Consider the following 62,464-nt stretch of genomic DNA (forward strand, 5'->3'; position numbering starts at 1 on the left):
AGGTTGAGCAAGTGCAGAATGGTGGTAGAATGTGCATTTGGATGTTTAAAAGCACGCTGACGCAGTTTACTAACTCGCTTAGACCTCAGCGAAACCAATATTCCCATTGTTATTACTGCTTGCTGTGTGCTCCACAATATCTGTGAGAGTAAGAGGGAGACATTTATGGCGAGGTGGGAGGTTCGGGCAAACTGCCTGGCCGCTGATTACGTGCAGCCAGACACCAGGGCAGTTAGAAGAGCACAGCAGGGCCCGCTGCGCATCAGAGAAGCTTTGAAAACCAGTTTCATGACTGGCCAGGCTACGGTGTGAAAGTTCTGTTTGTTTCTCCTTGATGAAAACCCTCCCCCCCTTGGTTCATTCTACTTCCCTGTAAGCCAGCTGAGACCTCCCCCCTTCGATCACCGCTTGCAAAGGCAATAAAGTCATTGTTGTTTCCAATTCATGCATTCTTTATTAATTCGTCACACAAATAGGGGAATAACTGCCAAGGTAGCCCGGGACAGGTCGGGGAGGAGGGAAGCACCAGGTGGGGTGGGGGAGGAGGGGAGGAGGGAAGGACAAGGCCACACTGCACTTCAAAACTTATTGAATGCCAACCTTCTGTTGCTTGGGCAGTCTTCTGGGGTGGAGTGGTTGGATGCCTGGAGGCTCCCCCCCCTCCCCGTGTTCTTGGGCATCTGGGTGAGGAGGATATGGAACTTGGGGAGGAGGGCGGTCGGTTACACAGGGGCTGCAGCGGCGGTCTGTGCTGCCTTTCCTGCAGCTCAACCATACGCCGGAGCATATCAGTTTGATCCTCCAGTAGCCTCAGCATTGCATCCTGCCTCCTCTCATCACGCTGCCGCCACCTATCATCTTGCTCCCGCCACCTCTCCTCGTGTTCATTTTGTGCTTTCCTGGACTCTGACATTGTCTGCCTCCACGCATTTTGCTGAGCTCTTTCAGTGTGGGAGGACTGCATGAGCTCAGACAACATTTCATCGTGAGTACGTTTTTTTCCACCTTCTTATCTGCGCTAGCCTCTGGGACGGAGATTTTAGGGGGAGCCTTGAAACATTTGCAGCTGTGGGAGGAAAAAAAAGGGAGAGTAGTATTTAAAAAGACATTTTTTAGAGAACAATGGGTAGACTTTTTCCCGGGGAACCAAGCTGTTAACATTATATAGCACATGTGCTTTCGGTACAAGGTCGCATTTTGCCTCCGAATGTCCCCTTAATAAAATTCCCCTATTTCAACCAGGTGACCATGAATGATATCACTCTCCTGAGGATAACACAGAGAGATAAAGAACGGATGTTGCTTGAATGCATTCGAGTAGCTGTAGTCTTCAGGGCAAATTGATCATTAAACAGGCTTGCTTTTAGACCAGGGGTCTCAAACTCAAATGACCACGAGGGCCACATGAGGGTTGGTTCATTGGCCCAAGGACCACATCACTGACACACCCCCCTCGCTGCCCCCGGCCCTGCCCCCACTTCACCCCTTCCATGAGGCCCCGCCTCTTCCCTCCCCTTCCCTGCCCCCATTCAAACCCCTTCCCTGAAGTCCCCACCCCAACTCTGCCCCCTGCCTGCCCCCAGAGGGTGCATGAAGGGTGTGGCGGGGTCTCAGGGCAGGGAGTTGAGGTGCAGCAGGGGGTTGTGGTGCAGGCAGGGGGTTCAGGGCATGGGGTTGGGGTGTGGGGTGCAGCCAGGGATTCAGGGCAGGGAGTTGGGGGGCAGAGTGCAGGAGGCCTTCAGGCTCCAGGGTAGCAGCAGCACACATTGGGGCCAGGGCAGGCTGCCAGCCCCGGCCCAGCTCCGCAAAGTAGCTGGAACCATGTCCCTGCGGCCCCTGGGGGAGGGGGATGCAGGGCTCCGCCCGCTGCTTGCTGCGCCTCCAGGTACCTTCCTCGAAGCTCCCATTGGCCGCGGTGCCCCATTCCCGGCCATTGGGAGCTGCAGGGGGGCGGTGCCTGGAAGCCACGGCAACACACAGACAGAGCCCTCTGCTTCTCTCCCTCCCCCCCTGCAGCCACAGGGACGTGATGCCAACCGCTTGAGGGAGCGGCATGGGGCTCAAGGGGGACAATCTTGCAGCTGTAGTTTGCCCACCCCTGGCCTAGAGGTAGGCCAGGGGGGTGGGGTGGGCGCGGGCCACAGGAAATTGCCCCGTGGACCGCATGCGGCCTGCAGACCGTGTGTTTGAGACCCCTGTTTTAGACCATGTATTATTTACAAAAGGTACACTCACCAAATGTGTCTTCTCTGCCTACAAGGTCGGGGAGCCCTCCTTGAGAGGGTTGGGAGGGTATTGTCTCCAGGGTGATAAACAGTTCCTGACTGTCGGGGAGAACGCTTTCTCCACTTGCCTGCGCTACCCTCCTCCTCGTCTTCCTCATCCCCCAAATCGTCACCCCTGTTGCGTGAGACTCCCCCCTTCCAGGAATCCATGAACAGGGGTGGGGTAGTGGTGGGAGCACCCCCTAGAATTGCATGAAGCTCGTCATAGAAGCGGCATGTCTGGCAGTCTGATCCGGAGCGGACATTTGCCTCTTTGGTAGGCTTGCCTGAGCTCCTTAAGTTTCACGCGGCAATGCTGTGGGGTCCTGTTATAGCCTCTGTCCTTCATGCCCTTGGAGAATTTTTCAAATATTTTGGCATTTCGTCTTTTGGAACGGAGTTCTGATAGCACGGATTTGTCTCCCCATTCAGCAATCAGATCTAGTACCTCCCGTTTGGTCCATGCTGGAGCTCTTTTGCTATTTTGGGACTCCATGGTCACCTCTGCTGATGAGCTCTGCACAGTCACCTCTGCTGATCAGCTTGCCATGCTAGCCAAACAGGAAATGAAATTCAAAAGTTCGTGGGGCTTTCCTGTCTACCTGGCCAGTGCATCTGAGTTAAGAGTGCTGTCCAGAGCGGTCACAATGGAACACTCTGGGATAGCTCCCAGAGACCAATACCGACGAATTGCATCCACACTACCCCAAATTTGACCCAGCGATGTCGATTTCAGCGCTAATCCCCTCTTTGGGGAGGAGTACAGAAATCGATTTTAAGAGCCCTTTAAGTCGACAAAAATGGCTTTGTCATGTGGACGGGTGCAGGGTTAAATCGATCTAACGCTGCTAAATTCAACCTAAACTCATAGCGTAGACAAGGGCTCAGTTGATATCTGGGGAGCCTAGGAGAAAAAAATTCCCCTGCACCCTTGTTTCAGATGTGAATTTGACTACATTTTATTTATAGCATCTATCCCAGCTGCTAAGCATATTGCACATATTTTATTGAGATTGTTTTTATACAAGGGTCCCATATCAGGTCCATAAATGAAATAGATGAATCAGAATTTCCTACATCTTTCCAAGGCTGTCTCAGTTATCCTTCTCTCAATCTCCTCAGTCAACCCACATCTCCGCTATAAGGAAAAGCCTGGGGAAATAGGTGGTCCTTGTAACACGTCTAAAAAGATCATCCCATTTGAGCTGTTGAGCCAAGAAAGAACATGAATTGCAGAGGCAAGTCCTTTTCCACCAGTCACCAAGAATGCTCCATCAGCCCCCTCTTATCCATGCCACTGCAAAAATCCAATCTGCAGGAGTGTTTGGCTATACTTGACCAACACTTGAAGAGGACTCAAACATAAGTGAGTGCATGTTATTTATTTAGTACACCTTAAGGTAACCATTTTATGTATGTTCTTCAACAATTCACTGGGTTCTAGCCATAATTCAAAACCTGTTGGTTTTGCTCTATAAAGCCTTTTATTATATGAGTGCTGTCTTAAAGATTACTTGTGCATTGCCCAGACAGTTGGGGCACTCAAACTGGCAGTCACCAGATTAGTCTGTTAGGGGGCAGGGCTTTTTCAGTAAAGGGCCCTTGGTTCTGGAATATGCTTCCGACTTGCTCCAACAGAGCTAGAGTTTGTTCATCTTCCCCCCAAACTCTCCCAGGCTTGCTTGTTTACACAACATTTTCCCCGCCCAAGAGATGAGTTGTACAATGTGGGGTGGTAAATCTACCACTGACCATTTTAAAATCAAGATCGGGTTTTTCTAAATTACATGCTCTGGAAATAGTTTGGAGAAGTTCTGTGGTTTGTGGTATACAGAAGGTCAGACAAGATGATCACAATGGCCTTTGAATATACAAATATGTTGTTTGTGGTATTGGCTTACATGATTGTTTTTACTGTAAATTCATGTACATACTCAAAGTCTTTACCACAAAAATGCAGACAATTTTTTTCAGGTCTGCAACCTAAGCACTGAAAGGCAGGGGCCCGGGGGGGGGAGGGGGAGGTAGTACCTGATCATGTAATTGAAGACACTGGCATAAAGCACACACCAAACAACTTAACGTTCCACACAAATCTTAATTTTGGTGTTTTTAAACGTGCGTGCTTGTCTAATTTTTAATAAAATACTATAAAACACAGGATGATTTTGTATAGTAGTTCCTACCAGAGGGTTGTTTGTTTTAAAAAATACAAGTTCTGTCACGTACAACTTTAACACTACACCACATAGGTAGGTTTCAGAGTAGCAGCCGTGTTAGTCTGTATCCACAAAAAGAACAGGAATACTTGTGGCACCCGGGCTGTAGTCCACGAAAGCTTATGCTCTAATAAATTTGTTAGTCTCTAAGGTGCCACAAGTACTCCTGTTCTTTTTGCACATAGGTAGGGTGACTAGACATCCTGTTTTTAATAGGACAGTCAACGTATTTAAGCCCTCTGCCAGGTGCCTGCTTTTTTGCTAAATACAGGCAAATTGTCCCGTATTTTCTGCCTCCCCCTGATTTCAGTACCAACGGGTCCTGCTGCTGTCTGGAATCCTGCTTGCCAGCCGCTCACCCACCAATGGTGAGGGATGGGGGTCGACGATGGGGATGAGTGCACAAGGCTGATGGCAGGAAGATGCAGCATGCGGTGCCAGGGGTCTCCTACTACCGGTCCGTGAGCACAGCCCCTGCTGTGTGCCAGCTGTCGGACAGCAGGGCCCCACTACCCATCCTGTTTCCTGGTGGCTGCGTGATGCGGCAGCTGGTCAGTGGGAGCAGGCGGTGACCTCAGGTTGGGAAGATGCAACACGAGGTAGCGGATGAAGGCCTGTCCCAGGGACCCAGCAGGGTGAAGAGGGCTGAGAGCGCCAGGCAGGGAGGGGACTGACCAACCAAACCCATGTGTGAGAGAGGAGTAGGGGTGGGTGTAGGGTTGCCAGGTGTCCTTTTTGACCAAAAAGTCCAGTCAGAAATGCTGTCCAGACACTCAAAGTCCAGTTGTCACCCATGCCGGAGTCTCCCTTGCCACCTCCTCCAACATCAGCAACATGGGCAGTGGCAACAGCAGCGTCAGGGATGGGCAGTGAGAGTACTCCCGCCCCCCCCCCGACTCCCGCTGCTGCTCCTGCCCTGCTGCACCCCACACCCTCAACCAGTACCCCTACCTTGCACAGGTGAGTAGCTGGAGCACAGCACACTCCCCAGGTGCCACACACCTGCTGTGGCCCCTGCCCAGGGCCTGGGGCAGCCCAGGAGGAAGGGGGTCCCCACTCAGCCCCTGTGGGAGGATCTCTGTCATGCTGTTTGCCAAAAATCGTGAGAACGGCCTGTATTTGTATGCAGATCTCTTCAACCACTCACCAGCTGGCCTGTCTTCTAGACGCATTTTATGGTAATTTACACCACCACAGGATACGACAGTGGAATCTGCTTGGTGCAAGGAGTGGTCAGTAACGACCGTTCTTAATCACTCTCGTCATTGACCCAACCATCTGTCCACTGGGTTTTGATTTGCCAAGGCACCCGTGGTCATTTCTGAACCAGTTTCAAACAGGATCGGGCAACTGTGCTGCCAATCTCTTTAAATGTGATTTTTCAAATGACCTACAATGCAGCTGTGATCAACTTCAGACTATGTTGCATATCCTTGATGAGTGCCCACTGACTTATTTCAATGGTAGGCTACCGGCTATCCACCTGATGCCATCAAATGTCTGGGCATGTTGCACACACATTGATTTGGTAGAGTTAGAATTGCTCAATAATAAAGTTGGTGCTATTCATTTCATGTATTTCAATCAGAAGCAGCTAGAACTGAATTCCGGATTTACTAGCTTGCAACCCACTTGTTTCTTTCTTTAGGCCAAACAGTATTTTGATGGGAAGAAGGGTTCATTTGGTCTATATGGCTGCCTCAAAATGATAGGACTCTGTCTTGGGGTCAGGAAGAATGCACAATTCACATGAAATGATCAGAAATTCAGGAGCAAGCTTATAACAAAATCTACTGAACACATAATAAAGACACTTCCTGTGGCTTATAACTTCAGCAAGACCAGCTGGATATTCACAGGGTCATCAAAAGGCACTTCACCTCCTCTGACCCTCATGACCATCCTCTTAAATTATTTCAAGTCATTGCTCCAAATCCCCAGGTCACTAAAGCCATTCAAAAGCAGTAAGAAAATATTAGTTAGTAAAACCATTATGTCCCATCCCCCCAAAGCTAACCTCAATGTCAGAAACAACTGAACCATTTTTGCTGAAAAACTTTAAAATGCATAACCTGAGAAGCAAGAACTGCCCGTTAATATAGGTTTAATTAGATGCCTGGTAATGATAATTTAAACATTACTGTAACTATTTCAGTGCTTGTCAGAGCATTTGAAGTGGGAGAAGGATGAACTTATTATGAAGATCTGCACAAATGGAGGGGCAGCTTGTTTGGTGTCCAGGATGGCTGGGCACAGTTTGTAAGCAGGGTTTGGAAGAATACCACTGGCTATACTTCCCACCCCATCTCCATCCCCAACTCAATCCTTGTAATAAGTGGTCTCCATAAACCAATGCAACAAAAGAATAAAAGAAAACAACCACCTATAAACACAAGTAGTTTTAAGATTTATTAAGAATACTTGAGCATAGTAGTGGCAAAACAGTTCAACATTTCATTTGTAACAGAGCCCTGATCTGCAGAGCAAGACAACAGATATTTTCTATGGTACTGAACATACTAGCAAAAGAACAGGTAAGTCAAAAGAAAGTTTGGTATGATCATGGCTAATCAGCCATAGTTTTGGGGTAGACTTAACTGCAATGTGATAAAGCTAGACATCTCTAAAATTAAGACTACAAAAGGTTAAATAATTCTATATAAAACCTTTTCTGCAGCAGGTAGGCAACAGATTCATCCTGTCACATTACGTTACAAGATTTGAAAATTAAACCAGGGCTAGAAGTTCTCAATAGAAAGATACCTGAATTGCATTTTCTTTGGATTATTGACATGGATATGCTCACCTCCACTATTCCTCTCCTTACTGATAAAAACAGTACAAGTGGATTTTTTTTAAATCCCTGAAAAGAGCTGGCATACCAAACTAAAGCAGTTTAGGTAGACACTGGAATAGAACATTAGGCTGCCTAAGATGCCACAGAAAAATAAGCACATTTAAAGTTATACCATACCATAATACAGTAAAATTGGCAGAAATCAGGCTTTTTTGGCGGGATCCCCACAATAAAACAATTTAAAGAGACTCATTTCTAAGATATGGAAAATGAAATTGTAATTAACTACACCAGGTGGAAACCTGGATATCCTCTCATGATCTATGTGTGTGAATTTTATCTTAGCTCAACTGAAGCCTCAACACCTTTAGTGTGCTGTGTCTGAGTGCTCTCCATGCTTTTAGGTCGTCAAGTCCCTTCAGAACTTGGAACTGTAATCTCCAAGAGTAAGGATTTTGATTTAGACAAACCCTTAAAATTACTAAAGGAATTTACCACCAGTACTTAAGGATAAGAGTCTCAACATTTCAACTGAAAACTTATTTTCACAATGGTTTTTGCTCCTTTGTTACTGAGTACCTGCGACTGTTGAGCAGGCAGACCACTCAGCTGGCTGCACAACAATAAAGATCTCACTTAACAGATGGTCAAGCTCCACTGTCTGTAAGGAGGTCGGAAAGCTTTAAGAAATATTTTACTATACCACTAATACTAGTGACCATTAGAATTTACATGTTAACAGATGTATTAACGTGCTTGGTTGACATGTCAAATACTGAACTATGAACAGGAAAACTGAAAACTGCAGCTCAGCAACAGAGCAGAACAGAATGATATAGTACAATGAACTTCCCGGGGGGGGGGGGGGGGGGGGGCATTTTACACACATACACCATCACTGTTTGAACTTTGGAATTTCATATGCTCCAAAATGTAGCCCACTGAATACTGTGTCAATAGTTCACTTTAATTTTGTTATGGAAGTCTCAAATTTTGTTTAAACGACCTACAAAGTGACAGACTCATGGTTAAAACTGAAGATGTAAATAAAGTTCAACAAACTTTAGTAAGTTACTTGAAAGACTAATGTATAGATACAAGATGCCTATAATTGACACATTTAGTTCTAAATGAAGCATAATCTTCTGAAAGTACAAATTCTATTAACTACCCTATGCAGAGAAGTGGTGGCTGTGGTCCCAGCTTTAGAGATTAGACATTTGAGGCAGTAGTTTAGTAGGAAGAGAACACAAGCAACTAATCTCTAATCTACAGTTATGCTGACCCCACAAAAAGTGAATTTGCCCAGCAATTTTTAATCGTGAGGTATATGAAGTAGGTGGGCATCAAGCTACCACAGAATTTCTGCCAAGTAAAAAAATATTTAACTGTTAAGGGAATACACATTTGATCGCTTATTCCAATGTTTAGTTAACAGCCTACACAAGGTTCAATATTACACAGCAGGAGAACTACCGCATTGCCCATCCAACTTATTATTAAATATAAACTAAATATGAAATATTTTAAAATTGGGCTACCTTTGGCAGCCCCACAAATATAAAAAGTTTTGAAATGGTATTGACCCTCTCGCTACAGACAAATACAGAATCAAAAAGTTACCTGTAGGAATAGTCACAGGTAAGTATTGAAGCCTCCCCTTCAAAATCCTTAAGTGTATTCATAAGAGATTTTGCAAAATGGAGCTGTATTACCCATTTACAATGAACAAAGATTAATTAGAAAACGAAAACATCTTTAAGTATGCAAGAGCTGAAGCTTTTTACCAAGAGAGTCATCTCATCATTGAGTCGCATTATTTAAAAAGGTTGACAGTGCTGGTGGACACAACCAACAGGAAAACACTAATCTCTTGCAGTTATAGTGGAACATGGCTGAACAGGTAGGACACAGATTCGCCATTGTGTGTTCTTCGGATTGCCTCAGCCAGAATCATGGAAATGTCAATAACCTAAAGCAATCAAGAAAATACAATTTATTATACCACTAACACTAGTGACTATTAGAATTTACAGCATCTTTCTTCTAAGGAACTCAAAGTGCTTTACAAACATTAACTAGATAAACCTCACCTGTGAGGACTGCTTACTATATCTATTTTAAAAATTGATAAACTGACCACTAAGAGATTAATCCAAAACTACACAGCAAGGAATACAATCCAAGTTTCCTAACAATTTTATCCACTAGATGGCATTATCTCCTTGAAGTAAGTTTACAGAACTACAGATCTTTACCACAAGTCTTGTTTCTGTTAATACCAAATTGGCTTTAGTTTATTCAATTTGACTACTGTATTATATCAGAACTTAATGTGCCTTTTGGTACTCTCAAACTGAAGTAGCTTTAAACAAACCCCAAAAAACAACACCATCACCAAAAAATTGTTTTCCCCAGAAGGAACTCCCAAGGGAACACCAGGCTTTGTGAGGTTGTCCTGAGATGCATTCAAACTTTTTTTGGTACGATGTAACTTCTGCTGTCTGGTATTTCATAAAAAAGTTATTTTAAAACTATATCCTCAATACAAGGAACAAATCAAAGACTTCAAGATAATAATTATATTGATTTCTCATATGCAAACATAACATGATGTACATTGTCAGAAGGAAAAAAAAGGGGGACTTAGTTTGACACACCAGTTAAATCACCCCCACCCCACGAAATCAACAGAGTTATTCAGGAGAAGCTGCCGTATATTAAGTCTTTTTAAAACTGACTAGATTTCACATTGGTATTTTAAAGGGACAGTCAAATTCTTCAATGTCATTTAGGAATAAATTCTACAAACAAGACAACTGTCCAGTGAATTTGTGAACAGTATCTTTTATGTCAGTGGCATGGGATCCTAGCATCAAGAACTGAATTCTAGATTTGCATTTTATCAAGCAGATGAAAAGCTACACCAAACAAACAACACAATACCTGAATCTTGGGACAATTTTTCATTTTCTCATCCTGTGGGATTGTGTTAGTTACTACAACAGCCTCAAATGCAGCATTATTGATTCGAGAAATAGCAGGGCCAGAGAAGATCCCATGAGTCAGAATAGCATAAACTTTAGTGGCTCCAGCAGACACTAACCTAAAAAACATGGGGAAAAACAGAAAAGTTTGCAATGTATGTTTGAGCACATAATTCTAGTGTTACTTAGGAAATAGCAAAACCAGATAATCTCTTGGTTTAAGATCTAGTTTACATATTGATTCTTTCAATAGACTACAAAAAAGTAATAACCCCTGTAAAATCACGTAGTACAGTTTTGAGTATCTACTAGCTTGTATGCATGACAAATAACGCAATACCCTCGGATAAACCTTAAGCTTAACACTTTTGACATCCAGTGTATTAAAAATTTAATTTTGTATGTGTTATGAGATTATATGCAACTTCTTTAGGAGGATGGGGAATGCTACTATAATTCCTCCAGTCACCAGCCCTTTGAAGCTTAACCCTGGGGAAGAGATCCATTGTCTGGTTGATTACTCATTCATGGTCTCTTCAATGGTTCAAACTGGATACTGGAGACCAGCAGACCAAAAAAAGAACATTGGAATAAATAATCTAGTGGTAAACTGACTCTCATCTTGGAAATTCCATGGTCAGGAGGGAGGGAGAGACGTGGGTCTCCATCCAAGAGGTGATGGCTGGGAGCCAGAACCCTAGAGTGGGAGCCCTTGCTGGACCACTGAGGGGAAAACACAGGTGCAGTTGAACTCCGACAGTATGGATATTAGGAAAGGCTGACCAAAAGTACATCCCAGTGAGCTCCCTACACTACACTTGCTGGTGAATAATTGTGAACTAAGTCAATGGGTGTCAGTAGCTATTGTGATGATCTAAAATAGTTACACTTTAACCAAGGTTAGTCTACAATCTGAATTCCAATACCTTTTTTTTTTTTTTTTTTTTTTTTTTTTTTTAAGTTCAAACCAAGTAGATTGCTGGAGATACAACTTACTTGAACTGCATGTATAAACTATTTAGAAATGGACATTTTCAAACATCTGTGGCAATTACTTGGGATATGGACTACATCTTTATTGTCCCGCAACTCAATTATGTTTGGAAACAATGAAGAAAGGACATAATCCTTTCCAAGTTTCAGATTTGGAGATAGAAAAAAAAAGTCACAGGATAAAAGTATTGCTTTACTGAACTCTTCACTCAGTTAACAGTGCCATCTTTTTGTGCAGGTCAGGATCTTCCTCCTGTTAATGCATTACGGTTCTCTTCACTCTATTGAACTTCTGACAATTAGGCCCCATCTCATCTCTCTACAGGAGAGGAAACAGGAAACAAGACATACAACAGTTTTGACCATCCATAAAGGGATAAAGCAGTGTCTCCTGGTTATCTAGATGCAGTTTAGGATGGTAGACAGACAAGTGAATGGGTAATAGGCCTCCCCCGGGTCCCAATATGGCCAAGGAGGAGGTGCATAAGGCATAGGAGGAGGCATCCAGGGGTGCACATACCAGCCAGGTATTGGTGGCAATTGTGGGCCACGAGTAGTTGCAGCTTTACCAGAGGTTTCTGGAAAGGGGCCTCTATAGAAGTGAAGAGAGAATCCTGAATTGACACTTTAGACTCCGAGGCAAGGTCTTCACCAGAATCCTCTTCCTCAAGCTCAGTCTGGAATGGTGGAGCATCAGGAGAGATCTGAGGTGAAACCATCAGTACCAAGTGAACTTTAGGTGATCTCCATGTCCCCTGTGTCAACAGCACATTGACACGGAGGAGCAGAGAATCGGACATCTCAGATACAGCCAGATGCCAGGGAAACCAGAACTCCTGTAGTACCAAGAGTGTTATCGGTACAGAGCCTACAGTCTGCACCAAGGTGATCGTGGCCGAGGGCGCTGACAGTACCGTAAGTCTCAGGGTGTTCAGAGGGAAGCAGTCAGAACTCCACCATGCTTCTTCGGTACTGAGAAAGCTCTTCTTGGCACCTCGATCCATTAATGGTACCACTGATCTCTCCAGGACCGAAGCTTTCCCATCTTTCAGTCTAGCCATGCCCTGGGAACCAATAACCTCACTGGTACATGATTGGAGAGCCAATGGCACCAAAGCAGCTGAAGATACTGATGACCTTGGCTTTTAGAGATTCTCTACTTATTGTGCTAGGGGAACATTCCTTTCACAGGAGTCTTGTCTCTTCCTCTTGGGAGCCCTGGAGGTTTGGGCCTCATGGAGGCAGCAGACTTGCTCAGAAACGGGAGGTGCCTTGGACTGGGTCAGAAGCCAGGTATAGAGAGCTCTCCATCATGAGGCGATGAAGCCTTCTCTGTTTTTTTCTGGCTCTTGACTTTAGTGCCAGACAAAACTTGCACCTCTGGGCAACATGCGATTCCCTGAGGCAACGATGCAGTGGGAGTGCCTGACACCAACCAGGATCTCCTCCAGGCATGAAAAACATTTGAAGCCAGCCAAACATTTATAAGAAGAAGCTATACTATTACTACTTACTAACTAATGAAACTCAAACTATTAATAAGAATAGAGGCTAAAGTTGAGGAAATCTCAACGGGACAACTGCCAGACCTCTGTCTCAGGCTGGGGCGGTTGAGAAGGAACTGAGGGTGGTTCACCCATGCAATGCTATAGCACAACAGCACAGGCCAAACGGACACTGCTAGAAGTTTCTGAACAAAGGCGCAGGGGGCACTAGTGCACCAGAGTGGAACACCCTAGGGATGCTACTCAAAGAAGAACTGGATCAGACAGAACCATTTAACTACCTGATTCAAGTTTTTGGAATTGCAGATGGTATTTCTGTAAGTTTGATGGATGGGAGATAGTAAGAGGAAAGAGGGGTCTGACTCCTCTACACTGTCAGAGACAAATAACACATCTGAGACTAGTAGCCATAATCTTGCTAAGTGATTCTTGCTTCAGTCAATTAATTAGTAATCATGGGATTGTAAGGGACCTTGAGAGGCCATCTAATCCAGTCCCCTGCACTTATGGCAGGACTAAGTATTACCTGGACCATCTTTGACAGATATTTGTCTAATACATACTGAGGTGCATTCCACTGGCCTGGCCCCTCCCAATTGCTCCTTATGGAGTTGTGACGTTATTGACATGAACTGTGACCATATAGATCATTGTTGCAACCAAGGTCCTATAGTTGCACCAAATCTTGTACAAAGAGATCGAGTAAGGTGTCTATGAAAAGGTTGTAATTTGCAGAGTATGACTATGCTGTCTGTATGTGTGTATCGTGTGTGTGTATTTGAAGTTATAAATATTGGCTATGTACTTGTATCTCAATGTGTTTGATTCTAAGTAGCATCAGTGAAGCATTTGGTCAGCTTCTTGAGAATTGGTACTTAAGTGTTTCTTGATAGGACTATTCTGAGTAACTGACAATTGACCTTGGCAGACTCCAATCCACATCTGAGGAGCCTTCCTGGGAATGTTCAGGTGAGCAATGGCTGCCACCTGCAAACTGAGTCATGCATGAACATGTGACTTGCCCATGTGACTCCAAACTCCATCTTGCTGCTGTGATTTTCCATAGTAAGAACTAAAGGGTTTCCTTCCACATGGCAGAGGATATAAAAGACTCTGGAAACCCCTCCATTTGGTCTTCATTCCTGTTTCTGACCTCTGGAGGAACTGTGCTTGAAACTGAAGCTCTGAATAAAAGGACTGAACTGCGCATCCAAGCAGGGATGTTGGTACTCCAGAGACTTAACTGGTTTAAATCAGCAGTAATCCCATCAAACCTGAAACAACCTGAACTAAGAACGTTGCAATTGTTGTGTAATTCCATTTAACCAATTTTAACTCATCTATATTTCTTTCTTTTTATGAATTAACCCTTAGATTTTAGATTCTAAAGCATTGGCAACAGCATGATTTGTGGGTAAGGTCTGACTTCTATAGTGACTTGGGCCTGGGGCTTCGTCCTCTGGGATCAGGAGAACCCTTTTTTCCTCCTGCTGTATTGGTTTTCATAATCATTCATCCCCATAAGGAGTGGTGCTGGTGGTGATACTGGGGAACTGGAGTGCCTGAAGGAATTACTTGTATGACTTCTCGTTAGCCAGTGGGGTAAAACCGAAGTCCTGCTGGTTTGGTGTGCCTTAGTAGTGAAGGACCCCCAGCCTCGGGCCGTGACTGCCCTGCTCTAAGCAATTTGTCCTGAATTGATACTCTCAGTAGAGTCCCGCCAAAGGCTGCTTTGTTACAGGAGTTCAAACTTGATTCATTACACTCTTTCTAGAGAAGGCAAGACAGACAATACAGTTCTATTTAAAAATACTGACAACAGAGTTAAACAAATTAAAAACAAAAAGCTAGCTGAAAACCTGGTTCGGCCACACAAAACCCTTTCCATCTGCTTAGTCAAGATAAGAACCATTTGTTCAGTCAGTACTGGCCCCTTTCATAAGGGGTGGAAATTTAAGTTAATTAGCTTTGTTTTTAGCGGTTTGTATCACCGAGTATCCAAAGTTGGCTAGAAAATGCAGAATAAACCTTTTCATTACATTGAAAAGAATTATGGTTTGGCACATTAATTCTTCCAAAGTCACAAGATTTTTCTGAAGACCATTATGAATAAAGATCTGTAAACTGTAAAAGCTCCATCTGATTTACTCAGCCTAAAAAAAAAATGGTGGCTATGTATATAAGAAGAGCACCTCTTTCAGCTGTAACTCTAAACTAGAACAGAGATCTTTTCCCAGAATTGCTGCATTAGATGAAGCAGGATTTCTAACAGTTAAAACAAAGCCAAATTATTTTTCCTATTTTGATTTGAGAATTCTTTTAAGTGTTTTTCGCACCACACTATCATTTATTATTTGTATTATAAGAACATAAGAATGGCCATACTGGATCAGACCAATGGTTCATCTAGTCCAGTAACCTGTCTTCGAGCAGCAGCCAATGCTTCAGAGGGAATGAACAGAACAGGTAATCACCCTGTCGCCCATTCCTAGCATCTGGCAAACAGAGGCTAGGGACACTTCAGAGCATGCTTTTGCATCACTGCCCATCCTAGCTAACAGTCATTGATAGACCTATCCTCCGTCAACTTAGCTAGTTCTTTTTTGAACCCGGTTATAGTCTTGGCCTTCACAACATCCTCTGGCAAAGAGTTCCACAGGTTGACTGTGCATTGTGTGAAGAAATACTTCCTTGTGTGTGTTTTAAACCTGCTGCCTATTAATTTCATTTGATGACTCCAATTCTTGTTTTATGAGAGGGAGTAAATAAACACTTCCTTATTTACTTTCTCCATACAAGTCATGATTTTATAGACCTCTATCATATCCTCTTTTAGTCGTCTCTTTTCTAAGCTGAAAAGTCCCAGTCTTATTAATCTCTCCTCATACAGAAGCCGTTCCATACCCCTAATCATTTTTCTTGCCCTTTTCCAATTCCAATATATCTTTTTTGAGATGGGGTGACCAGATATGTACACGATATTCAAGATGTGGGTATATCATGGATTTATATCGGGGTTCTCAAACTGGGGGTCGTTACCCCTCAGGAGGTCATGAGGTTATTACGTGGGAGGTCACGAGCCATCAGCTTCCACCCTCAAAACCCTGCTTCTCTATAATAGTGTTAAACATAAAAAATTACACCTCTACCCCGATATAACGTGACCTGATATAACATGAATTCGGCTATAACACGGTAAAGCAGCGCTGGGGGGGAGAGGGGAAGGGGCTCCGGTGGATCAAAGCAAGCTCAATACAACACAGTTTCACCTATAACGCGGTAAGATTTTTTGGCTCCCAAGGACAGTGTTATACAGGTGTATTTGGGGGGGGAGGGCACACTCAGAGGTTTACTGTGTGAAAGGGGTCACCAATGCAAAAGTTTGAGAACCACTGATTTATATGGAGGCAATATGATTTTTTTTTCCGTCTGATTATCTATCCCTTTCTTAAAGATTCCCAACATTCGGATAGCCTTTTTGACTGCTTCTGCACATTGAGTGGATGTTTTCAGAGAGCTATCCACAATGACTCGAAGATCTCTTTGAGTGGTAAGAGCTAATTTAGACCCCATCATTTATATTTATATTTATGTATAGTAATAGCAAAGGCCCCCCAAGAGGGGTCTGTCCTGCTAGGTGTACTATAAACACACAGGAAAAAAAAAAGCTGCCCTGCTCTGAATTTACAGCCTGAGGTCCCAAACCTGCAAATGTTTAAGCATGAGTAACTTTACACATGTGAGCTGACTTACGCTATGCATGGAAGTATTGGGTATTGTGACTGCCCAAGCCTCGACATGCCCAAGAATACACTATTTTACTGCATTCCAGACTGCTGCTCTGCTCAGGGAGAGTGTTTGACACCTCATTGAAGAGCATTAAAAGCCAAGACAAAGCAACCTAGGACCACTGACTCTCTCCCATGTACTGGCCTACCACCACGGAATAACAGTTTCTCTATACAGGGGCCCACAGAAAGGGGCAAGAACAACTCATGGGGCGGGAGCAGATAGCACCATGAGGCTCTATTTAAGAGTAAGGTTGCTGTCGGGGGGGGGGGGGGGGGGGGGGGGGAGGCAGGGGAAGAGGAGGGGCATGGGAGGTTTGATCCTCACCAATGTGACTTGCCAGAAGGACTCTGCCCAATCTGAAATGCTGACAGACTTTAGATTCCCGGAAGTGGTCAGATCAGACTAGGGCAGAGCGTATTCCAGAACTTCTGTTTTCAAAGTTCTATAATTCTCATGTACTTTAAATGTAAAGTCACTCTGGTTAAGAAATTTCTTTGCTAAGCCTATGTTCCTTGCTTTTCTGCTACGTTGTCCCTGAAGGGGTCAAACTGGAAACTCAAACCACAGCATAGGTGGAGCTCTAAGGGAGCATGTATAAGCAACTAGGGAGCTTGGTAGGTCTCAGACACTGATTTCAAGGGCGATGGCACTCCAGATCCCAAGGAAGAAGTCAGACATGGGGTCTGAGGCTAGGACTGCACCCTACAGATCTAGGGGGGAAAAAAACAACAACTAGACACTAGACCCAGCTGAAATGGAAGCAGCGGGGGGAGGGACCAAGCAATTTGGCCAACTTGCAACAGACTGGTGACTGTACAGTGGGGTACTGGGTCAATTTGGAACAATACTTACTTGTCTGCTGCATGACATACTGTGCCACACGTGTCAGCCATGTCATCGACAAGAATAGCTATCCTATCTTTCACATCACCAACCAAGACCATTCTGTCCACTTCGTTAGCTTTCTTTCTTTCCTTGTGAATCAGAGCAAATTCAACATTCAGTCTATCTGCGATTGAAGTAACCCTAAGTTGTAAGAAAGACACAAACATGTTTTTGAAATACACTTTTCAGAAACAAGAGGAAAAGAAATTGCATGTGCCTGCTGTAGAAATAATTGTCTTTATATTTTAAGAAAAGAGTTACAATACACCAAAACAACATTTTCAAATATCACAAAATATTGATGTGGGTAGTAGCAACAATGCTGCTCTTCTGTTAAGCAATGGGGCGTACAGCCACAGTAGCATATTCATTCTTCAGAGGTTTTTTTTTTGTTTTTTTTTTTTACTAACTTTAGTTTTCAGGCACTGAACTCTTTCCTTACAAAAGGTCACTATTCAAATATATTTAATGAGAACAGGAATGTTTAGCCATATTTGGAGCACATAGCAGAATTAATAATCCACTACTGCTTTTATATGGATGGAGAAGAGTATTCATCATTTCCCCAGTGTAAAGAGTCCATGTCAGAAAACACATTTTGATCTGGAAAAAATACAGATCAGTTATTACTTCTCACTACCCAACCTCCTCCCCACTCAGACACCCCAAACAGAATATAATATAATATTCAATTTAATATAATTCAGTTATTATATATTAAGTTATGATTTAACATGGTCTACTCATATTTGAATTATAAAGATACATATTTAAGGGTTTACTACAAAGCACTGTAAATCAGAGAACTCACCTTGAGCACAGCCAAAGCAACTAGCTGTTTAAAGCCTAGTGCTACAAGCAGACTTTGCAATACATCAAGCCCTGATGTCCCCCTAATATGAAGAAAAGATAGGCCTGTTGCCTGATCTCTTTTTCAGCACTACAAGAAAGAACAAAGACATATTGTGGGGTAGTGAAAACAGCCTTAGATTGCGTTCCCAAAAGAAAGGCTGCTGTCTAGGGGGACATCGGGGTTTGTCATATTGCAAGAAGATGGAAAGAACAGGTTATGTTTTAATTAGGAAGTAAACTAGAAAAGCTACATGTAGTTAAGAAATCCACCTCATTAGCTAAACACCAGCTTAATATTAAATGCTAAAGTTATATAGACTGCTGACTTCAAGAAAAGGAGATTTTAAAAATATCTAAAATATTTAAGTTTGAAACAAATATTGCACATCAGACAAATGCAGGCAAGTCAAAGTTTAGGTGTGTTAGTATCTTGTTGGCAAGTGCTATGCATACACAATACATCCCAACTATTCATAAGCTTCTAGTACAGTAGTTCTCAACCATAGGCCCGGGGCCACCCTGGGGGGTTGTGAGCAGGTTTCAGGGGGTCTGCCAAAATAAATCAGAGAACAGGGCCAGTAGACTTGCTGGGGCCTGGGGCTGAAGCTGAGCAACTTAGCTTCATGTGAGCCCCTGTGGTGTGGAACCCCGGGCAATTGCCCTGCTTGCTATGCCCTAATGCTGGCCCTGGCTTTTAATCTACTGGATATGCAGAAAAACAGTTGTGGCACAGGTGGGCAGTGGAGTTTTTAAGCATGTTGGGGGGGCCTCAGAAAGAAAAAGGTTGAGAACCCCTGTTCTAATAGATTATTGCAATATTTAAGCACAACTAGATGAGTTAGAAATAAGTAAATTCAGAATTGGGGCTATTTATAAAAAATGGCATTGTACAGATAACATTAGAAAAGCCTTAATATATAAAAGATCTTCACATTTAAAAATCGCATTTCAACTGAAATGGATAGTACCATAGTTGGGTTTTTTAAATTAAAAACCTTATAGCCACTTGTAAACTGGAGTAAATGAGGAGGACCTGACTAATTTCATTCTCCGTGTCTCTTTTCTGATGTTCAGCACTTGGTTAGTAATTCACAACATTCATCTACACGCTACTTTTAATTACTGAAGATTTCATAGGATGCTAAGAGTGACCTCTTGTGGACATACTGATCTCTACTAAAATATTAAATTCTAGCCACTGCATAACAAATTTTTGACAAGATTGTTTTTTAAGAATAGATTCTGATACCTTTTCATATTCAGATTGTAAAAAAAAATTAAACTGTATTTTCCTTTAAAGTTACTGTTGCAAGTATTCCCCACACCAATATTCAATTAATCTTTAAAAATAAATAATCACTCTCTCTCTTATGTATTAATAAAGACAGCCAGCATACAGAAGGCAATCTCAATCTTACTGAAATAGGGACTATTCTTATATACCACCCAAAACCACAGCTGAACCAGTATTAGAATTTAGTTTCCAGAGGGTGTCATCTTTTAAATATAATCCCAAAATGACCTCTATTTGACTACAATGGAATAAGTCAAAGTATTTTTACATTTTGGTACACTAGAGCACATATTTTCACAATAGGTCCTGACAATGCAGGAGCACAAATAATCAACAATAGTTTTATGCCTAACTTCAATCATAAAATACCTTTAATAGGCTGGCTAACAGGACAATGGATAGGGTTAGAGGAAGTGACAGAATCCAGATATTCCAAATCTGCGCAATCATATACATGTAAGCAGTGCTGTAGAAGAGTTGGTCCTTCCCTGGATATTAGAGACCAGCTGGATGAGGTAATATTGAACCAACTTCTGTTGGTGAGAGACTCAAATTTTCAAGCTTACATAGAGCTCTTTTTCAGATCTCACCAACAGAAGTTGGTCCAATAACCGATATTACCTCACCCAGCTTGTCTCTAATATATACAGCAGAACTCCATTTATCCAGACTAACTGGGACTAGGTCCAACTCTGATAATCAGAATTCCGGATAAACCGGAGAAATATGAGACGCTGCAGCATCATCTAGAAGCCACAGTAAGATCACCCAAGTCTGGCCCTGGAGTCCTGGTTGTTCGGTAAATGCAGAGAGCCTGTTAAGGGAGGGTCTGATAAATGGGGTTCTACTGTATGCAAATCCTGCTATCCCATAAATATTTCCAGATCTAGGTCAAGATCATTCATTAAAAAAACCCAACATGCTGTTCTTCCAGTAACTTGTGTTACTGCTAATTATTTTTTAGAAATCCAGAGTTAATTGTGGAGCTTGTATAAGTAGTCCTCTCTCACAGAATATAATAATTAGCTGGGTAACATACATAAACGTCTCAGTCTTCTCATGTTAAAGAATATTTTTTCCCACTTCAAGAGGCAGTGTCTGATATCTTCATGTCGTAAAGTAATGCTAAATACAGTCATGTTAAATACAAGCAAATGTTTCTTGTAAAAAAAGCCCTTTAAGCAATTAATTTGATAAAACAAAGAAGTTTTCCTGACAGCTTGTCTCTGCCACTTGGTGAATTCTACCACAAGACTGAATTGTTTCAGGCCGGGGAGCGATGGGGGGGGGGAAGAAGAGAAGGAATAAATACATCATATTGGACTGAAAAAGGAAGTCGCCTAATTGACTAGATTATCTTTGGAATGCTTTTTACAGTCTCTCTCCAAATCGGTAACTTCATTCTTCAAAACAGATTAGGTACATTAAGTAGCCAAGTGATCTCCTTCCCTTCTCTTTTTTGGCTGTTAATCATCTAAACTTGTGACAAACATGAGGCTTTGGTCAAATCCACTTTATGGCAGTCCTTCACCCGCGGGACCTTCCTGCCCAGCCCCTGAGCTCCCAGCCAGGGAGCCTAGTCCCCAGTCCCTCCACCGCTGTCCCCCCTCCTCCCACAGCCACGTCGGCCGCCGCTCCCACTGGGCAGCGTGGGGAGTGCAGCTGGCTCTGGCCGGGTGTCGGAGCTGCGAGTTCCTACTGCTGGTAAGAGGGCAGAGAGCGGGAGGGGGTTGGGTAAGGGAGCAGCAGGTCCTGGGGGGCAGTCAGGGAGGAGGGGACAGTTGGATGGGGTAGAGGTTCTGGGGGGGCAGTCAGGGGATGGAGAACAGGGAGGGTTGGGAGTGGGAGTCCCGGGGGGCCTGTTAGGGGGTGGGGATGTGGATAGGGGTCAGGAGGGCAGTCGGGGGGGTTGGATAAGGGGGTGGGATCCCGGGGGCAGTTAGGGGCGGGGGGTCCTGGGAGGAGGTGGTCAGGGGACAAGAAGCAGAGGGCAATTGGATAGGGGGTGAGAGTCCTGGGGGGGACTGTCAGGGGGCGGGGATGTGGATGGGGTCAGGGAGTTGGATGGGTTAGGGGTTCTGAGAGGGGGAATTAGGAGGTGGGAAGTGGGAGGGGGCGGATAGGGGGCAGGGGCCAGGCTGTTTGGGGAGGCATAGCCTTCCCTACCCAGCCCTCCATACAGTTGCGCAACCCTGATGTGGCCAAAAAGTTTGCCCGCCCCTGGACTAGATGACCTAACTGTTCTCCCCCTCCCTGCCACAATCTCCAAGTTTCCAGCTGATGGGCAGGGATTTCTTATCAGCAGGATGACCAACAATCTCTGCTTGAGAAGTGTTCCATCTATATGGCGTACTTTGTCACTTCACAGATAGCATGATTCAGAATTGACATCGATTTGTATTTGACCAGAACCAAACAAAAGATGATCTGCTGAATGAGTAATAATGGATGCCATGATTGAAGTAATATGCCATTAATCTAACACCTCCGCATTTCCTCCCTGCTCCCCAAGCTTGTTTAATATTTCCACCAGATTATTTTTGTGATTACACATCACTAAACTTGAGTCAATAGACTGTCAACCAGGAATGCAACAAATTTTTTAAAATTATTATTATTATTATTATTAAAGAAACATGACTCAAGTACGCTCTTACCTAAACTCCAGCAGGTACAGTGAGAGTAGGCCACATGCTTGAATAGAGAAGGGAAATGTATGTAGCTCCAGAGAGAAGCAGGAAGAGGTGCAGTAACTGTGCTAAAGGAGCATGCAGCAGGAAAAGCCTCTTTCCTCCTGTACAGGGACTCAGCTAATGAGGCCATATTCAGGGAGAGAGAAAATATTTTCTTTAGAATACGGAAAATTCCTACATATAACCAAGAACGAACTACATTGGAAGGACTATTGTTTCATTACAATGGAACTGGAGCCATCAGCATTTACAGCTACTGCCTCATACTATTTTCAGCAATAAAACAAATAAGTCAACCAAGAAGTATGAGCAAACCATTCCTTTCTGTGAAACAGACTGTGTAGTAATAGTTGAACTCTATGGACAATTTGTAGTTTGCACACTACCTTTTTGCTCCACCTGCATCAGGTGAGACTATGATACAGTTTCTCCATTCCAAAATATTCTCTTTAATCCATTGCAACACTGCAGGTTCTGCATACAAGTTGTCCACTGGAATATCAAAGAAGCCCTGAGTACAATCAGAAAAACAGTTCTTAACATACATTAGCTTTCCACTACTCTTTGTTTAGAATAAAATCATTAGAAAAAAAATAAACAATCACTTGGTCAAGTTAAACATGTAGGGTAAGCTTTTCAAAACAGGAGTACTTGTGGCACCTTAGAGACTAAAATTTATTTGAGCATAAGCTTTCGTGGACTACAGCCCACTTCTTCGGACGCATAAAATGGAACATATATTGAGGAGATTTTTATATATATATATATATATATATATATACACACACACACACACACACACACACACACACACACACACACAGAGCATAAAAAGGTGGGAGATGTCTTACCAACTCTGAGAGGCCAATTACGTAAGAGAAAAAAACTTTTGAAGTGATAATCAAGATAGCCCAGTACAGACAGTTTGATAAGAAGTGTGAGAATACTTACATGGGGAGATAGATTCAATGTTTGTAATGGCTCAGCCACTCCCAGTCTCTATTCAAGCCTAAATTGATTGTATCTAGTTTGCATATCAATTCAATCTCAGCAGTTTCTTGGAGTCTGTTTTTGAAGCTTTTCTGTTGCAAAATTGCCACCCTCAGGTCTGTCACTGAGCGACCAGACAGGTTAAAGTGTTCTCCTCCTGGTTTTTGAATGTTATGATTCCTGATGTCAGATTTGTGTCCGTTAATTCTTTTGCGTAGAGACAGTCCGGTTTGACCAATGTACAAGGCAGAGAGGCATTGCTGGCACATGATGGCATCTCTCACATGGTACCATTCCAGTGCCAGCAATGCCCCTCTGCCCTGTACCTTGGCCAAACCGGACAGTCCTTCCGCAAAAGAATTAGCGGACACAAATCTGACATCAAGAATCATAACATTCAAAAACCAGTAGGAGAAAACCAACAAGTGCCACAAGTACTCCTGTTCTTTTTGCAGACACAGACTAACACGGCTGCTACTCTGAAACTTTTCAAAACAGTGTTCTACACTGGCCTAATTCTGCTCTCACTGAAGTCAATAGTAAAATTCCCACTTACTTCATGTGCATATAGTTAGGCCAACACAAGCACTTTTAAAATCCCACTCATTAGCAATAAAGGGAAGGGAAAGCATCACTAATGACTTTACACTGTAAAACCAGAGGGTAATTTTTTGTGAAGGAGAAAAGTTATAAGCACATGGCTGAGTAAACTCATTCTCATGAAAAGCTGTATCTAAAAAGGAACTTAAGCTAAAAGTAATATCTATTATAAATTAATTTCTTATTCTTTTAATATTAAAAGAATAACTGCTAGAAATGAACACTGGTATTTCAAGACTGGGAAGTTAGCATCAGCAGTATAATGAACAAGTATTTTTTTTCCTTATAATTCTTGTACAAGATTGCAATGCAATAGTTTCCCACTTCTGAAAAACAGGTCAGATTACAAGTAAAAAGGACTTTGATCCACACTTTAAAAACTATTGTGACTGGTAGTTCTGGTTAAATAGAACCTCAAGACTGGAAAAAGCAGGTATTTGCTAGTAAGAAATAAGACAGCTTTATAGTGTTGTGTGTAGGGACACTGAAGAGTGACTACCCTGCATGTCTGGTTCTACCCTAAAGCTATCAAGCGATCAACTCTTCACTTTCATTAACACATAATTGACAAAATAGAAGTGAAGAAAGCTTCATATCTTACTGTTACATTCAATTAACCCTCATCAATTAGTATACAAGATTAGAAACCCCCATTATATTAGCAAAATACTTTAGTTGTACTAAATACTTATGAAATACTATAAATAGAAGCCTGCCTGTGTACTGTATGTGCTGGGGGTTCTAGTACACTTTGAAGTTTTACCCAATTCTATCAAACCCCTCAGATTTAGAAATATGAATGATAATATTAGCAAGTCAGCTACTTAGGTAAGGCCTGGTCTCTGTCCAGAAGCAAGGTTTGTTTCTCTTAAATTTTGTGTTAAAATTATGTATATTTAAATAATCTTTGGGACAGTTTCCCTTCTCCCTGGAGCATCAGAATAGCCTCTCTCACACAGCTGTGAGAAAAGCAGAAAAAGGAATCCTCTGGCAAGGAGTTAACCTATCACATTAACTCAATAGGGAAACTCCTAGCTGCAGTCAACAAGAGCTTGTAATTACCTGTATCTGAGAAGCATGCAAATCCATGGTGATGATGTGGTCAGCCCCAGCAACTGATAGCATATTGGCAACAAGTTTTGCAGAGATTGGAGCACGACTCTGAGGAACAAGCCATGTTTTACAAAATTGTAAAAAGATATAGTCAAATTAAATTTAAGAGACATATTATTAGATACACATTTAGAGATTTCACTTTACATGTTCTGTAATATCCCAACCTGATATTGTTTCTTAATCTCAGATAGAACAAAAATATCAACATACTGACGCTATGGAAAGTCAATAAAGTAGATAAATGGAATCAAGAAATGGGACAAATAACAAAATGGGTACAGAAACAATGAAAATGTGGTGTTTTTTCTATTTGAAGAATTCCTCACATCCAAGAAATGTATCTGAGTTGGCCATGAGACCCAGATAGATATTACTTCTGAATGTTGTTTAAATTAATTAGTTTGCTCATTCTACTTATTTCCTGGTAAATCAGGGAAAGGGAAGGGGATGGGGGGAAAAGAACTGTAAATCAGCAAGGAAAGGCAGAGAACACATTCATTGTTTTAACCTGAAGAGAAAGATCTACTTCTTGCTCACTGCTTATTTCAAATTTCAATGCCTCTTAAGTCATTGTTGGCTTTTCTTCCAATATTACCACTAGCAATGCTAATTTTATTTTAAGCCGTTGCAATATTTAATACATTTGCCATTACTTAACTTCCTAATTTCTTCCTTACATAATCAAAATATTTCAAATTTAAAAAGTTTTTACATGCATTACTATTGGCAAAATTATTTAGAAACTATTTTTTTTAATATTAAGCATGGCATTTAATAATTTCTGAAACATTGCACTGGCATTAGGAAGCACTCAAGATGGTACAGTCTTAAATCAAACCTAAATACACTCTTTAGTTACATGATCACAATCCTTAACATTTCTTTATTTATTTTACTAATTTAATTTATATAGAAGAATTATATCCTACTTAGGGGTGATATTAAAAAGGGAAAATTCATCCCCCCTCTCCCCCCAAAATTTAGCCACAACTTCCCACCCTCTAAACTTTGTCTACCTCGATAGCAAGTAGAGGAAAAGGAGACAAAACGGCAAGTATTCCCAACTGTTTTAATTACAAAGTTGATTAAAATTTCAAAAATTTAACCCAGCTCTGATTATTTTCTCTTTTATATACTAGTACCACTGTCATACAGGTTTGTTTTTTTAGTGACATTGCACTAAATTCTGAGGACTGGTAAACACCTGCAACACCAATACCTTGTGGGATTTGATTCTTAGACTATGTATACAACTTCTCTCCTACGTAAGAAGAGTGTAGGCATCCAGGGGGAGGAAGGGGGGAGAAGTGGTAGTTGCCAGAGGGGAGGTGGAGTGGAAGGGACAGGATGCTATAGAGCAGGCCTGCACAACATGTGGCCCAGGGGCCGCATGCGGCCCGCGTGGGCTCACTGTGCGGCCCACGAAGGTTGAGAAGGTGGGCTCACTGTGTGGCCCCCGGGGGGGGGGGGGGGGGGGGGAGGGCGGGGGGGGGGGGGGGGTAGGCAAGCTGAGGGAGGGGGACTGAGGAGGCGAGCGGCGAATCAGTGGCTGACCTGTTCTACTGATCTGGTCTGGCTCCCATCCCCTCCCCCAGGGCCGGCTCCAGGCACCAGCAAAACAAGCAGTTTCCTAAACTGGAAGGCCAGACGTGTTACACAGGAAGGGGTGGAACTGGGGCGGGGCCGGGGGCCTAGGGACACAGAAAAAAAGGGAGGGGCGGCCAAAACTTTTTGCGCTTGGGGCAGCAAAAATACTAGAGCCAGCCCTGCCCTCTCCAAGGGTTACAGCTGTCTGGAGGTTCCTGCCTTCCTCATTCACACCTCATTCCTTCAACAGGGCAACTGATTACAAAGTGGGGGAAGATCTTATTCTACTTCTAGCAAAAAGACATTTTTCTTTTACCTTAATTATACTACCTTAGGGGCCCGCTATAACAAATTATCGAGGTTCAATACTGTTGTTTCAGTGGGGCGGCGCTGGGGAAGGAGGATTTGTTTCCGCGGGGCAGGTGGCCTGGGGGGGCGGACTTTTGGCAGCGCGGGAAAGGTTGTTTCCGTGGGGCGGGTGGTGCTGGGGGGGGGGGGGGGGTGGTGTGTTGGGGGGGCGGGGGGGGGCGGGGGGGGCTTGGCGGCGCTCGGGGGGTTTCGGCCCTCAGCTGTTTTCTTTGGAATAATATGGCCCTTGCCACTTTACGAGTTGTGCAGGCCTGCTATAGAGGTTCCTTCAGGTTCTCAGCACTGGTATCAAACCTACTTCCTGGTGGAAGATGTGCTGTATGTATGACTGTGACATTATTGACAATCTGGGACCATATAGAACATGGTTGCAAACAAAGTCCTGTAGTGGCACCAAATCTTGTATAAAGGGGGGTCAAATGATGTGTCTAAGACAAGGTTATGGTTTGCTGGTTATGATTATGCGGTCTATATGTGTGCATCAATTTTGTAGTTGAAGTTATGAATATTGGCTCTATACTGTCAGTATTTCAAACTTATGCTATGCTTCTCGGTGACATCCCAGACAAGTTGGTGTTAGCTCTGCCTAGCCTGCTTGATGGCCCATTAAGGACCATCAGCAATACAATTGACCCATGGAGAGAAGGCAGATACGCCTTGTTACTCAGCAAAGTATGCAGGGACTGCCCCATGTGACTCCAGACTCCATTTTGCTTTAATTTTCCACAGTAAGGACAAAGAGGTGTTCTTACATCTGGAAAAGACTATAAAAGGCTGATGCCTCATCTCCACCTTGTCTTCAGTCCTGCTTCTTACCTCTGGAGGGACTTTGCTACAAATGGAAGCTCTACACAAAAGACTGAATGACCCATCCCAGCTGTGGATGTACTCCACAGACTTGATTTGAACCTGCTGTTTATTCTAGCACTGCTACAAGCCTGAACCAAGAACTTTGCCATTTCTGTATGTAATTGATTCCATTTAACCAATTCTAACTCATCTATATCTTTTTCCTTTTATGAATAAACCTTTAGATTTTAGATTCTAAAGGATTGGCAACAGCGTGATTTGTGGGCAAGATCTGATTTGTATATTGACCTGGGTCTGGGGCTTGATCCTTTGGGATCAAGAGAACCTTTTTTCTTTTACTGGGGTATTGGTTTTCATAACCATTTGTCCCCATAATGAGTGGCACTGGTGGTGATACTGGGAAACTGGAGTGTCTAAGGGAATTGCTTGTGTGACTTGTGGTTAGCCAGTGGGGTGAGACAATAGTCCTCTTTGTCTGGCTGATTTGGTTTGCCTTAGAGGTGGAAAAACCCCAGCCTTGGGCTGTAACTGCCCAGTTTTAAGCAATTGGTCCTGAATCAGCACTCTCAGTTGGGTCCTGCCAGAACTAGCATAGTTACAATGACTCAGGAGATAAAACTGTCTTTTTCTATTTGGCATTGGTGAGGTCTCAGCTGGAATACTGTGCACGGTTCTGGGTGCTGACTTTAGTAAAGATGTGGACAAACTGGAGAGAGAATCCACAGGAGAGCAAAATAACAGATTTAGAAACCTTGACCGATGAGGAAAGGTTAAAAACTGGGCATTTTTAGTCTGGAGAAAAGAAGACTGAGGGGGGACCTGATCACAGTCTTCAAACAAGTGGAGGGCTTTTATACAGAGGTCGGTGATCAATTGTTCGCCATGCCCAGTGAAGGTAGGACAAGTAGTAATGAGCTTAATTTGCAACAAGGAAGATTTAAGTTCGATATTAGGGAGCACAGATCCAAAACATCCAAGTACATGTTTAACTTGAAAATATCAGTTTTCTATTAACAAATTATCTTACAGGATTAATACCATGTCCTACACAAAATAAATAACTAAATATATAGCAGCATGACTGAAGAGTTTCCCAGTCAGTTTCATTAACCTAGCATAACCAATGACTGTTCCTTCCCCTTCAAGGAAATGTTAATGGAATGTTTTACTATTAGATTATACAGAAAAAGGGGTAGCTATCTAACCAAGGCTCCCATTCCCACCTCCACCAGCTGCCTGAAGAATAGTTAGAGCACTTCAGTTTTCCCACTCTAGTGGTTGTTCTTCACTTCTATTAACTTCTTCTCTTTTCCTACATCTCTATCACCTCTATTTCATGTTTAATAAAATATAGCATTTAAGTATTTATTTATTTAATGTAACAACTGAATTAGTTTAGAAAGGGTGTACCCTTCTCTTTTAATGTACAGAAGTGTTGAATTACTGACAGACACTCTCCAAAACAATATAGCCCTCAAAACTGAAGTTAACTTATTGTAGGAGTTTTTCAAAACAGAAGACTGAAAACACACACAAAACCTGCACTTGTGAATAGACTGCTAGCTGAAATTGTCTATCAAAATATAAATAAGAATAATTGAATGGCTTGTCTTATTCATTTTGGTTACCAACAGTCCTTTAAGGATTATATAATAATTTTTGAGAAAGGCAAATACTGGCAATGTAAACAAGTCTGGTCAGTCTCCTAGAAGCATTTACAAAAGTGTATTGATTATCTTAAAAAATTTTGATCGGGACAAATGGGAAAGAAATTAGAGTGTAGTTTCATATTGGCTTTGTAATTCAAACACACCTCACCTACCTTGTCTTTCTTATCTTGCCTGGCATATGGAAAACATGGAATTACTGCAGTCACTCTGGACGATGATGCAATCTTGCAAGCATTGATCATTATTAGAAGTTCCATCAAGTTATCATTGATTTCTCCACAGCCACTCTGGATGATATACACATCTTCCCCTCTCACACTTTCACCAATCTCTACACTGAAAAAGAGTAAGGTTAGGCCAATGGATTATTTAAAGAACTTAAACAGAAGAAATAATTATAGGATCAAACAACAATTCTGAGTTCATGGAATGGATTTTTAAAAAGAAAGATCTACTGAGAGCTATTAGTAGTTAACAGTCCAATATGTGTAGAGTATATGATTGTTCATTTAGCACACACAGTACATTTTACTTTGTATATTGCAAAAAAAATCTAAACTTTGCTATTTTACTCTAAATGCACCACTTGAAAGGTTTATACCAAGCTGCATAAAATAATTACTGTTGATAAAGAACAGAAGCCACTCTCATTTAGTCTAACACTGAGGCTATGGCTACACTAGAGAGTTTATAGTGGCATAGCTGCACCACTAATGCAGCTGCACCACTATAAGCTCTCTAGTGTAGCCGCTCTAAGATAACAGGATAGAGCTCTACCATGGACTTAATTTAACCCCAATGAGCAGCAGTAGCTATGCCAGCGGGAGAAATTCTTCATCTGACATAGCACTGTTCACACTGGCACTTAGGGGTATGAATAAGCCAGCTCCCTGAGCAACAGAAGTTACACCAAGCTAAGTGACGTAAGTTATGCCGACATAAGTGGTAGCGTAGACATTGAAAAGAAAATCTTAACTTGTTTTACATGGTTTCCTTGCCATCTCCAAAGGAGGCTTGGAGCATTAAAAGATCATGCCCATTAAAACATCTATCAACAAGACAGATTAGCATTATTTCATCACTCCACTCTGTTATTTGTTTCTTTAGCTAGAGAAAATATTTGCCTCTAGGCAGCTTTATAAAAAGAACAATGAATTTTTTCCTCCACACTAAAAACCACTATTCAAATCAAGAAACTAATACTATTCTCAAATGCACGTGAAAAGCAGTTTTTACTTCAGCTCATAATTCAAAATGCTTAAAAACTGGGTTTGCTTCCTTTGTTTCTCTACACTGGAATGCAAGAGGTTCCCTTTATTTTACTCTCCCTTCTTCCCCAGATTTACAACGTTCAGTTTTGCCTCAAAATTAATGCCGCATGCTTCCCAAGAAACTGCAGCATGCAATGTACTGACATCCCCTACCACAGAATGTAAAGCTAAAGCTGATTTAAAATGGCAAAGCAAATTTTTAAAAAATGCAATAGGCCGAGCATGGAGTACTACAATACTTTTGCTCCCTAGAGGCCTAAAGGGCAAGAAATCAAACTCTTGAACCAAACCGAGACCTTCTGCATGGTACCAATCACAGACATTAAACTAACTTAACACAGTGTTAGTGTAGTCATGTCAATCCCAGGATACGAGAGAAAAGGTGGGTAAGGTAATATTTTTTATTGGATCAACTTCTGTTGGTGAGAGAAAGAGAAGCTGTAGAGCTTACACAGAGCTCTTCCTCAGTGTCACTCTGAGCAGATTTCCTAAACCTGAAGAGGAGCTCTGTGTAAGCTCGAAAGCTTGTCTCTCTCATTTACAGAAGTTGATCCAATTTAAAAAAAATATATATTGCCCCAACACCTGGTCTCTTTCTCTTCCTTAAGCATACACGACATACTATTCTTGTCTTAGAAAAAGTACTTCCTGCATGATAATACTATCAGCTATTTAAATCCATATCTAACCCAATGAGCCAGTCAGATTTATAAAGCTTCAAATGTCCTAGCCACATTGCCACAATGCAATCAGCAAGAACTGAAGCCCTGCTCAGAAGAGACTAGAGGGAGCAGGCATGGTTTCATGAGAGCCCCATAGCTTGGGAACTCACCCTAGTCCTAGTTCACCACCTTTCAGGCTGGCCCATTTGTTTTCTGTAGCTGCAAGGAACAAGGGTGACACTGGTGGGAGACCATAAAAATCATAACTATATTTTCAGATGCATTATAATTATGAGGATTGCCGAAGGTTACACCTCACTATATCATAATTACAAATCTTAGTCTATAACAAACCTGTACCTGGGTCCCAACTACAGTACACTACTGGATGCTGAACATGCATGCACAGCTGGAAAACAATGACGACTAACTTCTGTTGGACGTCTGGATGCTTTCATTTGCTGGATGGAGTAGAGCAGTGGCCCTCAACCTTTCTAGACTACTGAACCCCTTTCTGGACTGATTTGTCTTGCCTACCCCAAGTTTCCACCTCACTTAAAAACTTCTTGATTACAAAAATCAGAAATAAAAGTACAAAACTGTCACAGTAAACTACGCCACTACCTCAGAAAGAACGCTGTCCTCAGGAGCCAAAAAATCTTACCGCGTTATAGGTGAAACCGCGTTACATCGAACTTGCTTTGGCCTCAAGCATTTCCGTTATTAATAGTCAGCAAATCATTTTTGTTAGAACTAACATGGTGTATGCAGTAAATAAATCTGTTCTACAATGGTTAAATTGTATCTTCTTTAATTACAACAATTATTTTATAAGCTTACTTAAAAGATACAGTATATTAACAACACAGATACTAAACACTGCTAAATGCAATCATGTGGGCTAGGTTTCATCAGACATCAATTGTTCGGTCTGTGTGTAATGCTTAGGAAAATGCAAAATTCACATAAAATATCAGAAAACTCTTTAATTAAACATCCTTACAAACTGTTGTAAAAAAGGATTTTGGTATTTTAGCAAATAGGAGCATGGGCCACTTTGTCACTTAGCCAACTATGATATACGTAGATTGTTATGCAATATGAACTGTTAACTATTAAATACACTAGTCTGAAAACTTTTTGGGGGGTACAAGATGCTCTCTTATTCAAGATGCACCCCTTAACATTTTTTTAATTTAAAAAAACCTTGTTATACTTTGTTGCTTCATGCTACTGCGAGCTTTCTTCTTCGCCAGGTCAATTATGGATTTTAACTGCAGTATTTGCAGTCTATCCACATCCTGGCTTTCTAGCCACTTAAGACCAATCTCTAACCCTACAACCGCATCAGCGGCTTTGGGCGATGGCTCCGAGGGTTCTTCGTCACTATCCTCAGGATTAGACACATTTTCTGAGGCACCAGGTGGTTGAGGGGCAACATTATGAATTATACCTATATCTGTAAGTCGTTCATAGGTTGGACACATAGCATCCACCTCCATCCACTCTTGAACATCAGCTATCCCACTTTGAGCCATAAGTTCCCTGTAGACTCGTTCTGCCTCCATGGCCTCTTCTTCCATAAAACCTTCAAAGTTGTTCTCATCTTCGTCTTCTTCCTCATCTTGGTTGTCGTCGCTTTCAGTGACAACAGCACTTTTGAGACCACGATTCCAACATTTCTCTATCGTTGACGGAGTGATTCCTAGCCAGGCCGTCTCTCCTAAGTTAAATACATCCAGCAAATTCAATGCCTTGATTACATCCATTATGCTACTATTGTCCTCAACAATTTTCTTTACTAAGGCTTTACGATAGTTCATTTTAAATGTGGCTATAATGCCTTGATCTTGGCTGTATTTTGGACATCGTATTCTTAGGGAGGTAGCTCACCTTTATCTTGCCATCTTTGCTGGTTAAGGTCTCAACTGGGGGGTGGGCGGGACAGTTGTCAAGTAGAAGCAATGTCTTTGGCTCCAGGTTTTGTCTGCATAGGTGGCTCCGGACAGCTGGTACAAAATATTTCTTAAACCATTCCTCAAAAATATCTGATGTCATCCAGGCATTTTTTGAATGGCAATAAATGAATGAAAGCGAATCCATGTTCTTGTGGTGGAAAGCCCTAGGTGACCTGGATTTGCCTATGCACAGAGGTTTAAGTTTACGTGAACCAGTTTTATTCACGCAGAAAAGCATTGTCACTCTCTCTTTTATCACCTTAAAACCTTCGGCCTTTTGTTCTTCGGTCCTAGAAGCAAGTGTTCTATCCAGCAGCATACAGTAACATAAGCCAGTTTCACCAGCGTTATAGATTTGCACCGGAGCATAGCCACCCTCAATGAGGATCTCTTGTAATTTTAGCGGGTATCCGGCGCAAGCTTTTATATCTGCAGAGCGCGTCTCTCCTGAAATTGTGACTTGCCGAATGCCATGACTTTTTAAAAACTATTAAGCCATCCACTGCTAGCTTTAAATTTGTTACCTTGATGTGCAGAAGCGTCCTTGCCCGAGCGTCTAAAATTAAGATCCTTCTTCAATTTCTCCGTTTGTTTCCTTATAATGTCACCGGAAATTGGCATGCCTTCGGAGCGTTATTGGGTAAACCACGTAAATACCGCTCTATCTAGTTGGTTATCCAGGGCAATTCTTAGGCGCTTCCTTTCCAGGCCTTCACTTTCACCCATTTCAACTATCACTGACCGTAATTTTTCCACAGCTTTGATCCACCCTCTTAATGTTGATTCCCCCACTCCTAGTTCTTTTGAGATCTTCGCATGGCTCATTCCTGATTTCAGTCTGTCCAAAGCTTCCAGTTTTTCTTTGGCTGTCCATGCCTTTCGTTTCCATGGCTGTGAACTGCTTGCCATCACGTCAATGGTATTTTAATACTGTATTAATGCAAACAATTTTTTAAAATTGTTTAGAAAACGTCAGCGCAGAGTTACAATGTTTCCAAAATACAACTAGTGAGACAACTTAAGCTTAGTCTATACTGCACGCAATTTAGAAATAAGATTAAAATAGGCAGGAGAGATGAGAACACCTAATGCAGGGGTTGGGAAATTTTTTGACCTGAGGGCCACATCGGGGTTCAAAATTGTATGGAGAGCTAGGTAGGATCCCCAGGATCCATTGACTTTCAAGAAAAAAAGATTGAGAAGCAGAGATATGTACAATACTACTTCCTCTGATTTCCATCAAGAGCAACTGAAATATATCAGGGGAGCACTGACTGACACTGAAAATAAAACCGATCAGCTTTGTGGGAGAGACTCCTTCTCTCTGCTAAGGCTAGCCAGAAATGCTGTCTCCTGGGTCTCATCCTATCAGCTGGGTGGGAACTATTTACTTACATGAAGTGCTTTGACTGCCCAGGGGCTGCTAGCACTGCTGCTGGCTGCAGGGGAGGGGGAGGGGGGATTTCTAACTCACACAGGCTCCCAGCTGCTCAGCCTGAGGGGGCATTTGAGAAACTCATTTAAAGACTCCCTCTGTGTGCGAAGGGGTAGGGCGGACAGAGCAATCCAGACAGCTCTCCTGCTCCCAGCCTCGGAGTAGCAGCAGCCCACACAATGGGGAATTTACATTTCCCACAGCCCAGAGCAGAGGGGGAGAGAGGAACTGCTGATCCGAGAGCTCCTCAGGGACAACCATATCAACTTCTTGCTCAGGAAGGAGTAAAAGCCTGCTCTGCCCTGGAAACGGACCATTTTTACCTGCTGTGGGAGGCGGCTTAGAAACTGCAGCCACACTGCTCATCTGTTGGCTCCCTGCCAAAACAGCTGATAGGCGGCTGCACACCACAGTTGATTGGTTAGAAATTATCCCGGTGGGTGCCAGACACACCGACGCGCTGATCCGCTGGAGCACGCAGCCTCGCTCCCCAGAGCACTGCTTTACCGCACTCTATGCAAACCCATGTTATATCGGGTCGCTTTATATCAGGGTAGAGGTGTATCACTGAAAAATTGCTTACTTTATCATAAGAAATCAATTGGCATATAAATATTGCACTTGTATTTCAGTGCATAGTATATAGAGCACTATAAACAAGTAACTGTATGAAATTTCAGTTTGTACTGACTTCGCTAGTGCTTTTTATGTAGCCTGTTGTAAAACTAGGCAAATATCCAGATGAGTTGATGTTCCTGTGGAAGACCTGCGTACCCCAGGGGTACGCGTACCCCTGGTTGAGAACCACTGGAGTAGAGGATCCAGAAGCTGTAGTGAATGGCTTCATGTAGATAAGTGTGCAGTGATCACCATGCTGACAGATGAAGACATCATTTGCAAAGTGTTGAGGATGTCAAATGCCCAGGAAAATGAAATTAAGGAGGCAGACGAATCAGCACCCCCTGGCCCATTTGCGTCTGAGGCAGTACAAGGGTTAGAGACTGCTATTGCATGGATGGAAATACAGGATGTTGAGGCAGTAAACATCTTACAACTCTGTCAAATGCTGATGTTGGCTCATGGAGCTTCCATGCAACCAGCATGGCAAAGCAAAATTGATGAAATATTATTCTTTTAGAACTGAGACTTAATGTTTAGAATTTTTATTTTTTTTAATTGAACCAAAACTGAAAATGTGGTGATGCGCTTTTGAATGTTCCATTTCAATTTGGGATTTGTGGTTTTTTGTATTGTGTTCTTCAATAAACTAACAGTATAGGATGCATGTCACAAGTAGTTATTTTATTAATTAATTTAGCCAACACCTTTATCCAAAGTGATTTCATTAACTTACTCCAGCAGTTTATTGTTCTCATTTTGATTGTCCTTTCACTGTAATGACCCCCTGGCTATAATGGACGAAAAGCTTGACTCTCAACAGGTTTATTATAGTGAGGGTGTACTCAGCGGTGGCTCCAGGCACCAGCGCTCCCAGCGCCTGCCTGGGGCGGCAAGCCGCGGGGGAGGTGCCCTGCCGGTCGCCGTGAGGGCGGCAGTCAGGCTGCCTTCAGTGGTGAGCCTGCGGGAGGTCCGCTGGTCCCGCAGTTTCAGCGGCAGGTACGCCGAAGCCACAGGACCGGCGGACCTCCCGCAGGCGCGCTGCCGAATCCGCGGGAATAGGGACCTCCGTCAGGCAAGCCTCCAAAGGCAGCCTGCCTGCAGTGCTTGGGGCGGCAAAAAAGCTAGAGCCGCCCCTGGGTGTACTGTAGTTATTTTTTTAAAATATGTCATGAAGCACCTACAGCAAGGATCGGTACACCTTGTATTGCATGTATACACATCTGAACAAACATTACAAACAGAATGGACTGTGCTCTCTTAATGAGTACCTATTCAATATTTTGTTTTCTCCTCCCTGTTCAGTGTGTAGCCCCATTCTGCACACTAAAAGAAGCAAGGGCTCTGGGGAAAAAATAGCAAGTGATCATGTAATTAAAGATTGAAGCATAATGCATATGCTTTTCAGGTCAGAAACAGGAATGTACAGGGAACCTTAATTCTGGAATTTTCTAACTTGTGTATGCTTGACTCTGCAAACTTAATGTTCTTTTAACATCGCTGTTTGGTGTGCAATTTCCTAAGTTTTTAAAGGAGGCAAAATGGTAAAACGGGAATCCCATCAGGGGGCATCATACTGATGTCCAGATTGGATAGCAGTAGGATTACAACATTCAGATCTACTACAGGTCTCTGTCACTTGAGCTAATAGACTAACTGATAGCAATGGTAGGTTGTCATCGTCTATGCGGACCAGCATTAGAGGCAGATGAGCCAGTGGGTTTCAATGATATTTGGTGACAGCCGAGGAACAGTGTGATTGCAGAATCTTGGGTTCCATTCTAAGCTCTTCGGCCTGTTCTCCCCTGCCCCCCACCCAAGCTTGACTAGTTCCACCCATCCCCTCCATCTGTCCCTGTGTCTTGTCTCTTCTCCTCCACTGGCTCCTAATCCCAGTCCCATTCTCCTTGCCTACCCAATCCCACTCGCCAGAGCTCAGGTTTCCCAACCCAGTCCCAGACTCCCCCATACCCCAGGATCTTCTCCCCACTCTCCAGTCCCAGTCTCACCAGACTCTTTGTCCTAATCTACTCCTTTCCCTCCCCTCTGGTCCAGCTTTTGTCCCCTTTACATTTGATTGACTGCTTCTTCCTCCATGCTACCTGGACACCAGCAGGTGGGAGGGGTCATTGACAATACAGGAGACGGACGCTTTCTGCTGCCAATTCCAGTCCCCAGTCCCAACCCAGAGCACCCATTACAGGGAAGGTCTGGCTTCACTCCTGTAGCCCTGAGGAAAAAGGTTCATGCAATTTCACTCTGCAGGCATGGCACATGAACTCTGGTCAACACTAATAGCTATGAGAAGCTTGAGCACACTCTGAGGATGGAATCTCTGGAGATTAGCTGTTAAGCTCCACCAAGTCTCTACTGATCATATGCAAACTGAGAATTTTCAAAGGCTTATAACTCGGCCAAATATTTGGGAGAATTTTCATAGGGATGGGTAAGGCACATCCCTGAGAGAGGCCACCCTTCTGCAAATTTCAAGTCCCTGCTCCAAAGCATGGGGGGCACTAGAACTGTTCAAAGGAAAGGTTGCCAGAATTTTATAATAGACAAAACAATTTTTTCCTAGCCTCATTCTCAAAACCGTTTTGAATGAAATTCCCCCCCACACACACAAAAAAAATTCACCCAAAGGCAGACACCCAACGTATAAAATTTCAGCCCTAATGGTTGAAGTCTGACAAAGTTATAAGCAACTGAAGACAGCGCCTTATAATGGGAAGTGTCAAGCAACCTTAATGATAGGTGGTGCTACCGGCCCCACCTATAATAAAAATTAATTTCATGTTAGCACATGGGGGCAATCAGTTTAGGCAGGGACAACAGTGACACTTGCATCAGGTATTCGAATATCCAAGCGCAATTAAAATCAAACAAACATTATTTGTGCTGACCCTACTAATCTAGCTCTAAAGTGGACTTCTCTCAATCTCTCAGTAAAATTAAAATAAAATAAAAATGTATGAACAACTTCCAGCCATGGCCACCTAAAGTGAGCTCATAAGTGCTAAATAAGGATATTTCCCCCCAAGAACACAGTAAATGATGAATAAAGAAATCATCACAGCTTTGACTCGGTGCTCTTGTTGAAAAGAGCTTAAACAAAGTAAACACATGTTGCCCTAGCATGTGAGAACTTTGGGATAGGTCTGAAGGAGATTAGGAAAATGGTTCATAATATCACCATGTGCAAGAGCCCTGTAACATTTCTTCTGAACAAAATCTTTAAAGTTAAAAACTTATTTTTATGCCCACCAGGAGAACTATTACACAAGGGAAAGAGAAGGAATACGTGAAATGTAAAAAGGAGATACTGTACTGCCAAAGCTGAGAAATATCCTCAGAATGACAGAGAGAAGGCTTAGTGGAAGAAAGAAAAGATTGTAGCACTTACAACAAGTAATCAATAATTTGTAAATAGTTATGTAGTTGGGGAAAGTTTGTTAAATGAAGTGTATTCATTTTTACTACATATAGAAAACAGTTTGTTATAACATTTTAACTTTCTTTGCAGCCATTACTAAAAATACTTCATTAAGATAGAACTCACATGAGACCTCACATGAGACCAATAATGTAGTATATGCTTTCTGTATGTATATACCTTTGGGAGAAGTATATTCTAGTCATTAGAGCAGCGGTTCTCAAACTGTGGGTCAGGACCTCAAAGTGAGTCATGACCCTGTTTTAATGGGGTCACCAGGACTGGCATAGATTTGCTGGGGCCCAGGGCTGAAGCCTGAGCCCCTCAATGCAGGGCCAAAGCCCGAGGGCTTCAGCCCTAGGCAGTGGGACTCAGATTACAGGCCCTCTGCCTGAGGCTGAAGCTCTTGGGCTTTGGCCCAGCATGCCTGGGGCGCGGACGGGCTCAGGCTTCAGTCCCCCCTGCTGGGGTCACGTAGTAATTTTGTTGTCAGAAGGGGGTCATGACGCAATGAAGTTTGAGAACCCCTGGATTAGAGTATAGCACTGGGAGCCACTTTGCCTGCATTCTCTTTCTCAATATACCAATGACTGTTGCTTATCAATGTACTTGAGCTAGCCACAACCTTTAAGCCTACTGACCCTCTTGGAAAATGAGAGTAATGTTCCCTTCACTCACAGCGTACAGAGGTTTGAGGCCACGTTTTTCACCTCTAATACACAACTATTTTGTAGGCATAAGTGTGAGTGTTAGGTCATGTGTTTGCAAATCTCTGCAGCAATGTGCACACAAAGATTTTAGGCTGAAATTAATGTTTTCATAGCATTTAGTGATCATCTAATTCAGAGGTGGCCAAACTCTGGCTCACGAGCCACATGCGGCTCTTTTACCATTAAAGTGCAGCTCGTGGAGCCCCCCCACTAACCCTCATTCTCCACCTACCAGGCTGGGTGGAAGGGGAGCTCGGGACCTCTGCCTTGCAGCGGAGTGGTGCAAGAGGGGCTTCTGCCCAGTGGGGAGGGAAGGGTCTTGGGGATTCTACCCTGCAGGGCACAAGTGCCAGGGCTCAGGGCTTCAGCAAGAGAGGAGCTCAAGCCACAAACCCCTGCAGGTGTGCCCCAGCTCTCGAACTTCGTAGATTGCCATATGTGTCTCGGAGGGCCAGTAAGTTTGGCCACCCCTGCTCTAATTAGAGGTACCACAGAAGTGAAAAAGTATGTTTGCCTACAAGAAGGTTTTCTCACAACTAGCTGAAGATAGCCATGCAACATGTTAGTACCCTCAATGTTTACCTTCTCAAAGTTCAGTATTGAAGAAGTGAGGCAGCAAAAACTAATCAGATTGGATATGCAGCTCATTCCTTAGCCACTATTCAGCAATTTAATAAAGGATAAATTAGTCAGAATTTTCCTTGAGAGAAGTATCATCTTCTGTCAGTTGTTTGTCTAATTCTCAGCGTCTTCAGTTTACACCCAAGTGCATACAAAGTTACTAGAAAGATTCAATAAAACCATCTACTGTGAAGACAAATGAGAAGTACAACAGCACAGAAATAGGAGAGCAAGAATGAAATCAGTAGCCACTTTTTTTCTTAAAATACTAAGCTAACAAGTCAGAATTTGTAACGGATACCCTAGATATACTTGGGTTTGAAAGTATTAGATGTTTAGTTGTTAAAACATCAGCAAATGTCTACTTCACTGTACACACACACAAGCCAACAAAAACATATTTCCATCAATCAAAATTTATAGACAAGAAAAGAAAAATACTGCTTGAAAAGCAGAGTTTAGGGATTTCACCTTGTGTATTTTGACATGTGATGCTGACAGTTTAACAGTTATAAAGCTTTAACTTTTTGAATCAATGTTTGACATTAAATTGTGTGATCCCCTCCCCATAACATCCCACAACTGTTAAAGCAAAAAAGAAAAAGAAAATAGAAAAAATTCTTAAAAATAGATATCCAATCAAAATAATAAAAATAATAGTTGAATTCTGAAAAGCCTAGATATATTATTGGAATAAAGTGACTTTAGTAGATGTATCATGACCTAATTACTAATTAATCCATTTTGGATTGTTTATGTTTACACAATGTAATTTAGTGAGGATATAGAGAAGGGGCAAGATCCATTCCTTTGCACTAACCTTACAACTATGTTTTGCATAGTTTAATCAAATTCAACTATTTGGTAACACTCTGTTTACCTCAACTTCTTACATAGAGATTCTGTTGACTCTCACTGAGTAATTTTACCTTAGTGATATCTTTCATGGTAGGTTTTTTTTAACCACACTAACCAGCCAAAGTGCTAGATGCAGCTTTATGCTACACCTATTTGCTTAGAATTTATAGCACTTGTGGCACTTTAGATTATTACTTCTGGTCAAATTCTGCACCAAAAAATTAAAAATTCTGCGTACTTTGTCAAAAGAATGCAATATAATCACACCAGATTCAATTATTTTGGTAATTTATTTAATCTACAATACAGAAAAAAGTCACAGTAACTATTCAGCATTTCCTAAACACATGAAAGTTAAGTTACAAGTACTTGGTAATCAATAGCCTGCATTCCAGTGAAAATCCTGTATTTTCATCTAAATTATAGTACAGAAAACTAAGCTTTCAAGTTTCTCACTTAGTAATTTCCTTCTGGCAGAATGAAAAACTTCTCTGCATCTGCAAAGTTTGAGACAGCATTTACATAATTCAAGGCCAGTTTGGCAATATTTAGAATTCTCTCTTTCACTGAAAGCCAAAACACTTGGAGGTCTACAAAAATAGGTTGACTTTGAATAGCTTCAGGCACAATCTTTTTTCTGTAGTTTTAGCTCTTATTCAGGTACCTCAGGAAAAAGAAAAGCCAACCAGGTATTGCTTGAAAATACTCAGTGTTCTGAAAGGATAAACATGATGAGGATCAAATAATTTACAAGCCTTCAGAAAATTCAGACCCAGTTGTCCAAATGACAAATATTTCTCAAGCTTTTCAGAAGCTTCATGGAATGCCTCTTTAAAAAGAGATCTAGACAGGCAAGTCTTTCAATAGGAGATAAGTTTTCGGCCTTCCTAAATTTGAAGAACTTGGAGGTGCTTTCTGAAAGAAGCTCTAGATAAGAACTAAAAATATATCTGCAATTTTTCCTGAAGGTCAAATGCTTTAATAGTGCAAGGCTTCCTGCTCTCAAATGCCAGATTCAAGCTGAGAACAACATTGCAGGATGTGCAAAATAATTTGTCCCCATCCGCATGCAGTTTTGTAGGGAATTCTCGAGCACGAGAAGCTAATATAGCCATTTTTGATGCACGACGTGACAGCTGTTCACATTGTGCAAAAGACCAAATATCCCTTTTTGTAACTTCATCCGGACCTGGCTGGCTACTTTAAGAAGTGCTTGGTTCGGTCTGTCCTGACATTTTATTGACTACTTGACAAATATTTTATTTGTCCCGCAAAAGTCTTTTTTTTAAATGGGTAAGTAAAATAGAACCTGAGCTGTAATCTAACACCATTGTCCCACTGTGGCACAGGACAAAGGCGAGAAAGCAGAGATCTTACTAGCTGAGGACTCCCTTACTATCATTTACAATAATGCTCCTTTAAAGGAGCCTTAAAATTTTTACATGTGTTTTATGCTCCTGGAGGAACTGACTAAGAATGGGAACAATTCACTAATAATAGAAACATTAACAACTATGCAGGCAGGCTGCTACATTTTCTGCTATGAGGGGACAAAGCCTGCATCACGCTTACCTCCAAACAACCTGAAGCCCTATCCCTCCACACCCAGCACACCACATGAGCCAGCAAGAGGGACGTCTGACGTCTCCCCCGCGCTGATTTACATCTCCGCCAGCTGCTCCAAGTGCTTAAATAGATGCACCCGGGCTGCTGGGGAAGCTGTATCTGTGCCCCACAGATTCCTTTGCTTCCCCATTTTTCTGTGGGGAAGCAAAGAAATTGTGGGGGACATGAATTCTGTGTGCATGCGTGGCACAGAATTTCCCTAGGACTAGAGTATGCAGTTTTCTACAACTACTTGTAACAAGTAGGCACAAGAACAAATTTTCAGTGTTGTCCTAGACCACAATACTGCAAAGACTTGTGCCATGTTTAACTTCACTCACAGCAAACTTCACCATAACGTCAATGGGACTACAAGTTAAGGCTCGTGGACCATCCTTACACACATCTCTTGTATTAGCTGAAGGGCTCAAGCATGCAATTACTCAAGGAAACTCAAAATCAGGGAGATATCTGAAATACTCTGATACATTGTATGTTCCAAGCAGCATTAGCATTGATGAGGAATTTTAATCAAAATGTTAAAATGTAGAAGAAACCTGTGGTGGAACAGGAAAAAAAAGGGAGAGATGCAAATATTTGAAGACAGATTAAAGTACAGGCCTTACAGGTCCAATCATAGGATCCACCTTAAGTTACATACTTAAAAAGGTTTTTAATTAAAAACAAAACTAAGGTAACATTTTCAGAAGTGTTTAGGTTCTATTTCAAGAGTGACTTAGGCAATTTGGAGTCTAAATCCCCAATGAGACTCAGGCGCTTAAGTGCCTAGTTCACTTTTGAAAATAGCACAGAGTCCAAAGTCATTTAAGGCAACTAGGTGCTTTACTCCCATTTAAATTAATGGGAGTTAGACACCTTAGGTGCTTTTGAGAAAAAAAAAATCTCACAAGGCACCTAATACCCTTAAAATCTTGCCTTTTGTACTCTTCTGAGAATCTTATTCATTTTACAAATGATAATATTTTGATATACCCATGAGAAGCACAATAGATTATTTTAGTTCAAGTTTACAGATGAGTAATTTCAGGCACAAATGTTCAGACATTTGGTGCAGATGCAGAAATAGAACCTTTTGACTTTTGCTCCAATCCAGTGTTTCCCAAAGTATGGGGCATGCCTTCATGGGAAATTAGTTGGCTTGGGGGAGGGAAAAGCAGAGAGCTCTCATCTGTTCTTCACTTTTGTTTTTAAATAAATAAAGTCGCTACCCATTAAGACTGCAAAGAAAGCCTTCAAAAATGGGGTGCTCATATTTCACTACAGACTTCTTTTCTATATGCAAGGCTTCTGTTCCATCACCACTCCAAGTAGTCTTACTTATTTACAGGCCCAAATTAAGGCAATCCAGGATTTTAGGCACATTTTGACACAGGACCTTCCTGTGGCCTAGCCCCACACTTAGTGGCAGGGTTGCCCTCCTCCAGCTTTCATGATTGTACATGGTTCCAAATGAGCTGTGTGGTTGACCAGTCCCTAGTTCGTGGTTCTACTGTACTATAAAGTGGGTGCACAACTGGTTGAAAGACCATACTCGAAGAGTAGTTATCAATGGTTCACTGTCAAACGGGGAGGATGTATCAAGTGGGGTCCCACAGGGGTCAGCCCTGAGTCCAGTACTATTCAATATTTTCATTACTGACTTGGATACTGGAGTGGAGAATATATTTATAAAATCTGTGAATGACACTAAAATAGGTGGGGTTGCAAGCACTTCTAAGGATGGGTTTAGAATTCAAAGTGACCTTCACAAATTGGAGAATTAGTCTGAAATCAACAAAATAAAAAATTCAAAAGAGACAAGTGTCAAGTATTACCCTTAAGGAGAAAAAAAAAATCAAATGCACAAATATAAATTCGGGAATAACTGGCTAGGCCAATGATCTCCAAACTTTTTTGTCCACCTCCCTCCCCCTTTCCTGGTCCAGGAGCAAGAGCCACAAAGTGGGAGCAGGGACAGAGCTGGGAGCTGTGGCCAAGAGCAGAGCCACAGCTAGGGTAAGGGCCGGGAGCCGGTGGCTGAGACCGGGGCCAGACCTGGGGCTGGAGAGGAGCTGGGGGCAGAGCAGGTCTCAGTAGCAGTTCCTCCTTGCCCCCCACGGAGGCTGGCCCAGGCCTCGCCGCACCAAACATTCCTCCATGCTCCCCCCAGGACAGCATGCTCCACAGTTTGGGGACCACTGGGCTAGGCAGATATACTGCTAAAAGGGTCTAGGGGTTATAGTGGATCACAAAGTAAATACAAGTTAACAATGTGATGCAATTGGAGGGAAAAAAAGACAGCTATTCTGGGGTGTATTAACAGAAGTGATCTATGTAAGAGGTGAGTGTGACGTTGTGCAGTCTATATGGTTTTATAAAAAACTTGATAATAAGTCAATATAATTTAACTGAGATAGTTTTAGAGAAAATACGGTAATAAGTGGATGTAACGTAACTGGGATATGCCTCATACAAAAGGTCTCTTGTAAGGTATCATTACAAAGCTTATAATCTACTGAGTATGATCATCTGATTTGTATAAATGTACCACTCTTCTATCCAAAACTAGAAATATAAAATGTAACTCTGAGGGCCTATTGTAATTGTGTAAAGTGTGGACCATTAATGATGGTTTGGAATCTTGATGACTCCCATTGTCTGCAGATGGCTGTATTTACCTGTGAGTCTTCCTGTATATGTGTGCTGGCAAGTGAGTAATGAAGTCTTGCAGTGACATGTGATCATGTCACCTGAACTGGAATCCATCTTTAACTTGGTGCTTTTCCAGTGAGGGGGGGGTGGAAAACCAGAGAGACAAAGAGTTCCCGCCTTATGCAAAAGATATATAAAGGGGTGGAGGAGAACAGAGAGGGAGAGGAGCCATCATGAAGAATCCCCTAGCTACCACCTGAGCTGCAACAAGAGCTGTACCAGGGGAAAGAATTGTGCCCAGGCCTGGAAGGTGTCCAGTCTGAGAAAAACTTACTGAAACATCTCTGAGGGTGAGATTATCTGTATTTAGTTTGATTAGGCATAGATTTGCGCATTTTATTTTATTTTGCTTGGTGACTTACTTTGTTCTGTCTGTTACTACTTTGAACCACTTAAATCCTACTGTCTGTATTTAATAAAATCACTTTTTATTTAGTAATTTACTCAGAGTATGTATTAATACCTGGGGGAGCAAACAACTGTGCATATCTCTCTATCAGTGTTATAGAGGGCGAACAATTTATGAGTTTGCCCTGCATAAACTTTATGCAGGGTAAAATGGATTTATCTGGGTTTAGACCCCACTGGGAGTTGGGCATCTGAGTGCTAAAGACAAGCACGCTACTGCGAGCTGTTTTCAGGTAAACTTGCAGCTTTGGGACAAGTGATTCAGACCCTGGGTCTGTGTCTGGAGCTAGACGGGAGTGTCTGGCTCAGCAAGACAGGGTGCTGGAGTCCTGAGCTGGCAGGGAAAACAGAAGCAGGGGTAGTCTTTGCACATCGGGTGTCAGCTCCCAAGGGGGTTTCTGTGATCCAACCCGTCACAGTGAGAGATAACTGTTCCACTCTAGTTGGCACTGGGGAGGCCACAGCTGGAGTACTATGTCCAATTGCAGGCGCCACACTTTAGGAAAGATGTATACAAATTGGAGAGCAACAAGATGTATACAGAAGGAGAGCAACAAAAATGATTAAAGGCTTAGAAAACCCGATCTATGACAAAAGGTTAAAAACCTGGCCATTTTTAGTCTTGAGAAAAGAAGACTGAGGGGGAATCTGATCACAGTCTTCAAATACATTAAGGGCTGTTGTACGAAGGATGCTTATCAATTGTTCTCCATGCCCACTGAAGGTAGGACAAAAAGAAACATGCTTAATCTACCGCAAGGAAGATTTAGGTTAGGTATATAAGGGAAAAAATAAATAAAAATAAACCCACTTAATGATATATGTTGTTAAGCTCTAGAATAGGCTTCCAAGGGAGGTTGTGGAATCCTCATCATTGAAGGTTTTAAGACTCGATTGGACAAGTATCGGTCAGGCATTCTCTAGGTTTACTTGGTCCTGCCTCAGAGAAAGGGGCTGGACTAGATGACCTTTCAAGATCCCTTCAGGCTCTACCTCACAGAATTCTATACTATGCAAACTCATAGCTATTTAGTCAGAAAATCCATTATAACAGATACAATCAATCAATAGGACTTTACAGCGTGAGTCTAAGGGCATGGCTACACTTGCAGATGTAGAGCGCTGGGAGTTAAACCAGCCTTCGGAGAACGCAGCAGGGAAAACGCTGCCATGTGTTTACACGGTCAGCTGCAAATGCACTGGCATGGCCACATGAGCATCTCCTGCAACGTCACAAAGAGCAGTGCATTGTGGTAGCTATCCCAGCGTGCAAGTGGCTGCACCACTCTTTTCAAATGGCGGGGGGGAGTGGAGGGTGACAGGGAGTGTGTTTTGTGTATGTGGAGGGAGAGAGAGGATTTTTTTTTGAGGAACTGAGCGCGTCAGCATGCTATCTTGTAAGTTAAGACGGCAGCAGACCGCCCCCTCTCCCTCCCCTCTCTTACACACACTCACAGCAAGCAACATTCCACACTAATGGCTTGCTTTGTCCCAGGGTAGATAAGCATGCCGGCTGTCAAAAACGGAGCTTTGAAAGGGCATATCCGCATTCCTACAGACAATTCCAAAACAATGACAAGAGTGGTCACTTGACTTAAGGGGATTATGGGACATTTCTGGAGGCCGATCATTGCGCAGTAATACAACACTTTATTCACACTGACACTGGGGCGTTTCAGCCGAGGCGCAGCAAGCTTTATGCTTCTTGTGGAGGTGGATTACCAGCAGCACTCCAGCTGCAGAGTCCAGGCGCTCTAAGTGCCTTGCCAGTGTGGACGGGTCATGAGTTAGGGCACTTGGGACTGCTTTACTGCACTCTAACTTTCAAGTGTAGACAAGCCCTTAGCCTTAGCCAAGCCAGCGCTTTAATGTGGCTGTGTAGTTGCAGCACCAGCAAAAAAAGAGGGGAGTAACTACCAGCACTAGTGCACTGTCTACACTACCACTTTTCAGCACTGAAACTTGCAGTGCCCAGGGGGGTGTTTTTTCCAGTGAGAATGTTGCAGCACTGTAAAGTGGCAGTGTAGACAAGGCCTAAGATGATGTTCTCCCGTGAGGTCATTCTCTGCCACATACTCACAACTGTTAATTTAACAGCTGTAGATAATTTACCTACAAGTTGACAGCAGGATGATTCTTACACCTTCCCTCTAAAAGCGAGGATACAGAAAGGCCAGCAGCATCCTTCTTGGAGACAAACTTAAGAATGGGGCAAAACAAAACAGCAGCCAATAACGAAAAATACTAGGCTCTTTTTGGGAGGAACAGATGTTCATTTAGGGGACGCCTACATACCACACAGCAATGGGGGGGAGGGAGGGGTGTCATCAAAACAGCATCACACACAACTCTTAAGCTTAATGCTTAAAACGCACAACTCTTAAATACAATTTCTTCTCCCTGCCTCCCCTCCCCCAAATATCAAGATGCTGTAACAGATCTAAGCAACGGTGTGATTTTAGTCACCTCATCATAGAATATCAGGGTTGGAAGCAGGGCTGGCTTTAGCAAGAGCGGGGCCCCATTCCTGGGGGCGGGGCTTATCGGCAAGCCCCGCCCCCCAGAATCGGGCTGCGCGGAGCTGCTGGGGCCAGTGCGCTCGGCCAGAACCGGGTCCGCCACCCGAGCTAGGTCTAAGCCGTTGGGGGTGCTCACCCAGCACTGCTCGGCCAGGGCCAGAGCCCATGCCCCGAGCCGGGCTGGAGCTGGTACACTTGGCCGGAACCGTGGCCGGTGCCTGATCCGGCGCGCTCGGCCAGAACCAGGGCCGGCGCCCTGGGGCCCGAGCCAGGCAGGAGCCGCTGGAGCCGGGTCCGGCGCACTCGGCAGGAACCAGGGCCAGCGCCCCGGGGCCAGAGCCGCTTGGCCGGGCTGGGGCCGGAGGGAGCCACTCAGCCAGGACCAGCTGGACCGCGCCACGCCTCTCCCGAGCCGTCCTTACGCTCCCCTCCACCCCAGTTTACCTGCTGCTGCCCGCCTGCTCCTGCTTGCTTTCAGACTTCCCGCGAACATCTGATGCACGGGAAGCAGGGGAGGGGGAGGAGCAGGGGAGAAGGGGGAGCATTCAGGGGAGGGGAGAAGGGGGAAGTGAGCTGGGGGAAGGATGGACAGCTGGCAGGGCCCTTTTAGGTGCAGGGCCCGATTCAGCCGAATCAGCTGAATCGGCCTAAAGCCGGCCCTGGTTGGAAGGGACCCCAGACAGTCATCTAGTCCAACCCCCTGCTCAAAGCAGGGCCCATCCCCAGACAGATTTTTACCCCATCCATAAATGGCCCCCTCAAGGATTGAGCTCACAACCCTGGGTTTAGCTGGCCAATGCTCAAACCATCAGTGCCCTCGCGGCTAGAAGGCTTTTTTGTTCAGCCTTCTTGGCGATAATTTTTAAGTGCCCAGCTCAGGGCTGCCGGCTGGATAACGCGGTTCCCAGCGCGCAGGGAGCGTGGCGGGCTGGTACATAAACACAAGGCGGCTCAACGCAAGAGACGGTGCCCGCGCTGGGTGGGGGAGGGGCAGCCCGGCAAAGGCTCAGGTGGCGGCGCCGAGGCAGGGGTCAGGCTCAGCGGGGCGGGGGCCGCCGGGGGTCAGTGTGCCCGGGCCGCCCGCCCGGGGGAGCGGCGTGACCAGGGGCCCCGCGGCCCCACGCCGGGGTGCGAGGGGGGCCGGACAGCGCTCTGGGGAGCTGGCCTGGAACCCGAACGCGGGGGCGGGGCCAGTGACGCAGCGGCGAGCAGGTAACGCGGGCCCTGCCCCCACCCCAAGAGCGGCCCCGCTTCATTCACACCCCTCCCCCCCCGATGCCCGCCCGCGTCACCTGGTTTCCTGGTTGCTGAATTTCTTGGTCACCACCTTGCCCAGCTCCAGGCCCAGCCGCTCGGCCACGCGCTGGGACAGGTCCTGGTGCGAGCTGCCGCTGAAGAGCACGATGTTGGGCATGGCCGCGGCGGCGGCAGAGCTCGAGCTGAGGCTCCGCAGCAGAGGCGGAAAGAGAGAGAGCGCGGGCGCGCGCGCGGGCTCCGGGTCAAATAACAGGCGGTCCCGGGCCCGCCCCCTGCCTGCGCGCCGGGAGAAGGAGGGGGCGGGGCGGAGCGGAGCGGGACAGCGGCCCAGCCGATGGGCAGGTGGGGCACGTGACGGGGAGCCTGGGCATGGTGACAGTTGGAATGAGAGTGGCGGTTGAGGGAGGCGGTTGTGGGTGGCCAGGTTGGCTGACAATTAGGGGGCTTGGGGCCCAGGAGAGCCCCCGGGGGGCAGCAGAGGGGAGCTGGGAGGCTGCGAACCCAAGATCCCAGCATCAGCCCGGGTCATCTCAGCACATGGCCCAGCCTTTGCCCTGGCACGGAAGTGCACCATTATCCCGTGCAAAGGTTGGGCATGAGTTGAGGAGCGCTAGGGAGCAGCAGCCTAATGCCAGCAATGTACAGGCCTGGCAGGGGACATTATAATCACTGGGGCCCAACCCTTCCCCTTTCACTGTATTTACACAGACAGTTTGGGGTCCATGGTACAATCATTCCCCTTCTCGCCATCCCTGAACGTAGGAGCTGTTATTTATCTGCATTGGTGATGCAAGGGGACAGGGCCATCATTCCCTCACCCGCATGCATCTCCTTCACGCTCAGTTGAGAGGGATCCACTTGTGCGATGACATCTCCCGCACTTGTAGCTTTGTGTTTTGAGTGATGCCATCAACTCGAATGCTAGTCATTAAAAATAATAAAAGTTTGAAGTAGTCTGAGGTGCTGCACCTGCCCTGCCAGTTTTTCTAGGTTTATAATCAGATTTTCTGTTTTTTAAAAAGTATTTCTCTCTCCCCTTCTGCTGTGTGAAATGGCCACGCTGCCAGAGGGATTATACACACAAAATGCAGAAAGTAAAGAAGAGAAAAAAGTATGTTTGCTTATCTTTCAGTTACAGTATTACTTGTAACAACAATATGTAAAAAAAAAAATCCAGATATAGTAGTGAAAACATTATCTACTATCTGTTCTTATTAATTTAATCTGGTCGTGTCAGGTTCCTGGGAGTTTGAATGACCTACAATTTTATTTAATTATAAATCTATTTTGGTCGTTTTAAAAACATATTAGTCTTCGTTATCTAATGCATCTTTGCTTCCCTTTCACTCAGCACTGTCTTGCCCCCTACATTTACTACTTTCAGTTCCACACAGCCAAAAGCCTTTGGAATAAAGTCCCAGGAACACCTCAGTTTCCTCCAATGTAATCTGTGAAAATTGAGGCTCCAATGCTGCAAACACTTGTATAAGCTTAACTTCACTATCCATGATTTCAATGGATAATAATGTTAAGCGCCTGTAAAAGTGCTTGCAGGAGCAGGATAAACTGTAATATTCCATATTTATGAAGTCTCAATATTAGGGCTGGTCAAAAGTTTTCCATCATAATTTTTTCTGAGCAGAAAATTGGATTTTTTGACAGCAGGGCTTATAGCTGTCATCCCCGCTCGTCCCCATGCTGACAGCCCAAGGTGTGAGCTGAGTGCTGGGCTAACAGCTCAGGCTGTTAGCACTGGAGCAGATAGAGGGCCAGCTATGAGCACCAGGGCTGCGGGACTCCAGCTATCAGTACCCCATATGCTCCACTTCAGTCCATGGGAGCACTCCTGGTGAGGACACACACCATCAACAGAAGGAGCGTAATGTGGATGTGAACCACTGCTTTAATTACTGTGATGGCTTTATGTCAATTTAAGTCGACTTAATTTTGTAGTGTACTGAAGCCCTCAGATGGATATAGGAAAAGAAACCATCTTTCAATGAAAAAAGTTTTATTTTAGCTAGTTCCTCCTTTCTCCCAACCCCTGAAAGCAGAGAGATTCTTACCTGATGTGGGACATAAGAATTTTTCTCTTTCCTTGATCAAGAGAGATTCCTATTTCCTGATAATTAGCCCAGTAGTAGACCCCAGTCAGTTCAGCTGTGGCTAATTTAAGGAACCACAGTTATAGTAATTACCAACTAGCAGAACTGGGGCAATATAGGTAATTCTGCTGTGGAAAAGTATTGCTGCAGAAACCTGTTGCTATCTTCAAGACAGAGTTCTAGTAATGTAGGGTAGTGAAGATAAGTTTCTCCTAAGAATTGAGGAGCTGAAGTCAGAATCCTGAGGTAATCTGATTTCTAGGAAACTGTAAACTATTTTTGTTTTTCTATTGTTTTTTCCCATTTCACCCATTTTACCTTCACTTGCTGTGAACCAACATTTTGCAAATTTTTCCTGGTAAGTCAGCAGTGACATTCCTCTTTCCAATTTCCTCAAAATAAAACTGTTATACTCTGAGAAATGACTTATCTCATAGAACTGGAAGGGACCCCAAAAGGTTATTGAGTCCAGCCCCCTGCCTTCTCTAGCAGGACCAAGTACTGATTTTTGCCCCAGATCCCTAAATAGCCCCGTCAAGGACTGAACTCACAATCCTGGGTTTAGCAGGCCAATGCTCAAACCACAAAATGTCCCTGTGGGTTTCCAGATTTATTGTCTCACAATGAATTCTGGTCAAAATTTGCTCTTATTGTAAATAACAATTTTTAATTTTTTTAAACTGTCAGCCTTTTCAGTGAGGCCTGGAAACTAAACGTCAAGTTGGTTCTTTCCTGCCTTTCACAGTTATCTCTTGTAAAAGATTCTGTGGGCCAAATTCTGCCCTCATTTGCAGAATTGCCAACCCCAAATGTTCATGAATCATGCCACAGATAGAGTTATGAAATTGATTTAAAATTTGTGAGATTTAAAATAAAAGATAATTAGGATCCTTTTTATTTGCATTGAGTTACCAGGGTACACTTGGGTCATATTTTCAATCTTTTCTCTCCAACCTTGAAGCTAGAAGCTTCTTTTTTTTTTTTTTTTAATGAAAGCAGAGATTTTCACCTAATCACTTTTCTCTTGAAACTGAAGCTTTTAAAGGTAAACATCAAATATTGTAAAATTTGTGGGGAAAAAATAGCAAGAATTGGCAACACCACAATTATATCTGTGTAACCCTACTGTCTTCATATTCTGGCACTGCAATTTCATTGTTTTCAAACGATGATCCAATTCTTCCAGAGCTGTACTGGTTTTTAAGTACAAATTAAAAATAATAAATAATAAAAATAAAATTTGAAAAGGAATAAGAGCTTCAGGGATGTTTCACCAAATTCTCAGTACCTTGTTCTCAATTTCTTGCCTTAACGGCTTAACGATGTTGTCTTGTGAGTTATTTTAGCAATATTTCCAACTGCAAATGTTCAAAAACAAGTCAGCCCCCCCCCCCCCCCCCCCCCCCGCCCCATGACACAAAAATAATACATTTTAGGTTCTTTTTATTTGCCTTCAGCTTTCTGAGCCTTTAGGGTACACTCACTTCATGTTTTCAGAACTTTCTCTGTAATTAGGAGGGCGAGAAACATAATTTCTTTTCTTTTTTCATGGAACGTAATATTCTAACGCAATCTCGTGATTCTAGGAGTTGGGCTTTAAGAAACACACCGGTTATCACCAGACTTGCAATAAAATCTTCAGAGCTGGCAACAAGATGACTTTTGAGGATTTTTTATTTTGTAAACTGCTGCATCCATTTATGGTGCTTTATAAGTGATTAGTAATTTAAAGGAAAACTGTCAGGTTAAAAGTTATATTTAAAACATTAAAAACATTATTTCTGCAAATATCATTAAAACTGAAAAAAAAATCTAATTTACTTTTCACCATTTGTGATATTGCTTAGTTCTTTTGGTTTGGAAAATGAAAATAAACTAACCTGTTTCACTTGTTTTTAGAGAGAAAAGGTGGGTGAGGTAATATACAGTATTTTATTGCACCATCTTCTGTTTTTAGTCAGTTTCTAGTCCATTTCAGTTTGCCACATGCTGGCACAATCCTGCATTGTTTGGGTTGCAAATACCAACAGAAGAAAATTGAAAACATTAAAACAAAACCTTCCCTTTTCCATTGGATCAGAGGACAACAAGGCCCAGCAGCACTGCTTCGTCCCCACCACACAGATATATATTAAGGACTTGACTACATTGGGAATTAGCCCCAATTTTGGTCTTTGGTATAGCTGCAGGTTGCAAATCCTTAGTGTAGACAAGGAGAGCAGGGATTTACACAGGTGGAGTTTACCCCTGCTTGAGCTGGATGTAGGGTTCATTGGAACAAAAACATTATGAAAAATTCCATTTCAAGAGAACCAAAATGGAGTTTTTCAGCTTGTTCCCCAAATTCCCATAGAGTCTAACTCCCCAGGCAACCAGCTCTCTGGGCTGCTTGACTACCTGGGGAGTCACAGAACCCAGGAAGGCAGTTGCCTAGGGAGTAAGGAGCCTTGGAAGCCAGGAAGTTGGACTGCTCTGGGAGTCTGGCAAATGGGCAGCTTGGAGAGGCAGCTGCCTGGGGAGTCGGGTAGCCCTGGGAGGCAAATACCTTTGGATTCGGGCAGTCCAGGACCCAGCTGCCCAGAGATCCCAGGCGGGCAGAAAACCAACCTGCCGGGTTTCTGTTGAAATTTTGGCAGAATCGACACATTCCTCAGGATTCTGTCAGATCACCATTTTCCAGTGGAAAACTGTTTCATCAGAAAATTTGTGACCAGCTTTAGGAAAGACACCAAAATGTTAAAATAATCTGAGACTGCACTCACTTTGCTATGTCTTCCTTTACATTGTTCAAAAGTCTTTTCAGTGTTGCCAGAAAGCCTGTGCAGAGGCAGAAGGCCACAGAGCTTGTTTGAAGCATTGAGCTTCGTTGTAGATGGCCCTGCTACCTGTGGATCTCAAGATCTCTGTGTTGGTAGAATACTACCCATTGTGCAGGAGTTGAGGCAGAGAATCTAACCACCCACTGAGTTTTCTTCCTTCCATTAGTCTCTCTGCAGGCGTTTCAGAGTCCGGGCTATAGCCTGAGCCCAAATGTCTACACTGCAATTTTTAGCCCCATTAGCCTGAGTTAGTTGACCCGGGCCAGCCGCAGGTCTTTTATTGAAGTGTAGACATACCCTAAGGGTCTGATTTTTATCCTGGGCAGGAGATGATCAAGCCTTCATTCTCTTATCTGAAGAAGTTTGGTGGGAAAGAGTATTATATGTTTTACAGGTTTTGGCTATTGGTTGGAGATGTTTACTCTGAATTTTGTTTTACTGGAGCAGTTGTAAAACTTGAATGCAAACAGTTGTTAGCAGCTCCGGGGCTGGAGCACCCATGGAAAAAAATAGTGGGTGCTCAGCACCCGCTGGCAGCCCCGCCAATCAGCTACTTTCTCTCTCTCCCCTGCCCCCGTGCCTCCCGCCTCCATGGATCAGATGTTCAGTGGCATGCAGGAGGCGCTGGAGGGGAGGGTGATGAGTTGGAGTGGGACGCTCGGGGAAAGGGGCGGAACGGGATGGGAAGAGACGGGGCAGGAGTGGAGCGGAGGCGGATTGAACGAGGCGGCATTCTGCCCAATTCTAGGGCGGCACAGCCGCTTTTTTTGTTGTTGTTGTTCCGCTCCGGTCACCTTGCGGAGCTCTCCCGGCAGGCTGAGTGACGTGGCGGGAGGGGCCGCGTGGCAGTGCCCCGCTGTAGCCCTGGCCGCCCCGCCTCTCTCTCTCTCCCGCCCGCCCCCCCCCCCCCCCCCCCCCCGCTAGCTGGTCCCCCTGCACCCGCACTCTGGCCGCGCTGCAGGTTTTTTGTTTTTGTTTCTTTGCTTTGCCGTTCTGGCCGCCCCATATTTTTTTTTTTTTTTTTTTTTAAATTTTTTTGCTTGGGGCGGCCAAAAAGCCAGAGCCAGCCCTGGGAGTGGGGGATTGAGCACCCCCTGGCAAATCACAAAGTCAGCGCCTCTGGTTAGCAGTATGTTATATTTTTGGTATAATTATTATAAATGTTGCCAGTGATTTAGGTAATGGGCAAACAATTCTCATATAAGTACAACACTAAACAAAAACATAAAAAATAAATGACTGCAGCATGAGTACAAAACAAGTCCAAGTTGAAGCAAATGCAAAAATGATACCAGAATTAAATCAGGGGATGTTAATAATTGATATTGCTAAAGGCAAAGTTTCCAAATCAGTTTACATTCTGATACAATTTATTACAACAAGGAATGGAAGAAAAAGCTGGAGGAAGTTAGCCAACTGGAACATTGGTTATACTCATTTTACACTATAAAGGTTTTCTCCATGACCAGAAGGGCAAAAAACTTTTAAATAAATTAAAACAAGCATGGATTGTTGATAGTAAAGTTAATACATTTGTCATAATCAACAAAGAAAAAGTCCTATTTAGCTCAAGTGAGCGGATGAATGGAATTCTGCAAGGCTCTTTTATGCATCTCAGATTACCAAAAAGTGTGGTGATTTTGCTGAATGTTACAGAAATGAATGAAAAAAATTTCCCCTATTTTACATCAGCACGAGCTGAGCAGTTGCCTATAATGTTCACTTTTAGTGTGAGGCTAAGGGAAGAAGCCTTTTAAAAGTTGAATAAGAAAGCATGTACTTCTTTACATAATTATTTAAGAACTTTATAGCATACTCAGTGGTCTTTGTTTTTACTATGAGTTGTCACATTGCAGACCCTTTGAAAAGAACTACCTAAATTTGCTTTCTGGTATTGTAATCTGATCCCAAATTACTCATGAGACACAGTTCTAATACACCTACAGATACTCTGTCAAAAATATCAGTGTATAAAATAGCTTGTAAATAAGACACACAGTAATAAATCAGCTGAGGAGCTTTATTATTTTCATAAAGACTTCAAAACCTTTATATATAAAGTTATTGCCTTGTATTCAAGGTCCCACTTCATAGAAATCTCTAGTCATGTTCTCCAGGATTCATTTATTATTTATACAGAAAAGAGACATTTTTCATCACTCTTCCTCAAAATTTAGTCTGGTTTGTGATTTATCAGCCTCATTTCTTTTTTCTTCTTCATTCATCCCTATGGAATCATTCCCTAATCATCCACCACTCAGATGTAGAGTACCCAAAGGAAAAGCAATACAAGAAACATTCACTGTGGTGAAAGAAAAGCTCATTTTAAAAAAAAATACTCCATACAAAAAGTGACTACATAAGGGGAAATTCTCTGAGCAATTCAAGTAGAGTCTCAGGATCTTCAAATAGGGAAAGAGGGAAAGCTCTTCTGTCTCTACCCCATTCCTGGCATACCTCCAAATCTCCCATGAGTAACTGTGCACGGAATTCCCACTGATCTGGGCTCCACGCCCCTGCCTCTATTTTTGTGAAGGGGAACTACACCTGGTCTGCTGCCAAAGGACCCTTTACACCAAGGGTCAGCAACCTTCAACACGTGGCCCATCAGGGTAATCCGCTGACGGGCCGTGAGACATTTTGTTTACATTGACCGTCCGCAGGCACGGCCCCCTGCAGCTCCCAGTGGCCGCAGTTTGACGTTCAAGCTTTCCCCACTTATATATATTCACAATGCAGCTGCAAAGAGCATTCTTTTAGCCTGTGACTGGCTCCTTTGAGAGGGAATAGGGTCCAGTGCACCTATACCTGATTAGCTGCCTCCCAGTTGGGGCTAAAAGAAGTCAGTTGGGCCACATACAGGGAAGACAGGAGAGAGCTGCCTGAAAGCACAGACTGAGAGCAAAGAAAGGGGCAGGAGAGTGCTGCCTGGGAGAAACAGGGAACCTGCAGGGAGATGAAAACTATGCAGTCCCTCTCTGGGAATAGGGAAGAAGGTCTACAAGCCCAGTGGAGGGGCCAGTTTGCTGACCTTCTTGATCTGGAGAGCCAGTGCCAGGAAGCTGAAAAGGGCCAAGTTGATGGACTGTATTTTGGGCCAAAGAGTCATGAGACTTCTGGTCACTCTCAAGATGGATGGCCTGGAGTATGGGGCCCTGGAACAAAGGCAGAAAGGAACTGGGAACTGAGTTCTGGTGGACTTATAGCTGGGTGACCTGGCATTGATGTCCCTGAGGAGGAGAATAGAAAATCGCTGTACCTGTCTATATTTTATTGTGGGAATAGGGAGAATGGTTTTACCATGAGGTTTTTCCAGACTATTGTATGTGTACAACCCCCTCTCTTTGAATCCCTTCACTAGCTCCCCTGTTCTATTGCACCAAAGTGCTTGGCTTCACTTTCAGGACCCTTTATGGACTATCCATAGCCTACCTATCATCTCCCAATTACTGTCAAGATGTTGACTCCAACCTCTGATCAGCCCATGATGCTGGCCTCTATCATCCATGTGTTATATTTGCATACAAGCATCTTGAAAAGGAGAGTTGCAGTTGTTCCCATAATCCACTATTCTGCACCATCAGTTCCCTCTATAATCTATTTGTAACATCATAATACTATCTAGTCTGGTTAGAATTGCAAAAAGTACATTTGCAGTTTAAGATGCATGACTGTATGAACATTCCCAAAGATGAGCAGCAGCGTGAATGCAACCTTGGAGGGAAAAACTCAAGCTAATTCTCAGAACAAACAGAGAAGTATAACAAAGATATATTTTTATTCCTTCCTCAATTATCATCCTGCCTCTCCTTGTCCCAGTAGATCTGGCTCACAGTTGGTAGCGATAGGAGTTGGACTCAGTTTTCTGTGCTCATGAGTCTAGCCGTCGAATCTCATCCTGGCCTGGCCACTTGTTCTATTCTGCATCAGGGACAGAACTATAGTCACAGCCTAGTCAGGCAGCATTCAAGAGAGAAGAATCCCTGCTACTGCAGACATGGAAATATCAGCCTCTGGTGACAGTGAGGAGACCACTAAAGGAAGCAGTCAGGATGGAGCTGAGGCTGGTGAGCTGAAAGTTGGGGGAATTTCTTGCTCACTTGCAGATGCTTGTGACTTCTCTGAGTCCAGACTTGCAACTCAATAGACTTTTCAACTCTCCTGTGGATCTACAAAGAAAATCCATAGTCTATAGAGAAATCCCCATCTGAATGGCTGCCTTTCCCTATTAGGGTTGCCAACTTTGGTTGGATGAATTCCTGGAGATTTCATCACATGCCATAATCTTTAATTAAAGAGTAATCTTTAATTCCTGGCGACTCCAGGAAAATCCTGGAGGGTTGGCAACCCTATTCCCTATCCTCTTACATTCTAGGGCAAAGCAGTCAAACAGAGCTGCTACAGTTGCTGAGGGCAGAACCTGGTTCCATGGTACATGAAGTAGCCAGTGCTTTTCTCCCCTTGCCCTGCAAACAGTGGAGAACAACAACAGCTTCCTGCTGTTCTGCCAACCACCTTGCGGCGATAGGGAGAGGACAAACCAGAAATTGTGGCAGCTGCTGGGGTCCCAAAAGCCAGAAGGGAGGAGCTGAAGAACCAGGCTGGTAGGCCCTTACTCTTACATCACAGCAGCTGAAGGCATTGCTCTTTTCATAGGACAGGAGGGGGCGCAAAGACCAGATCCCAGTAGGAGAGGCAGAGCTGTGACTGAGCACAGGGCAAAAGCTGCAGTGAGACAATCGACACGAAGGCAGTTGCAAAATTAAATGTGTGTGTATGTCTGGGGTGTTTGTGCATATTGGGGAGAAGAGGCAAGATGAGATGTGGTGGAGGTAGAGGGGTTTTTTGAAGGGGGAAGAATAAATTGGTGCTGGGGAGACAGAATTATTGTGGAGTTTAGAATTAAATGATCTGCATTTCTAAATTATGCACATTTATGCAAATTAAAATTCTATATGTTTTGGTCTGTCAGTGTTGGCAAGTGTGCCGCCTTGTGACACCACTGCATCTTACAAACAACTAAACAGCAAGCAAGCACATGGCACAGCAGCTCACTACTGAGCATGTGGCAGTGGCTGAAGTAGGAGAGAGGGTGTATTGACTAGGGTTACCATATTTCCACAATGAAAAAAGAGGACACTGGGGGGGGAGCCCCGCCCCTGCCCTGCCGCCATCCACTCCCTCCCACTTCCCACCCCCTGACTGCCCCCCTCAGAACCTCCAACCCCCCCTGCTTCTTGTCCCCTGACTGCCCCCTCCTGAGAACCCCCCACCTTAACTGCCCCCCTAGGACCCTACCTGTCCCCTGACTGCCCTGACCCTTATCCACTCGCATGGGTGGCAGGTTTGTAGAAATTTTGGTGGTGCCCAGAACCCGCCCCCCCCCACACCTGCCTAAGGCTCTGGGAGGGGTTTGTGTGGGGGGAGGAAGTCTGGGGTAAAGGTCCTGGGCTGGGGATTAGGGTGCAGGAGGGGTGCAGGGTGCAGGCTCTGGGATAGAGTTTGGGTGCTGGGTGCAGGCTCTGGGCTGGGGCAGGGGGTAGGTGTGCAGGAGGGGGTGAAGGGTGCAGGCTCTGGGATGGAGGTTGGGGGTGGGAGGTGGTGCAAAGGGAGGGGTGCAGGCTTTGGCAGGGAGTTTGAGGGCAGGAGGGTGTGTGTGGGGAGGGGGTTTGGGAGGAAGTTTGGGGATAGGAGGGGTGCAGGGGTGAGCAGAGGATTAGGGTGCCGGGGAATGAGGGTTGAGTCTGAGGATGAGGGGTTCATGATGCAGGAGGGGGCTCAGGTCTGGGGCAGAGGATTAGGGTGCGGGGGGATGAGGGCTGGGACTGGGGATGAGGGGTTTGGGGCATTGGAGAGGCTCAGGGCTAGGGTGGAAGGGCAGGGTAAGGGCAGCCTGCCTTGCCATTAGTGGATGGGGGGCACTAGGACCCTGGGGCAGCAGACAGCAGTTGCTGCCAGCGTAGGAATGTGCTACTCCGGCAGCACAAGCAGGAACAGGAGAGGCGGGGGCAGGAGGGGGAACCTACGGGGGGGGGGGACGCGCAGAGGGGGGTGGCAGCTGGAGGCCAGGGACCCATCCAACCTTCCCCCTGCTCCCTGACTGCCCCCTGGGACTCCCCTTACCATGCCCATGCCAGTCAGATGCTGGCTCAACGTGTAGGCAAAACACGCTGCCCGTGGGGCTGTTTGTGTGGCTATACTGGGCTGCAGGCAGCAGGGGAGGGGCTCTGGCTGCTGGAGGCCAATGGGAGCGGCTCAATCAGGCCCAGCCACCCAATCAGCCACACCGCACTCTGCATGGAAGGGAAGGAGGGAGGGCAGGGGGAAAAATCCCGGACCTTTTAACCTTGTTACCAATTCCTCCTGGACGGCTATTTAAAGATGCAAAAGCCGGACATGTCCGGGGAAATACAGACGGATGGTAACCCTAGTATTGACAGGACACTGCTGGCTCTACATCCCTGCCCTCACCCTCACAAGAGCTCCTAGTGCTGGAGGCATAGCTGAGGTGAGGAATAACTGGTGGGAGGAAGGTGTGCTGGGGCAGGAAGCATCATGACTATGGCACTTTAATATCTTGGCTATTCCTCACAGAGGGGTCATAGCAGCCAAGGTGCAATTATAGGGCAGCCCTAACCTCCACCTGGGGCCAAACAGACCTCTTCAGTAACTTCAGGATATGGGAGACCCAAGCTGCCTCCCATTGGTCCTTGCATCCTTAGAAGAGGGATGATTCTGGGCCTAAGAATGTCCACTGGAGTTTCTCTGTCACTGTTTTTACAATTCATTATGAATCTTTGCCCCGTGGGAGGGAGAGAGAGAGAGAGCGAGTGTGTGTGTGTCTGTCCGTCTGTCTTTTTTCTGAAGAGTTAGAACTGATCTATTAATCCAAATGTAGGGCTCATTATTGAATTAATTTATGTTAAACACTTAAGTACTTTTTGAGTGACAGGCAATATAAAAAGTATTTAACTGATGAATGTGTATTATATAAACTACATTTTAGAAAAATGCATAGATGTTTATCTATTCTGTACAAATATTCACAATATACTAAATCAGCAGACTCTCCTCAGACTCTCCAGCAAAACTAATGGTATTAGTGAGGGTACAAAAATCCTGTTGCTGTGTCCAATTTGTTTTCTGCTGATATGAAGCTGTTGAACTTCCCAGTGAGGAAATGTACAGTAAGTCCATAGAGAAAGATATCAAATATTACACCATCTTATAGAGACCTGGAGCTAGTTGTTGTACTGCAGGACTTTGCTGCTGGCCAACAAGGTGATCTCTTACAGTTTCATTAGATGTAATCGATCCCTGTTTTATTTTCAGCAATTGTGTTTATCTTATGTTGTAGCCATTAAAAACAACTTTAAACGCTTAATTCAAGATAATTTTATACCTTTTTGATTTAATATAATCAATTAGATACTACACAGAGTCCTTTTAGATAACTAGATGTAGGGTGACCATATTTCCCTATGCTGAATATGGGACACCTGGTAAAATTACTCATATTCAAGCAAGTTCAATGGCAATCAATCAGAACTATGCTGTACAAACAGTCAAATTAACATCAAGTTGACTGAGCCCCTGTTAAAAAGAAATACTGCATAGTTGAATTCTTTTTATTTACCTTCTTATCTTTAAGGCTTTAGGGTTCACATGGGGAGGGGTGACACAGAGACCCCTATTTCCCCCCCACACATACACACACTCATGGGGAGAGGTGACACACACACACTCCCATACACCTCTCTCACATGGGGGGCGGTAACCAACCGACCCTCCCCTCCCTGCCCGGTGCTCTCTGCCCTCCATGCCTGGCTGGGCCCCTGGGACAGCCCTGCCTCTCCTGGTACCTGGCACCAGGTCTTCCCGAGGCAACACGTGGGGGCGAGGGCACACAGGGTCACATCCTCCTCCCCCCCGAGATTTCTGCCAGGGTTCACACCAGAATGTGGCCTGCAGCAGCCTTTTGGTAGGGTTACCATATTTAACAAATAAAAAAAGAGGACCCTCCACGGGGGCCTGGCCCTGCCCATTTCCC

At 43.9% G+C, this 62,464-nt stretch overlaps 1 protein-coding gene across 2 annotated transcripts; it reads right to left on the bottom strand.

Moving 5' to 3' along the window:
- Positions 1 to 6,869: 6,869 nt before the first annotated feature.
- Positions 6,870 to 49,747, bottom strand: PRPS2 (phosphoribosyl pyrophosphate synthetase 2). Of its 2 annotated transcripts, none has more exons than XM_034757012.1 (7): positions 49,526 to 49,747; positions 29,576 to 29,759; positions 24,934 to 25,032; positions 22,668 to 22,792; positions 17,410 to 17,583; positions 10,227 to 10,386; positions 6,870 to 9,252 (listed from the first exon to the last, which is right to left on the bottom strand). In XM_034757012.1, the coding sequence occupies exons 1-7, from the start codon at positions 49,645 to 49,647 to the stop codon at positions 9,160 to 9,162; spliced, it is 957 nt and encodes a 318-aa protein (XP_034612903.1). In that variant the 5' UTR covers positions 49,648 to 49,747; the 3' UTR covers positions 6,870 to 9,159. The 2 variants fall into 2 exon arrangements, with proteins under 2 accessions (XP_034612903.1, XP_034612910.1); XM_034757019.1 differs by having other exon boundaries at positions 29,576 to 29,754; positions 49,526 to 49,661.
- Positions 49,748 to 62,464: the final 12,717 nt, after the last annotated feature.

This window comes from Trachemys scripta, chromosome 1 (genome assembly GCF_013100865.1).
Source record: "Trachemys scripta elegans isolate TJP31775 chromosome 1, CAS_Tse_1.0, whole genome shotgun sequence".
In the NCBI taxonomy this organism is placed as follows: domain Eukaryota; kingdom Metazoa; phylum Chordata; order Testudines; family Emydidae; genus Trachemys; species Trachemys scripta.

Coding starts and splice junctions, on each gene's coding strand:
- PRPS2 (XM_034757012.1), bottom strand. CDS start 49,647: ATGCCCAACATCGTGCTCTTCAGCGGCAGCTCGCACCAGGACCTGTCC. Junction 10,387..17,409: donor GTATGTCATGCAGCAGACAA/GTAAGTATTGTT, acceptor CATGTTTTTTAG/GTTAGTGTCTGCTGGAGCCA. Junction 9,253..10,226: donor AAAATTGTCCCAAGATTCAG/GTATTGTGTTGT, acceptor TGATTGCTTTAG/GTTATTGACATTTCCATGAT.